General features: G+C 42.4%; 1 protein-coding gene across 2 annotated transcripts; it reads right to left on the bottom strand.

Annotated features, from left to right (window-relative positions):
• Nucleotides 1-9,668: 9,668 nt before the first annotated feature.
• On the bottom strand, nucleotides 9,669-52,161 carry DNAJC15 (DnaJ heat shock protein family (Hsp40) member C15). 2 transcript variants are annotated; one of them, XM_032781771.2, is made up of 6 exons: nucleotides 51,952-52,161; nucleotides 41,308-41,359; nucleotides 38,902-38,975; nucleotides 24,039-24,115; nucleotides 14,967-15,037; nucleotides 9,669-11,456 (listed from the first exon to the last, which is right to left on the bottom strand). In XM_032781771.2, the coding sequence occupies exons 1-6, from the start codon at nucleotides 52,051-52,053 to the stop codon at nucleotides 11,386-11,388; spliced, it is 447 nt and encodes a 148-aa protein (XP_032637662.1). In that variant the 5' UTR covers nucleotides 52,054-52,161; the 3' UTR covers nucleotides 9,669-11,385. The 2 variants fall into 2 exon arrangements, with proteins under 2 accessions (XP_032637662.1, XP_074917671.1); XM_075061570.1 differs by lacking the exon at nucleotides 9,669-11,456 and adding an exon at nucleotides 16,917-16,998 and having other exon boundaries at nucleotides 14,984-15,037.
• Nucleotides 52,162-70,183: the final 18,022 nt, after the last annotated feature.

The raw sequence follows: 70,183 nt of genomic DNA, 5'->3' as shown, positions 1-70,183 counted from the left end.
AGTATACAAATTCCCGCCCCTGACTTTTAAACAATCCAGTTCTCTGATTGGTCCTCTGGTCAGGTGTTTGGTTACCCTTTCCAGGTAAAAGAAACTTAACCCTTACCTTACGTATCTACTTATGACAGTGTGTCATTCTGTTTTATACTTAAAATTATAAACAGAACTTAAAAGGGCTATATTCATGCATTAGGGATTGTTGATAACAACAGCTATGCACTAGACAGCTCTTATTGTATCCAGTATTCTAAAGCCATTTCACCACTTGCTAACGAGCTAACCTTCAGGTTTCTCTGTATAGACTTTCTGGAACCACAGGTTCAGATCCCTAAGAAGGTCAGCTCAATCCTCAATTCTTTTGAGGCTATATTGTGCAATTTACTGTGAATGGGTCTTTAAAATAAGACCCTACCTACATAGGCCATGACTTTAAAAAAAAAAAAACGGGGAGGCACTTAAAGTTAGGCTCCTAAATCTATCACCTAAACAAGAGTTCTGACTTTCAAAAGCGTTGGGCACCGGGCACCACCAGTAAAGATACTTTTGCAACGTACACTAATTTTACATTCTGTAGGGTCACTAAAACTCCCTACTGTTAAGACAAACTTCTGGGTTCCTAACATTCAGCCAGGTCCACCTGGGACAAATCTCCATGCTATGTCTCTCATAGCATTTTCCCAAAAGTAGAGGGTTGCCCCAGTGGCCCTAACCAAAATGTCTTCATATTCTGATACTTATTCTCCTTTCTTACAGACTTTGAAGAAATAGTTAGGAAAAGCTAACAATGCTGACATTTAAAATATCATCTGAATTACCAACCATTGAATTAAATAATGAGTTTCATATCTCTGAGGTATTGTCTCAAACTCTGCCAACTCCAGCAGGCACTGCCACGCTGATTTCACTAGTGTCACATTTTAAAGGTTTTCTTTATAGCCATAACAGAAACTTAAGAGCAGGCCCACAAAGGTACTTCGGCACCACTGACACTGAATACTTTGGAGCGGAAACCTGAACCTGACCTCCTACATCCCAGGTGAGCGCCCTCACTACTGGGTTGGAGAATTGGTCTCTCTCTGGCCCAATAAATAGTTAGTTATACAAAGTGGAACAGCTCCAACATGACACACTGAGATACCCACCCCAGCATATCCTATGTGGAAGACCCAAATGCAAGTTCCTGCTCCAAATCAGGTGCTGCTAGAATTTTGAACCCTGGTCTCCCACATCTCAGGGGAGTACTCCTAATCACTGTGCTACTGAGTATTTTCTGGAGCATCTCTCTCTTTCCTCCTCTCACCCACCCTCAGAAGGGTTGATCTGGCTTAAGTGCCTAACTCCAGGAAAGGGTTCACTGCTGAGGATCCTGAGTGTAGGGAGGGAGCTTATTATGGCCCACTTATCAGGCACAAAAATACTTCTGAGGACTTGGGCCCAAATCCCACTTCTTTTCTTTGCATTTCTCTCTGGTTAGCTTAAGTGGCTCCCTACTCAACTTGCTGACTTCTGAATCTCCCTACCATCAGTGACAGATTAGCCACTGGGCCAATGGGGCCCGTGCTCAGGAGCTCCAGCTAATTGGGTGCCCCTGCACGCCGACCCCACTCTGCCTGGCACTCCTGTTGGGGAGCGGGGTCAGGGTGCGGGGGAAGCCCCCACACCTCAACCCCGCTCCCTGACAGGAGTGTTGGGTGGGGAGGGGGAGGGGCAATAGTACAGGAGAAGGAATAGAATCCAATTTCTTAAATTTTAAATCTGCAGCACCAACAGTTAACAGGAATAAAATAGAAAAACTAACGAAAAGATACAGTAATTCCTCGCTTAACATTGTAGTTATGTGCCTGAAAAATGTGACTTTAAGTGAAATAAGTGAATCCAATTTCCCCATAAGAATTAAATGTAAACAGGGGAGGTTAGGTGCCAGGGATATTTTTTTCACCAGACAATAAGCTATATATTATATAGATACACACACAGTATACGTTTTAAACAAACAATTTAATACTGTTCACAGCTATGATGATTGTGAAGCTTGGTTGAGGTGGTGAAGTTAGAGGGTGGAAGAGGAGAGGGATATTCCCAGGGTAATGCCTGGATGCTAATGATAACTGCACTCGCTGAACCGCAGGGTTCAACACGTTGTATGTAGCCTCTGCACACAAGGGCAGCAGTACGAACACAAAGGAGGGGAGAAACAGCAAACAAAGAAAGACACACCTCGGTGGGTGGTCAAACAGATAGCAAGGTAATAGTTTCTTTTACCTGTAAAGGTTACAAAGGAACCACACTACGCACCAGGAACCAATCAGGAACTCGGATTTTTCAAAAGCCAGGGAAAATGTTTGGGTGCGTGTCCCCTTTGTCGCCTCATCTGTCTCCGGTCTTCCTCTCAAGCTATGAGAGGGATCTTTCTATCGTCAAGTTCCTAATCTCAGTTCTCAAGTGTGAGTAACAAAGTAGAAAAAGTAAAGCTTTTATTGTTTTTTTTATTTACATGTGTTAGTTGCTGAATCGTTAAATTGTATTTCTTTTTTGAATAAGGCCGTTTTACATTTGTTTTTAACATATAGCCTCTGGGTATGTCACATTGATGCAGAGATCAGTTGTGTTTTCTGTCTTTTATATAAAGCTTCCTTGTTTAAGACTGTTTGACGTTTCTCTCCGGGTGGCTAAGACGAAGGAAGGAAATTCTCTTGTGTTAGATCTACGGAGGGTGAATCTGGTGCAGCCTAGGGAAGGAGAGGGGTGTCAGAGTAGATAGGTAAGGGTTAATTTTTTACTTAAAGATGAATCAAAGGGGAACCAACACCTGACCAAGGACCAATCCAGAGAGCCTGGATTTTTTTAAAAGGTCTGGGAAGGAATTGAAACTCGGGGTCCTTTTTTTTTCCTCGTGCTGTGAGTAACAAGCCCTTTTTCTAACTCCATCTTCTTTCAAATATTCTACTGATCAAGCGGGATACAAAAGGAAACAAAGTAATAGGCTGGTATGGTACTTGGTTGTAAGTTACATGTGTGTGGAATTTTGCTGGACTGTTTATTAGGCTATCTTTAAATCAGACTGTTTATTCCTATTTTCTATAAGCACATCCCTGTATTGGATTTCTTAATGCAGGTTTAGTATATGTAAGTTCTTTCTTTTTTATATAAATTTCTTTTATAAACTTGTGGGAGTTCTTTTCCTAGTGAGGCAAAGGAAGAGAAATTTCTGTGCCCAGAGCTCTGTCTACCTCTGTGTGACAGGCTAGGGGAGGGGAGCCCAGCTCTGTGTTAACTTCCTAGAGCCAGGGCGGGAACAACTACGGGGGAAAGTTACAGGATAGAGTAAGATTAGTTCGTGTTCCCTGTGTTGGAAGGGTGTCCTTTGGAAATGAGGAGGCAGGTTCTCGTATTGTGATTAAAGAGATGCATCAATTCCTCAGGTTGCCAGAGCAGAACGACAGAGAGAGGGGGAAGGGAGGGGATATAATCCTTACCGGTAAGACTCATATTTCTGAGTCTTGGGGGTCTTCCAGGGGAATTGGGAGGCCAGAGAGGGGTCCCCCAAGGAAATATTTGGGAACCCGAATCTACTGGTGGCAGCGAGATAAGACCAAGCTGGTAAAGCTTGGGGGATCATAGTAAGCACCCAGATTTGGACGCAAGGTCCAGATTTGAGACAGACGTTTACCACAGGGGGGAAATTGCCCTCTCTGTTTTGCATTCAAAGAGTTTAAGTACAGTATCGCCCAGGATAACCCAGGGAGGGGGAGCTGGGGATGAGATAAAGAGGAGACAAGGGGGGAGGTTATTTCCCTTTGTTGTAAGACTCAGGGCATCTGAGTCTTGGGGGTCCCCCAGGGAACGTTTTGGGGAGACCCAAGGGAGTCAGGCCCTGGAAATTCCTGGCTGGTGCGCGATATCAGATCTAAGCTGGTAATTAAGCTTAGAGGGTTCATGCTAACTTCTCAGTTTATGAACGCTAAGGTTCAAATCTGAGTAGGAAGCTACAACAGTGGGAGAGAGAGATGTAAGCTGACCCACTCTTAAGTGCATTGTCTTTTTAAGTGGATCAGGAAGTTGAGACAGCAGCTGCTAACCCAAGCGCTCTGTCTCTCTCTGTCTGTGTCCCCTCCCTGCTCTATATGGAGAAGGAGTAAGTGGGGTGCAGGAGTAGGGGGGAGGGGGATACGCTGGCATTAGCTTCCCCCATCCTCCTCTGCACAGCAAGCAGGAGTCTCTGGGAGCAGGTCCAAGGCAGAGGGCAGGAGCAGCACATGGCAGTGGGGGGAGGGACAGCTGAACTGCCCCAATTGCTAGCCTGCTAGGCGGCTGCAGCACAGGGAACTTAGGGGAGCAGGGAGCTGAAATGAGGGCTGCCGGTCCACCCTGTTTACAAGCCCCCACCAGCTAGCTGCAACGGGCTGCTCTTCCTGCAAGCAGTGGACAAAGCAGGCAGCTGTCAAACAACATTAGAAGGGAGCATTACACAACTTTAAACAAGCACATTCCCTAATTGATCAGCAACATAACAAAACAACGTTAACCGGGACAACTTTAAGTGAGTTACTGTATGACAAATGCTCATTTACATAGTATTTTTTCACAAATAGAACCTCACTTTAATACATAAGTGTACTTTTAGTGAAAGCCTCCTAATGTTATATTTGAGTTTTCATTAATGAACAGACCTACATGCAGCAGTTTGTGCTGTAGTTACAGTAAGTCATTTTTATTATTCTTCTGTTCAAAAAAATCTGGGGTAACTAAAACCATTTTGATGCATCTTCTGAAACAGAAGAACAACGAAGAGTCTGGTGGCACCTTAAAAACTAACGGATTTATTTGGGCATAAGCTTTCATGGGTCAAAAACCCACTTCTTTAGATACATGGAGTGAAAGTTACAGATACAGCTGCACCAAGAGATCTTGAACATGAAGCACATTAATATTGTAAGTGAAAATTTAGCTTCAAGTGAAGGCAGGAGTCCCAGTAATATCTGCAGGATTGTGTTCTTAATGAAGTGGGTGGAGTGCAAGACCTAAACTGACTTACTATACAAGGAAAAAAACCTAACTGTGTAAAATAAATGTATGAAGATTCCAACTGAGCATGTAAGTAAGGTGCAGATGTTATGCCAGGGTTTAGCACCTGGCTTGCAGTTTATGCTCTCACATTAAGACCCTGTTGAAATGGTATTTATGTGCTGTGGAGAACAAACTCAGTTAGGGGTTAAATATATTGAGATCAGGACAAACAAGTGAAAACTTTCATTTTAAAGCCTTATAAAATGGGGAATCCCATTGTTTCTCCCCATATTGTAGCTAAAGAAAATCCAACCATGACCATTGTATTCACTCACTCAGTTCAGAAACCTGAATTGCTGTCAGTAACCTAAAACACTCAAATCTTTAAACCTGTCTTTTTAGTTGATCAATTTGTCCCCTGCAGCAATTTCTACTACAGTAATTCCCACTGCCGCCAGTGAGGGAAGCACTGAACAATTACTGGCTGGCCTGCTGCTGAACTCCACTAACTAGGTGCTCATGTTCCAACAGAGATTTCTGTTTGTTTCAGGCCAATGGCAGCTTTACGAGCCAGATTTTCCTCTTCTTGGTATAACTGAGCCAAGAAAAACTCCTCACAACTCAACACTGAGAACAAAGTATTGACCTGACCACTGACTCCAAGGCTTGACTCAGAATCCTCTGGAGCACTGGTTCTAATACACTAATGTATTACTGCACCAGTCCACCAAATCTTAGCTACTGTGCTTTTCTCTGAATAGTCAAGACTATTTAGAATAGGATTTCATATTCAGCTAGAGCCTTGAACATTACAGCATATGACTTAATAAAAGATAATAAATAAATAATAATAAAACACCCTCCCTGCACATACTCTACAGATTTTTTAAGCAAGCATGTCCTGCTGTTTTTATGCCAGCCATCTGTTTTTAACATTGGATTTCCCCTAGTATTTCTGATTGTAGTCATTGTAATACTGTGTAGACTCACATTTTCACAATAAGTTGCTATTTTCACAATGGCAGCTACATACATAACAGTGAAGGCTCATGCATAACTTCCATGAGCTGGTGGAAGTCAGTACTTCCAGAGCCAGGCTTTGTTCAATATTTTAACACCACAAAACTATATTGTGGGAGATGCTTTGACACCAGTTAAAACTTTTACATGTAATATTCGTTATATTAAAAAAAAATCCCCTTCCTATATGAATTAGTATAAACAGGAATCAGGAAATATAATAGTACAATAAGGGTACGTTACTGTCATAGGAGGTTATATACCAATTACTGTCTGTACCATACATAATGCTCAGTAAATTTGATAATACTATTATCAAAACAGTATTTTTTCATTCTAAAACATTGGTACGTATTGCTCCAAATGTTGAAGGAAGTAGCAACGCTGCGATGCTTATTACTCAATATAAATATAGCAACACTGCGATGCTTATTACTCAGTATAAACATAGGGTGTGCTTTTAACTATCCTATAAACATTTGTTTCGGACACTATCTTGGTTTAAAGATATTAGTCCAAGAGCATTACAGTGTTTAAGAAAAAAACTGAATTCCAGTAATCTCCAAATGGCTTCTCAGTTTAAGTTTAAATGAAAATAATTAAAGTGGAACTTTTAACTAGGATTTTGTTTATTTTTTGGCAAGGGCAGAGGGGAAGTGTTTGTGAAATTGCAAGCACACATTTCAAGGTGGAAGTTTTACTTACTCTCAAACTGTAATGATTTGATTTAGAAAGTCTATTTGGATTCTAAATTTCTGTTGGTTTTTTCATGATTTCTATTATATAACAAATGTTACAAACCAAACAAACTCTTTATGGGATCCTAAGCTGTCATGTGCTTATGTATTCTGTTGGCTGACTGCAACAGTTAAACAAGAAAACACAAGTCTCAGAGTTGTACTGACACTACTGATTATGCCGATTCACAAAACAAAGATGTCTCAGCACTATTCAAGCCAATGCCTTTGTTGCTAAACCAAAATCAGCAATGTCAATTTAATCTCTATTCAAACTGGAAGTTCTGGAGGTCGCAGTGGACAAAACAGGTGCCAGTCTATTCTGCTGCTTGCCAACAAAAGAGAAAAAAAACTCCACCTTTGTGCATCCACTGAAGACAAGAAAAAAGAAGCTACTGCACACCAAAAAAATCTGATAAAAGTGCTCATCATCTAAGGAGGGTATTATGAATAAGATTGAGAAGTTTCAATTACCAAGCACTTGATGAGAAACTTTTTATAAGCAATTTGGTTACGGTAATCAAATGATGAACACTTTAGAGACTGAGGATTTGTTAGTCCTCCAGTTGCCCTCAAATGTACATAAGATACAAAGTTAGGCAAAAACTGAAACCAAATAAGTAATTCAGACATGGACTTTTTTCTCCCTAAGGACTCCAACTGTGTGAGGTTGCCACCATTCTCAAGTCCCACTGAGCCTAGAAAGACCTGCAGGTGTTCAGGATCTCCCAGGAGACACTCAGAATCCCTTCCTGAAATGTACTAAGTCAGCAGAGCCAATTGCTAAGAAGAGTGCCAAGTTCCAGAGGAGTGTCCTGGGAACTGTAGCAAAGACCAGGCAGACAAGCAAGTACAGAGATTGGCAAGCCATATTTTATTAAATAAATGGTGGCTCAGTGCTTTAATGGAGGAGGCTCTTCATACATTTTTGCTGCTAGTGAGTTTTGCTCAGGGCAGGATATGGCCCTTTGAGAGTAGATAGTTCCACTATTATAAAATAGTAATTTGAAGAGCATGTATTGTAAAACAATGGATCTACTTAATTTCTGTTTCAACAGAGCCTAAGGACCCCAAACAAGTTTCAGCATATTAGGACTGTACAAAAAACACACACTATAGCGACCTTCCGGGCCCCAGAGAGCTCAAAACTTGGGATGATATATGTATATATACAAAATTACGCCAATACTATTTCCCATACACTTACTGTAAGTTAGACAGTATATATAGCATCTGCTTGATAAACCAGACTGTTCCTTTAGAATTCAAGATAATTTTATATGATTTCATTAGTTTGAAATTTTGTTTGTACACGTTTAATTTTAAGGAAAAAATACCTATAAGTCTGATCAAAGCTAAGAAATCACTAGCTAAGTCTGACAGACTCAATTGTTATTTAATTTCATTTTCCTAATCTTACTTCCAAATATGATTTAATAACTAAAGCCGATATTTTGTCTTTCTTCTACTGCTCAGCCCCATGTGCAGAGTTATTGACCAGATTGTGCCTCAAATTGCAAACTTGTGCTGTTACACATGTGCCCGAACACTCAACAATAATGCTCATGCTACTCTATATCTGTCAAGTCCCACATTTCATTGGGCCCCAATAGATTTCAGCGAGACCCCAGTGACCAGACTTATGCCTGGCAGAATGGGTGGGGCAGACAAGTCTCAAATGGGACAGGAGGGAGCTATTTCAAAGAAAATGGAAACAAATGAACTCAAGAAGATATAAAGAAAATGTGGAGAAAAAAAAAATCAATATGACTTGACAGAAATGCTGCATGGAAAGCAATTGGTACAAGCAGCGGATCTGGCAGAAAAGGCTCAAGTCACTTGAAATAAAATAAACTATGACTGGGAGAAAAAAAATATTTCTTGGAAAGCCATGAGAAGTTAATTAAGAACAGAGCAAAATTAACTATTTTTATTGTATTTGTTTCAATTGATATTTTTAAAATGTAAGTTTTTTATAAACATTTTTGCTCGGCAACAAGAAAAAAAGCTCTCGTGTGAACTATAGCTAGTCAGCTCATAAAATCATTAGAGGGAATACTTCCGCTACCTACCATGCAGAGATTTGTTTTTGGGCAATGGTCCAGATCAATTACAGATTCTATCTATAAAAATCAGGGACAGAAAACAGACAATTTTTTTCCTAATGCATGCTAGATCAGTGAAAGGTATAGCTAATCTAAGGTCTACTTGAAATTGCTACTATTCTTTTTCAAAAGCGACGCTGTTAAGGACTCACTGAAGTAGAGGCACGTTGCTTTAAAAATGTAATAGATTTTCAGGTCCGTTTTCATCTTGCATTAGAAAAACCAGTTAGATGGCAGAAGTCTATGTCCATGCTGGAGAAGGAGTCTCCCCTTCAATATGGTCTTCAGTGCTTTATCTGTTCTAATTTTAAATGTATCATGTGACCCACAAAATCTCATAGAAAGGTGGATAAAAATAAAAAAAAGAATTCTTTTGATTTAAATTTGATTTTTTTGTTATTTAAATGTTAATGTTGTTTAAAGAAATAAGCCCATTTAAAATGAAATTTGAATTTAAAACAAAATATGTTCAGGCCTAAACTTATTATAATTTAGTTGTAACTGTGAAACATATTTTGATAAGAGAAGTTTATGGAGCCAAAACATTTAAGGTAGTGTTGTTTAATAAAAATAAATGTTATTGCTATTTTGTGTTTAATTAAATTTCAGCTACCATCCTAATTCAGCTTGACACAAATCATGACCAAAAGTTAATTATCTCGTACAAAAGCAACACATCGTTCACCATTTTCTGACATTCTTATTAATTGTACATTTTTAGTAACTGCAAATATTAAACTATAATTGCTTAAATAAATGCACTTTGTTATACTGTGAACGTAGAAAAAGATGTACCAAGTTTAGTATAAAGGCTCCATTTATTTGTAAATCAACATGCTTTAATAGTTATGCCAACCAATAAAAATGCACCTCTGTTTGGAAAACAAGAAGAAATGAAACAATTATTAAAATCGATTATTTAAATCGAGGCTTTTGATGGTGATGTAAATCATGATTTTCATCACATTGATTTAAGTTAATCTACACAGTCTCCTACACATCCTGCATCTGTGACTGGCTGGAAGTATGACTAGATGACCTAACCTTCAAGGTTTCTTTCAAAGCTGGCCTTAGCATTTTTTGGGTAGAATGGCAAAACAGTTTCACACTCTTCCCCATCATCAGACTCCTATTAATAATGATCACTGCGCTACATAGAGGACTAATCTAAGGATTTTGGGGAGGGTTAGTAAAATGGGGCTGTGTTCCGCTTAACTGACACATTTTAACACAAAAATGTGTGTGTGTAGGAAAGAATGGGAAGACAAGACAGCCCACAGCCTATAGTTACAGAAGTGGAGCCGAGCGGTGGAGGGCTATGGTTAGTTGCCAATATTTAAAAAAAAAAAAAGTTCTCCCAGGAAAAAACTGTCCAGGTAAGATGGATACCTAGGGGCCATTACGCACTCTGTATTTTGCTGACTGTTATCACACTACATGTTATCAACAGTAATTGTCCCAACCCTCTTCCCTCTGGATATTATTTTACAGTGAAACTAAGGCATAACAATTAAATCAGTTGTCCATGGTCACAAAAGTGATGCTAATCAGTGTTGAATTAGAAAACAGGAATTCCCTGTTCTTAGTCTTCTCAGGTGATATCTCATGGAATTCTGTTGCTCAGCAGGAAGAAGTCGTGCTGGCTACTCAGAGGCGTTAGCTCAGTTGCAGGTACCTGATGTCGGGGGGGAAACCTACGGCAGCACTAGTACCATGAATGAATCTTGGATGCCACTGCCCCTCATATTCGCAAACTGATCTAGAGTCCTCACAAAGGGATTTGTGGTACTGGTTTTCCCAAAGGTCAGCAGTGCAGTGAGGCATAAACAGATAGTGATTTTAAGGAAAGCTATCTTTCTCAAAGCTGTCTTAACATGGAAAAGGTCTAAGCACCTTAAAAAAAAAAAAAAATTCAGGCTGATATTCTCCTTTATACTTCTACATCCCTCAGATACAGAGATAAGGAAACCAGCATTTTGGCATAATCTTCAAGTCATTTTGTCCCAACCAGCAGCTTTGAAACGGTATCTACACTGCAAATCCCAATATTTCAGGAGAAAGGAATCCAACATGGGGCTAGCCTTCCAGTTTTACCTTCTAGCGCCACTTCAAGTAACAGCGCTATACAGCTTCACCATTATCAAAATAAATAAAGCCTATATTATAATACAGAAAAATGTTTCAATTTTAAAAAATATAAGTTCCAGAAGTCCAGCCCTATTGAACAAACCTGTAATAAACCATTTTTTAAGAACAGTCAATGAAGAACCAGCTTCAACGCTTAGAGTCAAAACAGATTGAGGGGAAAAAGTATACTAGAAATGAGACTTCTTGTAAAATGTATCAATTTGCTTTTTAAATAGTCTTAGATCTTTAATAATGAAGATAGATAACTGACTATTTGATCCAGTGTTATGCAGCTATATAGAGCAGCACGTAGCTATTGCACAATATAGCTACAGGATTTCCAGTAGAAAGGAATGTATAAAAAGTTCTATCACAGAAGTCCTTGGACATTAATTTTTGGTGCTGGATTCTAACAAATCTTTTGCTTCGTTTATTTTTGTTGCTAAGTAGGGAGATCCACCTGAAAAAAGGGAGAAAAAATAGATTTATATCAGTATGAAATACAAAACCGTTTAACTTAGAGCATCCCTTTAATTACTGGGTATGTGGTTTATTAGTTTCCTCCCCCTCCAAAAAAATCATTCATAAGCTTACGTGTCAGAGATAAATTTAACTAGTGGATAAGTAAACAGAACAAACATGGAATAAAATCTTAATCACTGTGAAAAATAATGCAGAGCAGCAATCTCCTATCAAAGTGAAGTCCTCATGAAAAGTCTAAAACTATTCTCCGAAATCATCGTATACTGGCATTTACCTGCAAGATTTAGACTGAATGCATTGTTCCTGCACCTATTAAGCAAGGTCAGCTACCATGAACAGTTCATCTCATGAGAACAGCTAGAATTCCCCCCACGTGGAAATCATCAGAGGCAAAATGTTATTAGCAAATTTTTGATACAGAATCACTAAGAACATACACCAAGCCTATTCCATTCTAGATTCAGAGAGACAGAAATACCAGCCAAAAAATGTCACATTAAAGCTATTTAAACACGGTACGCCTCCTAACTTCTGGTCCTGAACAGTGTCATTGCTTTACGCTCCATCTAACAATCTGATTACAGTTCAGTGGTCTTTGTGTTTGTTTTTTACACTCTCCTCTTGTGTGCCAACCATCTGCCTACAGTCACCAAAAACATCATAAGGTCTGTATCAGTAGCTCATCACTCACTAGAACACACCTCTATCTTTGTACACTAAAATATGGCTGAAACATCACTGTGCCCTGAACAACCCTTTCCTAAGCATCTGTTCTGATGAATGAAAAATTATGAATAAAATTTAAGGACACAGAAAGGATAAGTATCAGTTCTAGATGCCTGGCAACAGAAGGAGATAGGGCTTCCAAGACTGGAGGACTTCACTGTGACTTTTAGATCAGGAGTCTAAACCACTACTAACTTATTCCCAGACAGGGTTGCCAACCCTACTGGTTTCACTAGGAGTCTCTCAGAATGACACCCTATCTCTTGGAGGCTTCTGAAGCCAAACTGGGAGATTTTAGGTGCTGAAGTCTGGTGGTGGCAGCAGGGCTAAGTCAGGCTCCCTGTCTGCCCTGGCTCCGCGCTGCTCCCTAAAGCTGATGGCACGTGCCTGTGGCCTCCTTAGCCCTGCTATGACAACGCCCGGGAGCCACCCAAGGGAAACGCTTCCAGGCCGGAGCCTGCACCCCGCACCGTCTCCTGCACCCCAACCCCCTACCGCAGCCCAGAGCCCCTTCCTGTACCAAAACTCCCTTCCAGAGCCCACACCCCTCACCCCCTCCTGCACCCCAATCCCCTGCCCCAGGGCTCAGCCCTGAGCCCCCTCTCACACTCCAAACCCCTCAGTCCCACTCCACAGAGCCCACACCCCCTCCTGCACATCAACATCCTACCCCAGCCCAGTGAAAGTGAGTGAGGGTAGGGGAGAGTAATCAATGGAGGGCAGGGGATGGAGTGACCGGGCAGGGTCTCAGAGAAGGGGCAGGGCAAGGCAAGAGCATTTGGGTTTGTGATTAGACAGCTGGCAACCCTATTCCCAGATCTAATACAGAAACAACTGAGTGAAGTCCATATTTTTTAAGTGTGTGCTGTGTTGTGTGTGTGTGTTTGGGGCAGGGGGGCACAACAGAGAAGAATGCCTACCAATTCATATATAAAGTTTTTCTGATGACACGGGTTTTAGTAAAGAGTGGGGATTACCGAATTGAATGTAGCCTGTCTATTCCCCTTTGAGAGTAGAGGAATGAAAAATAAAATGATAAACTGCAAAACGCAATACAAGCTAGAGAAATATTAACTATACGCTGTTTAAACACCAAAATTGAATTTTCCCAAAATAAAGTTAAATTTGCTAGAAGCATTTTTTGCTATATTTACATCATTAAGTGCACAACCTATTTCGTTGCCTTCCAATGAGAGAAACTGGTATCATGCAATTCAATTATTTGTAATTTTAGTTTCGATTCTCAGTGCAACAATTTTTGCGGCTTTCGTTGTGTATATTATTTCTCTAAAAACATTTGATTTTGACTGATTTATTTAAAATTGTGTCTTCAGATCCCATAGTTCTCTCATAACTAGCCTACATCACTGTAGTTTTAATCAGTTTCAATAGTTGCCCTTTTCCCACTAACTCCAATTAATCTGCTACAGTTGTGTATTGTCTTAGACTTCGACCCTGCCACTGGAGCCACATGGGCAGAGCCCTAATGAAGTCAAAGAAGCTCTACGTAGGTATATGGGCCTGTCTGGGTAGATTCAGGATTAGGACCTATGGCCCCAATTCTGCAATTGGTAGTGCACAGGTGGGCTGCTGAGTCTACACAATGCCCTGTTGAAGTCCACAGAGCTCCAGGCAAGTGCAACTGTCGGCTCAGATGCTATCAATTGTGGGAGTGGGAGACTTTAGTGCATAGTATTTTCGGAACAGGGATTGTCTTAATATGTTGCTACAGCACCCAGCTAAAAGGAACCAAGATCCTGATGAGGATCTCTGAATGCCACAGCAATACAAATGATAATGTTTAGATTAACAAACTTTTAACATACTGTACGCTAAACTGTACCTCCGACCACCACAATATATTACAAATACAACAGAGAATTCCTTTCCTATTTTCAGAGTACAGCGTATACTCACTTTATAGAAAAGCAAATTAAAAAGCAAAATGACAGATAACATCTACGCAGGACTGTTAAGCCATTAGCAATCCAACGAGATAAGGCAGGTAAAAGAAAAGTGCTTACTTAACACCTTATATTGCTAGAGGTCAGTTATCTATTTATTATGATGGTTAGGAAAAAAATAATCCTGTAAATCTGTCAAAAAGAAATAAAAAACATCACTTCCCCCTTTTGACTTTTGAAATACAGTGCAATTCTACCATCTGTTATTGAAAAGTAGAAACAGGAATGAACATATGGGCTCTCTTTCTCAAGCAGCTGTAGTTTAGTTAAAGTTATAATAATAAGCCCTTCTGTAAGATAAATTTACATTAAAAACCTGGCCAATTAAAGCAACTGTGCCCAGCTTTACAGTTTTCCAAGATGGGTTTAACAAATCCTGAATCTGATACATTTAGTGATTATAGCACATGTCCCTCAGACTTGTGTGCTCATATATTTATGGCCAGAAAAAAACCAGTTCAAGCATTTTTATGTAATATAAGTGGGAACTTCATGGCTAGTGTTTTCCCTTCTTCAAAGCTCCTGGAACACTAATAACTAGTGAAGTGCTGATCTAGAAAGTGAGCTCAAAAGGCAGCAGAGTAACCTAGTGCTACTATGGCACAGGGAACTTGGATATCAGTCTTCTCTATTTGTTAGAGAAAACAACAACATATAAAAGCTTAAGTCTCACTACTAAATATACAGCACATAATTTCATGAATTACATAAATGGCGAGCTACAACCAGTCTAAGTAAATTGAAAGGAGCTCATAGTATGCTCTTTCCACCCAATATTAATGAAAATAACAGTGTACCTTTATCTGGGTGATTCAAAATCATGATTCTCCTATGAGCTGTTCTAATCTTGACCTTGTCAGCAGATGGACTGTAGAAATAAATTAAAGTGCTTACCATAATGTCAAATTCAGATTGTAAATTATACCTTTGCACTGATTTCAGACAATTTAAAACTAGAGGTTTTCACCATCTTGTGGACAAAACACACAATTACACCTTTCGGCATGTAACATTTTAATCTGCCTTTTAAGACATTTAAGGAAGTACACTTTTTTTTTTTTTTTAAGTCAGTACAATGCAAGAATACTGATAGCTTTTGTCTGTTCCAAGACTTAACAGTTCCTGCCACATACACTACAGAGACTGTATCAACACAGTTATGTCAGCATAGCTATGCCAGCACTGGACTGACAGAAGGGGGTTTTCTGTCAGCATAGGAACATCACCTCGCCGAATGGCATTAGCTAGGTCAACAGAAGCCCTCTTCCCTCACACCCCTGATCAATGTAGCTATGCTAATATAACTTTTCATTACAGAGAAAGCCTTACACAGATGTAACTGTTTTTTCCACCAGTGAACAGGGAAAAATGATCCTTTTCCCGGAAAACGGTTATTTATGACCAATGACAAAATATCTAATATTTGTTGTAACTATGAATCTGTATAGAGTATTATTAAAATATGGCAATATTAAATAATTCCTCATTTTGGTGAGATCAGAACACTCTGCATTTTTTGTTTTTCCAAAGCTGTTCAATGTGTTACACTCAGGGACATGTCAATTTACAAATGCTACATAAAGCTGCTCTTTTCAATGACAGGAAGATAAACTATGTACTTCAACTAAATTAAGTGTGTATCTTACCACCAAATAGTCACTTATGGAAGCATTGTGCCAGCACAGTAGCAGAGTTCCTTTTGGCGTGCAGAGGAACATTTCTATTTGAATCTGTATGGTTTAGGTTTTTTTAATTAGTTGACATGGAAAATGTAGGCACCATTTGCAGCAGCATTTACCACTTCAAGAGAAGCCAGAGGAAGGCAGCTTTTTGTCACTCCACTAAAGAATGGTATGGGGTAACACTCTTTAGTGGTACAAAGTTGCACCATAGAAGGCGAATACATGCTGCCCCGCCTTTTCTTTTTAGCTTAAGGCTCCAAGAGCGGAGGCTAATGCATTCTTCCACCCCCATTGCCCCCTTTTTAGTCGAAGGCTCCAAGAACCTAACTCCACTATCTGTGCAGGAATGCCAGGTCTCAGCCTAACTATATTCTTGTGGTGGACTCCCCTAAATATAATTGTAATTGTTACTCTTCAATCACAGGAAAGATCAAAGCCTATATATGTTGCAGAAGTGGTGCACAGAACTGCACTAGAGAGCAAAAAGCAACGGAAATAAAAATTAGGTAGTCAAAGGCCCTGAAAATTACATAATAATTGAGAAATAAGATTATTTATATTTTTTATATCAACTGTTAAAGATCACAATTCACCATTATTTCAACCTATAAAGCTGTTAATAAATAGGCTGCTGTAATCTAGTGGATTGAGCACACAGTTAGAACCAAGTTTAACTGAGTTCTGTTCCCAGTTCTGCAACTCACTGTGTAACCTGGGACAAGAAACAATCTGTATACTCCAGTTACCCCACAGGTGTAGTTCTCATAGAGACAATGATGTTTGCCCACCTTTGTCAGGGGATTTCAGACCTACATTGTTAAAGGGCACTAAGTGCAAAGTACTATTAGAATCCAAAATGAGTATTAATGTATTGGTAAGTAGTGCAGTTCTGCTCTGAAAAATGACTGAAAAAATGGCATGTAACATCAAGTTTGCTTAGTTTAACCAGATGTCACTAATCCTGCACATTCAAAACCCCTTCTTCAACATCATCAGTAAAAAAGGTTCTATATTGCAAGTTACACTGCAAAGCCTCAGTTTCATTAGTGCCACCTTACTCAATACCTTCAGGAAGGTTACACGGGGTAACTGATTAGTCTTGTACATTTGGTCAGCCAGATGTCTCTGGATGCACATAGAAACAGATCTGTGGAGTAATGTGATGCTATTTTCCAGTCATTTTTCAGAGTATAATCACTCCTGAAGGTTGAATACACAACCTCAACTTTGCCCCGTGTATATGCATTGATTATACAATTTACTGTACTACTTCTGTAATGCAACATCTTACCATTTTTCTACAATCTTAGATTCTATTGTATATTCTTGTTATCTTTTTATTATTTCATACTCATTTTTATTGATTTATATACTATGTAATTTTTCTAGCTAACATCAATACTTTTGTCACCATTTACATACTATATATTAAAACAATATAAAGATTTCCTTTGGAGAAAAAAAATCTTTATTTTATCTGGTAAGCTGTCTTGTAGAGAAAACAGTATGTACATTTTGAGTTTCTCTTATCTAGAACTAGCTAACTTACAATTCTCATTGGACTTATTCTGTAAATATAGAAAGTTCAGGATGTTTGCATAATACAGGGGGAGCTGGTAGTATCTACGATATTTAGATTCCTTAACATTTTCCATTATAGAAGGTTCTTGTGTACTTCTCTTTGAAAAGCTCTCAACTCCATTGTTTGCAGCAGGCTTTTGCTATTTGGCAGGGGGAACACCTTTGGACTAGAGAAGTGCCTTTTATTTGTTTCCCTCCTCATGGGCATCACCTAGAGACAAGAGTTCCCCCACCTCCCAAGGTGATGAGGAGAGAGCCAGGCTAGGCTTTCCCAAATCACCCTCTGGCCCCAGCAACCTATTCCCCTTCTCTCCATATGGAGCAAAGGCTTCCTCAACTTAAGGTAGTGATGATGGAAAAGGAAAGAAAGCGTGTATGTGTGTGAATGCGAGTCAGTTTGTAATTCTAGTGTTGATAACTCAGATTCTATTGTACTGTTCTCCAGCATATACAAAAGCAGCACAAAGAGTACTACAAGATGCCACATGTGCAGACTATCTAAGATCATTGGAAACTGACATCTGAGATGCGATCACATATTTAACACTATCAAAATACTTATACACAACAATGTATGTAATAAGCAACACCCACAAGAAATGAGTCAGTTTTAAAATCCTAAACTCTCACAGAACCATCAAAATATGCACATACAAAAACTAAGTAAGCAGTGATCTTAGTACTGTAACCGTTGTATTTCTTTGTGTGTATCATCATATCACTGGGGCACACGGATCAGCATCCATGTCACACTCTCCGTCAGTACTTGACCTGAGCCGAGGAAGCTAATGATCCAACCAGCAGACCAAATTCAGTGATGAATCCTGGTCACATGCCACCCAAGCACCTTGCGCATACACTAAAGAAGAAGGTCATATCACTTCTAAATTCAATTACATTCTGAGGCTGGGACCATTTCTTTGTATTTATTTTCTAAAGCACTAGTATGTGTTAGGCATTACATAAATAATAAAAAGAGGCACTGATAAGGGTGTGCATCCAGCTGTAGCTTTTGCATTTCCTAACTTCTGAGCAATTTACATTAATTGGTTGCGTATGTTAATCTCCTTTTAAAAAATAATCCAGAGTTTTTGGGCTAGTCAAATTTGCAAGACACACTTCTCCTGCAGTGGGAAGAAGCCTGATGGGCCAGATACACTTTACCAAATCTGCTTGTACTAGCGCTCCCTTTACTCCCTGGTCCTCCTGAGCAATCTCCTCTTGTGGCACTATATTTAAATGCAGAGTCAGTTAAATCTATCTACCTAGACTTTTTTAAATTTGAAAACTATCTATGCAGACATTAGCTATGCTGCTAAATAATTAAAAGCCCAATCCTACAAATATGCATGAGTAACTTTACTTACATATGTAGTCCCATTCAAATGTGGTATTTGCAGGATTGGGCCACAGATACTAAAAACTATCATAGCTGCAGGTGAGAGCATAAAGTTACGAACTACGGAAAATAAAGGGTTATGATTTAAGTCTTGTTACCTTTGCTACAGCAGATGTTACCTCAGCTAACAGAGCCTGCCATAATACTTCACTTATAATGCCTTTCCCATAAATCTCAAAATTGAATTAAGCCCCAGAACCATTGGGAGCTAAGGGTTTCCTTTTTTACATGACAAAGATGAGGGACAGAGATTAAAATAATTTGCTAAAAGTCACAGAAATTTTATGCCACAGAATAGAGAATCATAAGACCATTTTTCTTCCCTGATTATGGAGACAACAGTTACTGCTCCATAGTTAATGCTGAGTTCCATTTTGCATTTAAAGTACAGATTAATCCTGTTTTACGTACACAGCCTCCACAAAAAAAAATTATTTATTTATTTTGGAGGCACAAAATGGACTTTGAGAATTTACAAGGCTAATAATTAGTGCAAGTTAAAAATTCATTAAAATTAGCCTCTAAGAAATTTAGCATCTGTCAGTGTTATCCCAAATGATTTTAGTAATGGAACAACACAGACTCTTCAGATTATCCATTGAGTTAATTTTTGTTGAAATCTTGTACATAAATTATGTTAGAAGAAATTAGGTTGCATTTAAGCTATATTAATAATGAGTGTTGTATCTAATTGTTACATTTATAAAAACTACACACAAGGTCCAGTTAACAGCTCAGTTAACTTGTAAGTGGGGCTTTGTGACAGAGATAACTCAACAAATCACAACCATTTCCCTACAGCTAGTTTGCATGCATCATTTTGATTAGTTATAATGAGTCAGTGCTATGAGGAAAACTGGACACTTTCAAAATAAGGCTGTCAAATGATTAAAAAAATAAATCGCAATTAATTGTAAAAAAAATTATCGCACTGTTGAACAATAATAGAATACTATTTATTCATGTAGTTTGGGATATTTTCTACATTTTCAAATATATTAAGAACATAAGTCTGGCCCTACTGGGTTAGACCAAAAGTCCATCTAGCCCAATATCCTGTCTTCTGACAGTGGCCAGTGCCAGGTGCCCCAGAGGGAATGAACAGAACAGGTAATCATCAAGTGATCCATCCCCTGTCGCTCATTCCCAGCTTCTGGCAAACAGAGGCCAGGGACACCATTCCTGCCCATCCTGGCTAATAGCCATTGATGGACCTATCCTCCATGAATTTTTCTTGTTCTTTTTTGAACCCTATTATGATCTTGGCCTTCACAACATCCTCTGGCAAGGAGTTCCAGAGGTTGACTGTGCAGTGTGTGAAGAAATACTTCCTTTTATTTTTTTTAAACCTGCTGCCTATTAATTTCATTTGGTGACCCCTAGTTCTTGTGTTATGAGAAGGAATAAACAACACTTCCTTATCTACTTTCTCTACACCAGTCATGATTTTATAGACTTCAATCATATCTCCCCTTAGCTGTCTCTTTTCCAGGCTGAGAAGTCCCAGTCTTATTATCTCTCCTCATATAGAAGCCATTCCACACCCCTAATAATTTCTGTTGCCCTTTTTTGAACCTTTTCCAATTCCAATATATTAATTACAACCCAGACTACAAAGTGTACACCACTCACTTTTTATTTATTTATTACAAATATTTGTACTGTAAAAACCAAAAGTAATAGTATTTTTCAATTCACCTAATACAAGTACACCTCTACCTCGATATAAGCCTGTCCTCGGGAGCCAAAAAACAAATCTTATCGCATTATAGGTGAAAACGCGTTATATCAAACTTGCTTTGATCCACCAGAGTGCGCAGCCCCGCCCCCGCATTATATCCGAATTCGTGTTATATCGGGTCGCATTATATCAAGGTAGAGGTGTACTGTAGTGTAATCTCTTTATTATAAAGTTGAACTTACAAATGTAGAATTATGTACCAAAAATTACTGAATTCAAAAGTAAAACAACATAAAATTTTAGCACCTATAAGTCCACTCAGTCCTACTTCTTGTTCAGCCAATTGCTCAGTTTGTTTACATTTACAGGAAATAATGCTGCCCACTTCTTGTTTACAATATCACCTGAAAGTGAGAATAGACATTCGCATGGCACTATCATAGCCGGCATCATAAGATATTTATCTGCCAGATGCACTAAAGATTTATATGTTACTCCTGAGGGCATTCTACGTCAAAAAATTAAAAAATCTCCACACAATATTTTAAAATTCTTCATGTTTTATTTGTCAGTAAATAAATACAGAGGCTCCAGCATGCCAGTGGGGAACACTGGCTACTGACTGCACAAAGGTGGGAGATCACTCTGCAGCTCCTCCATCCCGGGGAGATGGACTCAGTGGTGAGGCTGCACCTGACCTTGACACAGCACAAGGCTAGGGCCTGCCCTAGAAACACCCTAGGACCCTGCTCTTCTGCGCCAGGTGCACGGCAGCCAGACTCAACCAAGCAGGATCTAAGTGTGGAGGAGATCAGTATGGGGGGATCCAGGTGTGGAGTGAGAAGATTCTGTGTGGGACAATCTGAGTGCAGGCAGTTCAGTGGGGTGTCTAGGTGTGCGGGTATCTGGATCCACAGAGGCTTGCTGGGAGGGCTCCAGGAAGGCTGATTTTCTTTTCGGTGGTTCAGGTTCTGTAGTTCCTGCATTGGAGTATTGGTCTTTTAAGACTTCTGAAAGCAAAGTTCCACACCTCATCCCATTTTGGAATGTACTTCAGATTCTTAAACCTTGGGTCGAGTGATGTAGCTATCTTTAGAAATATCACATTGGTACCTTCTTTGTGGTTTGATAAATCTGCAGTGAAGGTGTTCTTAAAAGGAACAACATGTGCTGGGTCATCATCCAAGACTGCTATAACATGGAATATATGGCAGAATGTGGGTAAAACAGAGTAGGAGATGTACAATTCTCCTCCAAGGAGTTCAGCCACAAATTTAATTCATGTATTATTTTTTTAATGAGCATCATCAGCATGGAACACATCCTCTGGAATGGTGGCCAAAGTATGAAGGGAGATATGAATGTTTAGCATATCACACGTAAATACCTTGCAGTGCTGGCTACAAAATACCATGTGAACGCCTGTTATCACTTTCAGGTGACACTGTAAACAAGAAACAGGCAGCATTATCTCCCGTAAATGTAAACAAACTTGTTTGTCTTAGTGATTGACTGAACAAGAAGTAGGACTGAGTGGACCTGTAAGCTCCAGAGTTTTACATTGCTTTGTTTTTGAGTGCAGTTATGTCACACACACAAAAAATCTACATTTGTAAGTTGCACTTTCACCATAAAGCGATTGCACTACAGTAGCTGTATGAGGTGAACTGAAAAATACTATTTCTTTTGTTTGACATTTTTACAGTACAAATATTTGTAATAAAAACAATATAAAGTGAGCACTGTCTACTTTGTATACTGTATTGAAAATGAAATCAATATATTTAAAAATGTAGAAAAACAACATATTTAATAAATTTCAGTTGGTATTCTATTGTTTAACAGTGCGATTAAAACCGCAATTAATCGTGATTAGTTTTGTTTAGTTAATCGCATGAGTTAACTGCAATTCATTGACAGCCCTAATTCAAAATTCTTGTTGGCAGATTAAGGAGAAGTGACAATTGGGACAAGTAAAGGTTCCATGACTACATACCGGCTGGGGCATCAGTACTTTAAAAGGCTCCCCACAGGACAGCATTCTTGCCTTTTCTCCACTGCACACTAAGATAGTACTAACTGGGGAAACAAGCAGAGCATAAGGGATACCTTTAAAGTCCATAGACATTGGAATTATGGGGCTGGGATCTCCCATCCCTCTTTTACACAGCAGCTGTTCTCTAACACAGACCTCTGAAACAACAATTCAACTGCAAATTAAGGTCCAGAATCACCAGTACATTGACTGCTATGAACTGTTCTGTCAAAGCAAACCAACTTTAAAGCCATCTAAATGGACCAGTAAGCTCTAGCTGCAATGCACTATTCTGGTGTGCCAGTGAATCTGCCCATAAATTACTTATTAAAATTAAATTTAAGGTTGCTAATGCATTTCTTCAAGTCACCCAAAATACCATATGGTACCAATCTCTTTGGGTTTCTTATTTAGTGTACATGTATGAAATACTTATTTTCAAAACCTAAGGAAATTGCAAGACAAAAATTACATCAAGAACAACAATTTTGGGACATATCAGTTGAAGACCCTTACAGGAATGTTGTAATTAACTTTAAATTTAACCTTAGCTCTCAGTCGCCTGGATTAAGAAAGGTTAGATAGGCATCATTACAACATTCCTGTAATTAAAGTCTAATTAATGTTAAGGTTACACAAACAAAAATCCAAACATGTTAACATTTGGAACTGCACAGTTAAGGCAACCAATCAATCTTAACTCTGTCCTATAGCGACTTCCTGCAATAATCATGCAATTATGATTAAGACATTTTAGCATTTGTGGCCCCAGATTAGATTAAACCATTTTTAAAGACATTCAGGGATCCCCCTATGCTCTTCTCCCTTCCTGGAGTTGCTATTGGGAAGATTAAAGGTGGTTTGGATGCCTTAGTTGTGCATTTCCATATGTTAAAAGAAATCCAAAACATGTTTAAGTGTAACCTTAACTCTTAATTGCCTGGGTTTGTAATGCTTGGTATTGGGGATAATCACAATATTCTGTAATGTGTTTTACCCTGAAGTTACACATGCCTACACTCAACCTTAAATTCATCCTAATACACTGTATTGCATCCTCAACTCCTTTAACCACAATAAAAAAGATGTAAAGAGAGATTACACATACATTTGAAATAACAGACTCAATGGAATTGCTTTCTGCATTACTCATGCATTAATACAATCCACAGTATTGTATCTTGATTTTGTAGTGAGATCAGAGTAGATGATCATGTTGATCAACATAGTATGTGCTGTTCCGATTTATATTTACAGCATTTGCCCTCTCCTGCTGTAAGTGGCCTGAAGGCATGACCAAAGTTGCATGATTGCTCATTTTATTGTATTTTTTTTTCAACCAACCTGTAGTCTTAGAATGGCATATGGAACACAATTTTTTTTTTTTAACAAGTTACGACTGTGAGCACCATATAGCCCTATTCTTTCACCTTACATTTCTCCATTCAGTCTGGTGATAGAACAAAAACAGTATTAATGCAGCACACCTACCTTATGCCTAAAATAAGACTAGCTTCTCGTCTACTCATTTTCTGTTCAAATCCTCCTTTATAGTAGGATGAAAAACTCTATGGGGGGGGGGGTCGGAGGGGAAGTAGAAGGGGGGGGTAAGGGGAAGGGGGGGGAGGGCGGAAGAGAGAGAGGAAAATCATTAGTTCCATGTACACAGGTGTCATGATCTCAATGCTATTCTATTACCTTAGCAAGGCTGCTTAGCATTTGATTAGAATTCATTTCAAGTGATAAAACTACTGCAAAACAAATATGGTTTAAAAGGAACTCTGTCAAACACTGAAAATCTGACCTCTTAAAAGTTACAGTCTGTGTTTTTACTGTGTCCCACTGATAATGAAAGACATTAATTGTTGCAGCCATTGATTTGTAGGGTTGAGAGTCTCTCTGCCCTGTGGCAGGGAAACCCTAATTGTCTAAATGCTGGATAGAATGAAATTGCACATGAGCACTGCCCCGGGCTTCACGTGCACAGAAATTCATGCTGACTTAACTTCTCCTGCCAATTGGGATTATTTGCTGTTTTTTTTTCCCAGACCAGAAACTGAGATTTTAACCACTGTTTAAAACAACTGAAAGAGAACACTTGTTTTGAAGAGTGAGGTGTGGTGAATTTTTTAAAAGCAAAAACTGTAGTTGTCCAGGGAAGGGAGTGAGGATAAAACTGGTGCCTAGCAACCGTGTGTTAAAATAAATTATTGAAATACCACAGCCAGTTACACTAACTAAAGACATCATTGTTTTGTTGTGGGTTTTTTTTTAAATAAAACAAGTTAAGGACTAGTCCAGCATCACACAGCCTCAGCCCTCTGAGTCAAACAAGCCCCAGAGTCAACAGATGTAGTTCCAAGACAGCTTGACTATTGGGAGCTGGAGCCCAGAAGACAGTTAAGAAGACTGAAGTTTTGTTAACTGCCAATTTATCAACACGTAAACTTTACAAAAAGTAAGCTTCATCCTTTTATCATCAAAGTGAAGTCTGGCTTCAGAACTGTGTTTTTTACCCACAATTAAAATATGCCTGACCCTTAATGAAACACGTTTTCAGCTAGCTACTAAATATACCTAGTAATTATCAATAATAAAATGTGTCTTACATTTATACAGCCCCTCACGCCAAATGAATTTACAAACAATCATTTAAATTACATGCACTTATAAGGCACCTATGATGGTATCTAAGCAAACTTCATAGTTAAGATTAGGAGCAGATAGTCTCCCAAACCATACTGCTTACACAACAGGGATGCTTCACACATTACCAAAAAAAGCAGCCACCTCTGAGATAATACATCACAACATTACAGCTTTAGACAGGCAGAGAATTTGGTATCAAATAAAACTTCAGAGATCACACAGGGCCTGCTAGCGTCCACTGAAGTCAATGGAAATCCTCCCAATCACTTCAATGGCCATTGAATCAGACTAGTGGTTCTCAACTCATGGGCCACTTGCAGCCCAGTCCCAACTGTGTGTTAAAAAAATTTCAAAAAGTTTGCCGGTCCCGGCACAGGGTGGGGCCAGCTGAGGGGTTGACCCTGGAGCCCGGCTGGAGCCCTAGTGCCACAGGAAAGGCGAAGTAGCCCTCTGTGGTGGGGAAGGAGCTCTGATGGCAGCCTACTGCTTCCTCCCTCCCCAGGACAAACTGTAGGGTTGCCAGGTATTCAGTTATCACATGTGGGGGAAGGCACTGGGTTATCAACCCGTGCCAGCCATAGGCATAGTTCAGGGGGGCATTGCTCTCCCACCTCTCACAGAAATAGGGGGTACTGAGCAGGACTTGCCTTGCTCAGCCTGTTGGGGTGAGGAGCGTAGGTTCTGTCCTTCCCACACTGTGCCAGCTCACTCGGCACCTCTCCCCAGTGGAGGCTGGCAGCTTTGGGATGCTGCCTCCTGCGTCCTAGTGCCTGTCACTGTCCTCTTTGACATGTGTTGGGTCCTGTTTCTGTACAGCAGCAAATGCCTATGTTAGGGCAAGGCAGTAGGGAAGAAGAAAGATGGGATAGGGCAGGGGAAGAGAAGGGGATGGGGGAAATGCGTCAGGGGACAGTGTGGAGAGGAAAGAGGATGAGGCAGGGGGAATAGAAGGGGACGGGGCAGGGGACAGTGGGGAGATGAGAGAGGATGCGGCGGGAAGGAGATGGGGCAGGGGGAAAAGAAAGGGATAGGGAATGGGAGAGTGGGATGGGGGAAAGAAAGATGAGGGGGTGGGATAGGGGAAGGGGACAGTTGGGAGAGGAAGGAGATAGGAGGATGGCGTAGAGGGAAGAGAAAGGGATGACTGAGTGCCGCTGTCAGTGGGAGATCTGTCTCCTTGTTTCTGAGCATCCGTGCCAGAGGCATATATAGAAACGGGGGGGTGGGGGGGCACATGCCCTCCCACTAGCCACAGCTATGTGTCACCTCTGGGAGTGAGATGAGCATGCTCCAGGCTGCAGTGCACCCTGAACTGCCTGCAGCAGACAGTGCCTTCCTGCCCATCCCCTGCTGGCCATGTCCAGACCCGAAGCTCAGAGCAAGAGCAGGATGTTGCCCTGTAAGTCCTGTCTCTGGGGGGAGAGCTGGTGCAGGGTGGAAATTTGTCCCATCAGTGGCTTCCAGCTAGGATCCCCCATGGCTCGGCGGGTGGGGTCAACCCTGCCCCTTACTGTCTGGAAGCAGGTGTCGAGGGACATGTGCACAACTGGGCAGCCACAGCAGGTAGGGTAGTTTATATATTGCATGGATGCGGCCCACATAACACAAAGAGCTGCATATGCAGCCCACAGTAGTAAACAGGTTGAGAACTACTGGATCAGGACCTAAGAGAGAGTAGAACATTATCACCTAAAGAGAAACTTGGCAATGATACCTTACCACTTCTCCTCCCCCCAGTAATTAAAGATGACAGGTGCTTTGGAAAATGTTGCCTAAGTCTTTTTTGAAAAAAAGAACTTAAGTGACTTAGTCTCCTCGGTGTTTTAGAAAACAAGTCCCATTTTCAAGAGAGACTTTGGCACTTAGGTGCTTTTGAAAATGTTACCCATCTTCTCTAGCATAGCTCTCTAATGTGACAATAGGATACTGATTCAGCAGACTTTTCTCCATCAGCACTATCTCCTGAATTATCTCCAGCTTCTCCCACAGAACCCTACCCCTGCTTTTGATAGGCTCTATTTGACCAGTGCTCATTAACTTGAGATCACAGCCTAAGTCATTGGTGGGCAAGCTGTGGCCCATCAGGGTAATCTGCTGGTGGGCCATGAGACAGTTTGTTTACATTGACCGTCTGCAGCTGCCAGTGGCCACGGTTCACCGTTCCCGGCCAATAGGAGCTGCGGGAAGCAGCATAGGCTGGCCACCACTTCCCATATCTCTCATTGGCTGGGAATGGGAAATCACAGCCATTGGGAGCTGCAGGTGGCCGTGTCTGCAGATGGTTGATGTAAACAAACAGTTTTGCAGCTCGCCGCAGGTTGCTCACCACTACTGGCCTAAGTAGTATGGCTGCATAACAAAATACAAATTCCCTTTTTATAATTGTAAACATTCCTATTCTTAGCGCCTAGGAGCTCTAGTCATGACCAGGACCCACAGCACTAGGTATTATACACAAAAGACAGGCCCTGCTTAGACTGCTTACTTCAGGGAGCCTTGATCTTTATAGTTTCCAAAAGGCATTAAACAAGTGCTCTGCCCTGTTCTTTTGAGAGGAAGACACTCAGGCTGGCTTGGACCTTTAAAATCCCAGCTAGGTCATTAAGGACAATGGTTTCCTTCTCAAAAGGACATTTATGGCACAAACAGCCCCTTTTTTAATGAAAGTCCCAGTCCGAAATAGATTTGAAGCTTTCTTTATAAAGGAAAGGAAATCAGACTAAAAGCCATCTTTGTCTAGGTTAGAGCAGGGATCGGCAACATTTGGCATGGGGCCAGCACATCCCTCGTCCCGCATCGCTTCCCTGCAGCCCCCACTGGCCTGGAGTGGCGAATCGCGACCAGTGGGAGCTGCGATCGGCCAAATCTGTGGACGCGGCAAGTAAACAAACGAGCCCGGCCTGCCAGGAGGCTTACCCTGGGTGGGCCGCGGGCCAAACGCTGCCGATCCCTGGGTCAGAGGCATGGGCAAGTGAGGACAGAACATTCCTTTAAAAAAAAAAAAAAAAAAAAAAGGAGATAGAAGGGCAGTTTTCTAGAGAAAGAACAGAGGTTTGATTATTCATCTAACTTACACGTGTTTTCATGAAGCAGTGCTTTTTTCATATTTTCCTGGTAGGAAAACTCCTCAAAGTAATAAGGGAAGGACATTTCAGGCACCCTACAATATTAAAACCAGACTACCACACCTGCAATCCTTGCTGGGCTGGAAAGATAACAAAAGTGAGCTCTCCACTTCCTGATACTTCTGATATTTTGGGCCCCATTTAACCTTCTAGGCATGTCTTCCTTACATGTTGTGCTCTATACAGCCCATGATAGTTAATTCAGTTTCTTACATGAAGTCTATTAAAAGAGTGAAAAGAAAATGGTAAATAGCTTTAGGCCCACTCTGTAAGTGTATGGATTCCCTCGACAATCTCTAAAAAAGGGCTGTCAGATAGGGAAGTCTAAAGAAGTCATAGCCCAAATAAATTAAAGACTTTCCCTGGCTTGCATAACCCACCGTTCTGTTACAATTTCTGCACCAATAAGAGATATGCCAGTGTCCTTATGTTTTAGACTAATTACCACACCTGTCTATACAGAAGCTATGGTTTTTATAAAATGTGTATCCCCAAGTCACCACAATCGCTCACTGAAGAGACGATACATGACTCCACAAAATAAAAAAGCCACTATATATATTCTGCTAGACATTAAAAATATTTTATGGGGAAAAACTATGTTAATACAGATTTAAGGTTGCTTGATAGTATGCTGTCCCCTTGCAATATGCTGAGTTGAACAAAACTCAAACTTCCGTAAACCAGGAAATGAAGAGTTAAGGTTACCCATGACTCTTCCTTCTTTCCCAATGCCTCAACACCCCCTACCCTATTTGCACACACACTTTTACTCTGCCAACCCCACAGTTGCTGAAATATACAAGCTCTTTACCTCCTCTTAACCACTCATTCACACTCAGCCACAGGATTCCATCTGACACTATTAAAGGACAAAAAAGGGAGAAATGGGGCGGGGGGAAGGAAGGAGTTGTCTGCACCACCTGCCCTCTACCCTCTTCAAGCAATATATCCATATGCACATACTCACACTGGCTCTTGGCACTATAAGATTCAGGAGGTTCCAGATCCTAGTGTACACTCACCCATACAGCCAACTTTCCCAGAAAGAATACCACACGTGTACAATTTAAGAATTACTTCATGGCCTTTTACAACTCCCTTACACTTACTCCCAGGATACCATCTCAACCTACACTTTCATGCAGCCATCATTAAATCATTGGAACCTGTTTCTATTCCACCTCACTACTGACAACTGCCATTTAATAAAAGCCCTGTGCCTTGCTCCTGACGTAACCTACACCATTCTACATAAAAGTGATGCATCCTGCAGGTACACATGCAGGTCTTCTCTTGCCTCACATGCTTCAGAGGGTGCAAAACACAGATTTCCACATCTCACAACCACAGCCAATTTATCTAACTCTTTCATTGAACCCATTTATACTTTTGGCCTTTACATCATTCCCTGGCAACAAGTTCCACAGGTTAACTTGCATTATGTGAAAAACTTCCTTATGGTTTGTTTTAAGCCTGCCACTATTAATTTCAGTAGGTGATCCCCCAGTTGTGTGTTATGTGAAGGGGTAAATAGCACTTCTCTATTACTTTTTCCACAGCATTATGATTTTATAGACCTCTCTAATTCCCTCCTCCCACCCATCATCTCTTTTCCAAGCTGAACAGTCCCACTCTTTTTAATCTCTCCTCATATGGAAGCTGTTCCATAAGCCTAATTATTTTAAATTGCCCTTCTCTGTACCTTTTCCACTTCTAATACACTTCTACCTCGATATACCGCGACCTGATATAACATGAATTCGGCTATAACGCGGTAAAGCAGAGCTCTGGGGGAGAAAGGGCTGCACACTCCGGTGAATCAAATCAAGTTCAATATAACGCAGTTTCACCTATAACGTGATAAGATTTTTTGGCTCCCGAGGACAGCGTTATCGAGGTAGAGGTGTACATCTTTTTTGAGATGAGGTTTCCAGAACTGCAAGCAGTATGCAAGCTGTGGGCATACCATGGATTTATACAGGGGCATTATATTTTCTGTCTCATTTTCTATCTCTTTTCTATTTTGTGCAGTTCAGAGTACTATCCACCATCTATGCAAGCGAAAAAGTGAACTTAAATTCACAATTTCGGTCCCCCAAAGACTTAGTGGCTGCCATGCACTACTTGGGTAAAACTGACCAAGAGACCACTCTGACCCACATCACAGCAATAGATTGATCACTAGTTCTGTGCAAAACCCCACTAGAAACTGCTAGAAAAATAATTTTGTTGTTTCAGGGCTCATATATCTGGAACCCCAGTTCAAACAACCGCAACGGGGGGTGCGGATGGGTGGGTCATTAACCCTACTCTGCACTCCCACAAAGCTTAGCAAATTTCAAGAAAATCTATATAACCACAAAGATTTTACAGCGCTTAGAAATGTCCTCTAAACGTCCTTTAAACTGGAAGGCTAGACAAACAATGGACAGAAAAGGCTCTGTGCCCACCCCTCTGCAGCACAGGAGGCTCTGAAATGTGTGAAGTGGTCATTTCATCTCAATAAGGTGTTTTCAGCTGAATGAGAACACCTCATGGAGATTAATACAACCTGAAACAATAGCTCTGAGAACTAGGAGTACTTGTGGCATCATAGAGAAGATACTGGCTGTCTCCCAGATCCTGGCAGGGGCAGCCAGAAGGGCTCAGACACTCCCACAGGGGCAAGGCTCCAGACCCCGGCTCATATGAGGAGGGCAGGGAGAGAGGCTCAGGACTCCCTAAAGGGGAAAAAGCCCCCCATATCTGGGTACATACATGGGAAGGAAGAATTCCTGCCTCTATTCTCCTCCAGTCCTCCTGCCATTCAACCCATTGTCCCCCTTCCCACTGTCCCACCTCTCCTACCCTAATCCCCAAGCCTCCTTCCTCTACCACCAACCTCCATTTGTCCCCTTTTCCTTTCACCTCATTGCAGCTCGAAACCCCTCTCCTCCTTTTCCCCACTTCTCTGCCCCCTAATTACCCCTTCCCTCTCAGGTAGAATTGACATCTCTAAATTTTCCCCAAAGGCTTTGGGAGGTGCAGGGTGGTTTGTGGGCAATGGTAGAGCTTTAGTTGGGGGTGCACTGGCAAAGCTGTGGAGTGCCACACTTCCCTCACCTCAGCCCCCAGCCTCTTCCCTTTCTCTATCACCCCTCCCTATTCATGCCCCTTCCAATAACCCTGTTCTCTTCACTGCAGCCCCAACCCCTCTCATCATATTCCCCTGCTCCTCCACCCCTCAATACACTTCCCCTCCCAGGAAGCATTCACATGTCCAATCTTCTTTCCTTAAATACTTTGTTTACACAACCCACCCACCAAAATGAAATTACTACCCATAACTCAAATTGTAGCCAACCTCCAGCCACTCAATCCAAAACTCATTTTGTCTTTGGTTACTGGGGCAGGATGATAGAGGGGAGGGAAATGAGGAACTTATCCTTGGTTATGTTAACGGAAGGGTGAATTCACAGCCATAGGGAGGTCTGTGATTCATCTAGTCATCAGTACTTCTCAGTGAAGCAGAACAAGGCAGCAGAAGGAAACTATTTTTTCTCAAGGACTGTAACTCAGGAACCCATGGGTCAAATGACTCTAAATTTGGATCACTAACCCTACCCTGGCACCCTCACAAGGCACATCGAATTTCAAAGCAATCCAATTTACCATTCAGACTTCACAGCACTTAAGAATTGAGCTTTAAAGCATGCAAAATGACAGGAATGGAAACCCACTAGCTGTTTTTCTGTATTGGCACATTCACAGTGTAAAAATGATTTAGTTAGTGCCTGCACTACCCTGCCAGCTTGAAACCATTTTGACCCACATCACATCATCAAAAGTTTGATCTTTAGCTCTGAGAAAACAAAACAAACATGCAGCATTTTTCAGGGCTTCTCTCTCTGGAAATGACCCATGCTCAAATGACTCAAAATTTGGCTCACTAACTCTACCATGCATACTCCTGAAGTATGCCAAATTTCAAAGAAATCCAACTAAGCAAGTCAATTTTAGGGAACTTAGAAAGATCAACCATTGAAAAGATGTCATGATACAACCTACAGTGGCACTCTGGTACCACTGTAATACTGCACATGTTGCAACTCCCAACATTAATTTCCTCTTCCCAGACTATTCAACATCTTTATTTTATACATTGTGTTAGAAGGGCTGACTTGAGCTATATGAACCACAGAAGATGCGATCTCCCAATCTTATTCCTAGACTCTGACAGTCACGTGATAGCCTGACTGAGTAGAATCCCAAACTCCGACTGGAAAGGAGAGAATTGCAAACTAACTATTGTAGTGCCCCATGTTTGCTAAAGAGGCAATATATTCATTGTGGAATAGGGAATTTCCACAATTGCATGTACTGAGGGCCATGGACATTCATATTATCTTAGAATTACTATTGTTATAGCTCAGTCTTTATATGTATCAACAATTCAGCAAGGGAGTGCCATTAAAATACCTCTTTTTCATTTATTTCTTACTTTTAAAGTGACTGAAGTCATAATAATGGTAATATCTACCTCAGCAATGCAAACCAATGACTAATTAATGTTTCCCTCTTTTTGGTGATGACAGGCTCATGTCACCACAGAATTTGCAGAAAAGTGTAAGCAGCACTAGTGACATCAGAGGCAAATGACATTTTGAAAAGCTAAGTTAACTGGAAAAGATGCGTTTCTCTGGAAAAGCTCCATTACAGGAGATGGTAGGTGATGTAAACACTTATATCCCCTAAAAATGAAAAATAAAAATAAAAAACAACAAAAAACCACAACAACCCCCCCCCCCCCAAATATTTCCTCTAATCCTTTCACTGAAATAAGATATTACAGTAGAAACCTGAAGGCTGGACTTTAGTAGTATTTTCACTTATGTACATATACTTAACTACCTAAGTTATAGTTAAATGGGAAGTAGTGATTCAGAGTAATTTTCAATATATTTCAGTTACTAATCTTAATTAAAAGATTACCAGAATTGTTGACTATTCATGCTTTTTGCTTACATAAAAAATGGGTGAGAAACACAACATACAGGATTACAGGCATTTTAAATGACCACTTTAAATGACCACTCAGCATGGGTTCAGTTAATGATCTGGAAGAAAATCAATATATTGTTTACTCTATCTGTGAATGTAATGAACTAGGAATTGCTGCAAACATAAATAAATTAGGATTTGGGTGAAGTCTCTGATTATACTTAGCCTGAGGTGAACCATAGGGACCTATAGCCTATACCCACGGGTCCCAAAATTTCCGTATGTCCTGTTAGTCTCTCCTGTGATAACATTAACCATAGACAACTATGCTACTATTAAATGTTTACTCCAGCAGCATGAGTAGAAGTAATGATTGCTGGGATAGCTACTAGTTCAGTAGTCAACACTGTCCAGAAAGCAATATCTTATTGATTACGTTCTCTAGCTTTGAATCCCTCTTCACAAAAACCATATAGACAGAGCACAAAGGACTTTGGGCAGCAGGGGATTCTGCAGGATCCTAGGGAAAGGGTATCTTAATATGCTCTCTCCTTCCACAGCTGGAAGATGGAAATATCAGTTTTGTTCTGCTTTGTCCACATCTTCTGAGTCACAGGCAGGAAATAATTAAATTGATACATTCTGGGAAAACACATCCCAACACAGATACTCGAGGAAGATACTTGTAAAACAGAAATGCCAAAAAATGTTGGTTGACTGTTGGACATTTTTTAATACACATACTGGACCATAAATTTACAACGCACTTTCAGAAAAACAAAGATATTGTCTCTGCCCTGGCAAACAAACAATCTAAATAAGACACACAGAGGAAATAATGGCAAACAAGGAAGAGAACAGAGGGATGACGATTATAAGAAATAAACTCTGAACACGTGAAAGATGCTGAGTATGATGCTTGAAATTTTTAAGTTTGCAAATAGAGTAGGTCAAGTTAGAAGAAAGAAACTGCACTGGAGACCATCCTTGCAAAGCTAGCCGAAAGAAAGATTTAAAGAAGGAATTTGAAGGGAGATAAAAAACAAACAAACAGTTACTCACCTTCTTGTAACTGTTGTTCTTCAAGATGTGTTGTTCACGTTCATTCCAAATGGGCGTGCACGCGCCGTGTGCATGGTTGCCGAAAATTATTCGCCTAGTAGCTCCTGTTGGGTCAGCTGTGGAGCCCCCTAGAGTGGCGCCTTCATGTGCTCAATTTATGACCCTGCTGACCTGGCCCCTCCCCAGTTCCTTCTTGCTGGCTACTCCAACAGAGGGATAGGAGGATGGGTATTGGAATGGACATCAACAACACATCTCGAAGAACAAGTTTCAAGAAGGTGAGTAATCATTTTTTCTTCTTTGAGTGCTTGTTCACGTCGATTCCAGTCGGGTGACTTCCAAGCTTTACCCCAGAGGTGGGGTTGGAGTTAAGGAATCGGTGATTAGAGCATCGTTGTGCTGAAAGCTGCATCATCTCTAGAGTGCTGTGTGATGGCATAGTGAGAGGTGAATGTATGCATCAAGGAACAAATAGCTGCCCTGCAGATTTCTTGTATCGGTACCTGGGCCAGGAGTACGCAGCTGATAAAGCCTGTGCCCTTGTGGAGTGAGCCTTAAAAGGTGGGGCTGGGACCTTTTCCAGCTCATAACATGAACGGATACAGGTTGTGATCCAGGAAAAGAATCTTTGAGATGAGACCGGAAGTCCTTTCATGCGGTCTACCACAGCCACAAACAGCTGGTTCAACCTCCTGAACGGCTTTGTGCACTTGATGTAGAATGCTAACATGGCAATGAGGTCCTGTGCAGCCTCAAAGGTGTTCAGAATAGATGGTAGCCCCAACTCCTCCACCATATGAACTGCGGAGTCCAACGGCCCCAGGCTCAATGCTACTCCTTGCGGGTCTGAAGTTCCCGGTGCCAACTCCAAGGATCTTGGGGCCAGGTGTCCCTCTCTGGGACGTGACCCATTGACCAAGACTGCAGAGGAGGGTGTCACAGGAGATTCGCCTCTACCCTGCTTGGCATGCCTCTTCTGCAGTGCTGGAGAGTGGGACCGGGGGGGACCTGCACTTCGTTTAAGTTTGTTAGCATATGTGTGCTGTTACACTGGTCAGGAGTCCTCAAGAGGGGAGAAGTGGGGGCGACGGAAGGTGTTTAAACAATGTTTTGGATTCTGTTTCTCCCCATTGGTCTGAATTATCCATGACATCCATACTGCATCGCATCAAGTTCAAATCATTAGAGGAATGTCTCTGTTTGCACTGACCAGAGGACATTTGGATTTTGATGTCAGCCCAGTTCTGCAGCCTGATGGGAATCAGGTGTTGTCCCCAGTGTACCTAGAATTCTTCTTTGCAGCCAAACTAGTCTAACATGCATTTTGTTAACTGGAACTGGAGCAGCAAAATAAAGAAAACAAATGCCTCATTTTCCAGCTTTGTAGGTCAGAGAACTATAAGTGAAGATTATAATGCTGGACACTGACAGCCTTAAATCAGTCAAGAACCTGCCAAAAACTTTGCTGAAAATATGTTCTTCATCTTAGCAACAGAGCTAAGACTTATCCCAAATCTGCCCACCTTTATTCAAAGAAGTGCCTTCTGATCTGACACCTCAGGCATTGTCAGTTTCATCCAGAACAATTTACAAAATTGGAACCTAATCCTGTAAACCCTTAATCATTTGATCCATCCCATTGAAGGCAATGGAACTATTTGCATTACTATGGACCACTTTTGTGAGATCTAAGAGTTTCAGGAGTTTGCTCCTATAAAGGAAGTTGAATCTCCCATTGAAATACAATGTTTGGGTACAATACCATAAATGCAGTTTAGGATACAGTTCTACTTAAAATTTCTCTTAATAAGTCATACATATGCTGAAATGGCTCCTCATCCAATTCCACATTCCATATAAACAGACTGAAATAGTACATATTTTGGGGGAAAGTGAGTAGTTAAGCATGTTGATGTTTGTATATACAAAGGGGGGTGGTGGAGGGCACGGGAAGAGCATGGGGGCCCCAGGGTGGTGGGGGGAAGAGTCACATGGGAGGTCAAGTGCCCCTCCTTGTGTACCTCCCATGAATCCAGTACCAGCAAGAAATGATTTCTACTTGTACCACTGCCTGTTGGCATGGGCTTGTTGCAGAACTTGCAGGGTCTGAACCCCAGGAATCGAGGCATACCCCAAGGTCCCCAAGGGGAAAGGTCGGGGTGGAGGGGGAACCCCCCATTCCCAACAGAAACTACTACTAACTAATCAAACTAGAACAGTGGTTCCCAAACTGGGGTTTGCAAAATGTTACAGGGGGTTCTTGGGAAAAAATTCCCTAATGGCAGACAAAGCTGTCCCTAGGGACCCTGGGCAGCCTGGGGCCAGCAGCCCAGAGCCCCTGGACCTCCAAAAGCTAAGCAGGTCAAAGCAAGCATATCTATCACACTGAGGAGAGTTAAACTTCAAGACTCCTTATAAGAAATGGAAAGGGAGGTGAATATAGTTTGTTGTTTTTTAAAATTAAATAGGCAGCTAAGCTTTCTTGTAACGTGCGTTGCTCGCCTGGACTGCTCAAGACTTGAATACCTGTGTAGGAGGAACTCTTTGAGTTGGCTTCTTAAATACCTTCATGTTGTTTTACATCTGATACTCCTTGATGACACATAGGAGCCGTGTCTTATAACAGGCTTATTCAAAGTGATACAAGCTACGAAAGTGAGCTCTTGGAAGAGTGTTATCGTTTTCATAGTGTAATAATACTGCAATGCTAAATAATAATTAATAATAAAGTGTGTAATAAGCATGTCATAAAAACAATTTTTATATTTCCAAGATCACCGCTTTTATAATTTATACTCGGGTAAAGGAGAAAATCCCTGGAAATATTCATTTTTAGGAGGGAGTTCGCGGGACGACATTTTAGTCAAAGGGGTTCACAGGTTGTCAAAGTTTGGGAACCACTGAACTAGAACAACTATATACTACTGAGATAAACTACACTAGAAAGCTAGGGGAAGCGAGGAGAACTTGCAAGCAAGCCACTTGCAGTTCCGAAAACTGTCACAGGCGATAAAACAGAACTGAGGAGGGAGTGGGTCGGCGGGGTCATATATTGAGCGCCAAGGTGGCGCCACTCAAGAGGGCTCCACAGCCGACCTGATGGGAGCTGCTGTGGGGGGGGAACGTTTCCAGCAACTATGCATGCAACGCGCGTGCACTTGATTGGAATCCCTGTCAACAAAACACTCGAAGAAGAAGAGTACATTATTCTAGACAGAAAGGTAGTTAAGCTGGGGGAGGGGGGAAACTTTGATTTAAATGCATTTTTTAGACCTACAGAGCAAGAAAGAGTCCACCCGTCAGCTGGACTCAGCCAGTGTACAGATTCTGAAATCAGCCCTATGCTTTGCACATTCACTTACACACATGGCAGCGCATCCTAAATTCCAGTGTACCCAAACACTAAGAATTTATTTTATAATGGTACCCACAAAAGTTAGATTCCACAATTTTGTTTTTTCTCTTAAGCTCCATGCTTTACCCACCTTTGCTCCCCATCTACATTGCTATAGAAGTGGCATTATCATGGCACCATGTGTGAAAAATCAGTCACTTGCTGTTTGCTTTTGTGTTCATTTAAATTCTACCACCTACTACTCTGTTTGGGAGGGTGAAAAGACCCTGTTGCCCTTCATCTCACCACAGAGGGGATGTGGTGCTGACTAAGGTTTGCTTTTACTTGAATATCCATATGCTTTGCACTAAATATTAAACCTCAGCATGCCCCCTACAGGGAAAGCATTCCACACTGCGAAGAATACAGAACTGTCCATATCCTGAGGCCTCTGAAGGGATCCACTGAAACAAACAAATATCCCCCTTAGTGGGACTTCGCTTCCTCAAAGAGGAATGGAAGAAACTTTTGTTAGCCCAGATTCCAGAAGAGGACACAGTCACTGAAGCCAAGAGTAGATACTAAGGAGCGTGCACAACAAAGATTCCACTGATGGACATACCATTTTGTGGAACACAGGATGAAGGAGAAGAGGCAATCTGGTTAAAAATTCAGGTAGCTGTTAGCTCGGACACAGTGGATAAAAGCACAACTGATCTGTCAGAGAGAAAACAGGCTTCAATTCTTTTTCATGTTACCGTGAAAAACCTCCCCAGAAATTTGTTTACGTTTTAATAAGCCACGTCTGAAAGAAAAGTGACTAGAGATTTTTATTTTCCATTATTTATAGTGATATCTTAGGTCATGGATAGTCATTTGGATCCTTCGAGAAGTCTGCTATAGTTAAATGGGCCATGATCACATCCCTTATACACTCTCTGGCAAACAATTTTGAGACTAGGAAAATCATATTAGGGAACTCGACTCACACGCTATATTGCACCAACATCTTTTGAGAAAAATTCATCTGGAAGCATTTAAAACTACACCGAACAAAGCACTGGAGCATGTAGCGTTGAGAATAATCTTGCACTGGAAAATCTACCTAGGTACCCTAAAATGTTTCTCTTCAATTTTAAATCATGTTTGTGATTTTAAATATAAATTTTAAATGATTTATGGTAAAATAACCTCAACTTACAGCGGTTGCAATCTTCTTTGCTGTTTCTGTGAATACTTGTTCCAGTGGTTTCCAGACCTGGAAAGCATAGCGACCTGAAAAACAATTAAATAATAATAATAAAAAAATTAAACTTAACATCTGTGAAGGTTTCTTTTTTAAGTGTACCTGTGCAAACACTTATTTTGCAAGTATAATACCAGCACAGGACTTTTGGTCTAAAAATCAAAGCCATCTCCATTTTTAATCTATTCATGTCATTTGTTTGCTGGCAAGCACTGTTGCGCTTTACAGCTTTTCAAGATGTTCCCTGAGCAGTCAGTTTTGTAGTCAGGCCCAGAACAGTTCGCTGATGAGTTTGCAATAGGTTGCATTTTTCAATCTTTATATTAAGGAGAGGGAGAAGTTTGATTTTTATCTAAAAAGAAAGTAATGAATTGCAAGATTCACGTTTGTTCCCCAGGCCAATATATTCAGATATGTTTGGCTAGGATAAACTGAGATATTTGGCTTGTAAATTGTAGGAAATACTGCAATTAGCAATTATAGCTTGTATTTGTAATGTAATTCACCAAAATAAGTACAGCTCAAAGTTGGTTCCAAATTTACTCCTTACAGTATTCATACAACTTTGCACCAATATCACACTGAATGGTAATTCTTTGCATTCTTTTTTCATTTAGTGAAAAACGGAGTCTTTTTTGATCCAGCACCATTAAAGACCCAACATAGCCATGACCCCTCTAAATACAAAAACCAGACTGGATGGAGCTGTATTCATCAGTCAGTAAATTCTACTCCATTTTGGGAAAGAATGGAGTAGGTCTACTAAGTTCAGTATCAGAAACTGCATCAGAGCCATGGTAGGAATGATCAGTTTTTTTGTTTGGTTGTTGTTTTGTTCTTATTTTTTGCTTACTATATACAGGAAAATTTAGTCATCATTATGCAATTTTATTTATTTTTTAAAATAAGAATGCTTTAGCCAGATAGCATTTTGCTTTTATTCTTAACAATCAAGATGGCTACATAGGTCACTTCAATCATGCAAGTGTGTGCTTAGGTTTACAAAGAAATCAAGTTAATATGGTTTGGTTTGATTTGATTACCTGAAGTGAACAGAAATCAATTTGTATATTTCAAGGCCAGAAGAAACCCCTGATCCTCCCATATAACGTGGGCCACAGAATTTCAACCTGTAATTCCTGAATTAAACCCAATAATTTGTGGTTGAACTAGAATCTCTCTTTCAGATTAACATATCTTGATTTAAAGAGACGGAGAACCTACCACTTCCCTGGGTAAATTGTTCCCTAAGTTCTCTCTAAGCTGCACGTTCACACAGCTGCCTATTAAGCCCCACGCAGGGGCTCAGGACTGCAGCAGAGAGAGATGCCTCTCCCCTAATGTGGACCTGCCCTGGCAGGGAGAGATGCCCCTCCCCGTCAGCTCCAGTGCGTACCTGCCCCAGACTTGCCACAGCCAGGGAAGAGGTGCCCCTCCCTTGGCCTGGCCCAGCCCCACTGGAACTGCCATGACAGGGAGAGGCACATGCCTCTCCCCGGGCCCTGATCTGCTGCGGTGAGAGAGGGCTGGTGGGAGTCCTCTCTTCCCACTGCAGCCCCGGGGCAGCCTGCACCCCAAACCCTGCATCCCAGCCCCACCCAAAAGCCTGCACCCCAACCCTCTGTCAAAGCCTTGAGCCCCCTCCCACATTCCAAATCCCTCATCCCCGGCTCCACCCCACAGCTCGCATCCCAGCCACAGCCCTCACTCCTCCCCCTACATCCAAACCCTCTGCCCCAGCCTGGAGCCCCCTCCCACACACCAAACCCTTTGGCCCTACCCCCACCACATTAATTTTGTTATGTGCACCAATATGAAGGTGATTTGTCACACATCACCTCCGTATTGGTACACATAACAAAATTCATTCCGCACATGGACATAAAAAATTAGAGGGAACACTGGTAGTTCCTATGGTTAATTACCTTCACTGCTAAAATTTGCTAGACAAATTCAAAGTGGGAAAAAGACGCATCACCTCTCTGCCACTGTTATCTTGTTATGCCTTTGTAAACTAGATTAAAGGGCACTCTATTATCCTGTATCTTCCTTCTGTGTAGGTACCTGTAGACTGATGAAGTCCCTCTGATTATCTTTGATGGCTAAACACATTCAACTTCATTAGGTCAGGGTTTCCAGACATCAAACCATTCTGGTAGTTCTTTCTGGAATCTTTCCAACTTTTCTACATCTCTCCAAGGGTGGACACTAAGACGGGACACAGTATTTCAGTAATGGGCTCACGAGTGGCATATGGAACCTCCCTACTCCAACTTCTTATGCTCCTGCTTATATATCGCATTAACCCTTTTGGGCACATCATCATGCTGGGACCGCATGTTCAGATGGCTGTTCAGTTACCTGCAAATGCAACAGCTGCAACACCCAGGCCAACTGCCATCATAGTTCTGGCCTATAACAAAAAAATTGAGTCAGTATAAAATTTAAGTTCTGATTTTAAATAAATTGTAAATCTGTTGCAACAGCGAGCATTTCTGAAGTCTGAACGTGCATACCATTTGGTCTACTTCTGTAAACCCTTTAGTGACTCTTCTATTAAGGTTTAATATTTTATTATTTTCTTATAAAAGGAAATGACAACCTTTTCTCCATGTATTTTAACTTTGGAATGCAGCAATATTTGCAGTGCTTAAAAATGTAACAAAATCTTGGATACATTTTAATGCATGAAATAAGAAACAAACACTGGAAAATGAAATAGCTTTCATTGTTCTGTGGCATTACATAACCTCTGACAAAACTTCATGTTTAGCTTAAAACTGACTTTTACTAGCATATCACAATTATATGATTTGCTAAAACATTTTCACAGGAGATAATATAAAATGACACGCAAAACCATTCTGCTACAGTTACTTGAAATAATTCACAGAGTAAAACTCCAATTTAGTTTAAAAGGACACAGATAACAGAAAACTTAATAATGTTAACTAGAAAATCTGGGTGGTTGGATTGTGATTACAAATGGAATAAAGTTTGCATTAGGGCTTTGCACAGGAATCTCATCATGACAGAATTGCTGGGATTAGGAAAGGGAGTATTAACTCAGACACAGTCCCTAGACCAGGGATCAGCAACCTTTGACATGCGGCTCGCCAGGGTAAGCACCCTGGCGGGCTGGGCTGGTTTGTTTACCTGCCACGTCCGCAGGTTCGGCCAATTGCAGCTCCCACTGGCTGCGGTTCGCCGTCCCAGGCCAATGGGGGCTGAGGGAAGCAGCAAGGGCCGAGGGATCTGCTGGCCGCCACTTCTCACCACCCCCATTGGCCTGAGTGGGGAACTGCAGCCAGTGGGAGCCACGATCAGCCACATCTGTGGACACGGCAGGTAAACAAACCGAACTGGCCTGCCAGGGTGCTTACCCTGGTGGGTCGTGTGCCAAAGGTTGCCGATCCCTGCCCTAGACTTACAGAGTAATAACTGGGAGAACCCCCAACCTTTGATACTACTTCCCCAATGCAATCAGCATCAGCTACAGCTGGTAAAATAGAATCTACACGGATACATCTACACTGCAGCTGGGAGCCTCTCAGCCTGAACAAACACATGCTATCTGTGCTTCAGCTAGCGGATTCAAAAAACAACATGAATGTTGTAGCATGGGAGATGGTGTGACCTAGCTTCTCAAGTACAAGACTGATCCAGCAACCCTGGGTCTGTACTTTGGTGGCCAGCCCATGCCGCCACATGAATGCTGCTCTTTTTAGCACACTAGCTTGAACAGAGCTAGTGTGTTAGTCTATCCAGCCTGGGAGATCTACAACACAGCTGGGAGTGTAATACTGCCTAGGGCTTTCTAGGTCCTCTGTCACTCAGACATAGACAGACCCCATCAAGGCAAAAAGTTCTGGTAGCTCTTGTTTTCCCTCCCACTACCTCCACATGGGGCACAGCAGCTGAGAGAAAGCTCGTGGAGGTGTATTTTTGAAACTCTGATGTTCTTCCCCAAAGCAGCTACCTTTGTCTTCCTGCTTCAAAGGGAGCCCTTGACTTGTCCTCCTAGCTCCTATTCCTCCTGGCAAGCATCAGCCTGCAGTATTTTTTTTTGTTTCATACCTTGAGACCCCATTTCTTCTGACTCCCCAGGCAAGTCATTAGAGATTTGAAACTTTTGGAGACAGATGGGATTTTTTTTCCCTGTGGAAACATCAGAATTGGTGGGATTGGGTAGGGGGGCGGAATCATAGAAACCGCTATACCAAGTCAGTGGTCCATCTATTACAGTATCTTGTCTTTGACAATGGCCAGTAATGGATGCTTCAGAGAAAGGTGTATTAAACTTCATAGACAAATATTCAATAACTGCCAATAAGAAAGGCTTCTTCCTAACCTCTCTACCAATTAGTCATTGGATTCTGCTTGAAGCATGGGATTTATATTGGTCCTAAAAGAGGTTTTCTTCCTATATTTTATTTAGTTCTTCTGTAACTGTCAACATTCTCAGTATCAATTTAAATATCTAATCCTACTTTGAATGTAATTAGGATCTTGGTCTCAAAGTTTAGCATAAAGTTTCACATGTTAATTATGTAAAAAAAGTTTATAATCAGTTTTACAGTTGTTGCTACTTAGTGTCATGAAACTTCCCCTTGTACTATAGAAAAGGGTAAACAGGAGCACTCAATTTACTTTCACCATACCATTTATTATTATTTTTATATTCCCTCCCATTTATCTCCTCTCTAAATGTAACAGTCACAATCTTTTCAACCATGTGTCACACAGAAGTCTTGCCAGGCCTTTAATCACTTCACACCTGTTTTTGAACCTCTTCTATTTCTGCTCTCTCTTTTGAGATAGGTGACCAGAACTTGACACAGTATTTCAGGAGAAGGCATCATATTGATACATAATTGCATTATACTATTTTTAGTATACTTTTTGTTTGTTTTGTTTTGCTGTGTACTAAGCAAAGACTTTCATTGAATGTCCAAGTAACAGCTAGATCTTTTTTTTAGTTAAGAGCACAGCAACATGTGCTAGCAGTTCTCTTTATTCCATCCAAAGTTTATTATTTTGTATTTGTCAAAATGAAAATTTCACCTGCCATTGCTCTGGACACTCGCCTAACTTTGTTAGGTCCCTCTGAAATTTTTCAGTTTTATTTATTCTTGAATAAACAAAATATTTTCTCATCTGTAAAATTGTCACTTTACTGTTCACTTTTCCAGATATCTGATAAACACCACCAGTCCTAATGTGGCATGTTACAATTTTTCAGAAGTTGTGAATGGAGGTTCACAAGTATCCAGGTTAACTGTATCTTGAAAAAAACTGATAAACAGCTCATGGTGTAATTTTTTAGTTTGCTGGATAAAAATGGGTACAGATTTCTTAAATAATTTAGTAAATACAAATCAAAGAGTCATTCAGTTGAACTGGTTTAGGCACACTATGGAAGTGTATTAATGAAATCCTCCATACACTAACCAAGGACTCAACTGTTATTTCAGTATTTTTAGTGCTAAACTGAAGTTTCTACTGTAGAGAAATCCACTAAAAATCTAAGTTGATAATCCTATATTCTTCCACATGACCCAAGATGAATCTAAATCTATACATAAAAATACTGTGTCGTTAAATGACAGATCATGAGGTCCAGTAGAATGAACAGTAACTCCAAGTACCACTAATGACTCAATGAGTAGCCTGGAGTAAATCATTTAGCCTTCCCTTTGTGTTCTCATCTGTACCCACTTATCTCAACTGGATATTTTAAAGAATAATCAGTTTCTACACTGCTTTGAAACTTGTAACGTGCTAAGTATTACTGATATCAAAAGCACAAGTTTTGAATTAAGCTCACAGATTTCTTGTTGATGTTAAAAAGCAATTTACTAGCACTCTGAGGGACAAAGAGATTTGTGTTCTATGAGACTAGTATCACCAAACTATTTTTTCCTCCCATTGCTTGAAAATAAGTTATACATGCAGCATAGTAGAAACTGTATGAATAAAGGGTCATTAACTTTCAACAGCATGCTTACTTAAGGTTTACATTTTGAAAAGTGTACTGTTAAGGAATTTGTAAAATATAGGCTTTAGATGTAGTTATATTTAAAGTATTCCCTTAACAGCCAAGTAACAAATTAACGTCAAAGATGTCTTCTGTTCCATTACAACTTCATACAAAAGCAGCTGACCCACAAACACTTCTTTTTTAGTGAATCAGCTCTCCTGGGTTAATCACTGGTATATCCTATTGTGCTGATCTCAGTATTTTTATTCTTACTATTTAATTCAATGTACAATAAAAAAGCTTTTTGGGTGCAGACAACAGCAAGGAAAGTGTTGCTGAATCAGCAAAGGCTAGATTTTCTTATTTATTTATTTTTTTAAAAAGAAATGCAGAGCAGAAGAGACAGATTAGAAAGCCTGCTTCAGACATGACAGACCACACTGCTAGATAATAAATAAAGGATGAAAAAGTGTTTACCCCCCAAATAAATGTTATTTCCATTATATCAATTCAAACAATGTCATATACCGCAAGTGTACAGAGGCTAACTCATGACCTTTTAAAGATGCATTATTCAACAGCTTTTACTCTATAACACAACAACAAAAAGATGCAATGATTTAATTCCTCTCTCCACAAATTCTCAATCTACTGTGTTGCATTAACAGCAGTAACGAATCACAGAAACAAAGGGCTGGAAGGGAACTCAATAGGTCATCTAGTGAAGTCCATCTCACTGCACTGAGGCAGACACAGCTATACCTAGACCAGATGTGACAGACAAAGGCGCCGACGTACTGTGTTGCCAGGGGTTGCTTGAACCCCACTCCGCCCCAAGCCCAGCCCTCACTCCACCCCTTCCTCCAAGCCTCTACCAAGCCCCAGTGTAGCTCGGACAAGAAAACTGGGTTGGCGGGCAAGGGGGGAGAGGTGGTAGCAGGGAAGGAGTACCTATTTCCCCCCACCTACTCCAGCTGGCCCTTAGCACTCAGCAGGCACCCGAAGATGAGCCTGCCAGGGGCACACAGACTGTAGGGCGTGCCCATGGGGTAGGGGCCCAACGGGGCTTGAGCTCCATTCACCTGCCCCTCCCAACCCCGGCTTGATGTCCGTCTGCCCGACCAGCCACTTCCCTCTCCTTCCAGCACTGTGCGCTGCTGCCCCAGTCTCTCGCCTCAGCGCTAGCCCTGGCCAAACGCACCCGAACAAGGCATGCTCCAGGCACGGGGGCCGGAGACTGGGGCAGCAGTGTGCAGCACCAGCAGGAGAGGGACACATCTAGGCCAACAGACACCAAGCCAGGCTTGGGAGTCCCAGCCTGTGGATTCAAGGGGCTTCGGCCTTGATTAGGGTGGGCCTGGTTGGATGCTAAATAGGTAGCCCGTGGCCTGCCCAGGTCCACCTATGGCTACACCCGCCACCTTTTTATGCCCCTCCCCACTTTTCCTGTCCTCACTCCTCCATCTCCCCCCATCCCCTTCTACACACCGCAAAACAGCTGATCCACGGTGGGCGGCAGGCACTGGGCAGGAGCTGACCCACAGGGCTCCCAGGGAGTGCTGAGCATCCACTGTTTTTTTTCCTCTGGGTGGTCCAGCCCTGGAGCATCCACAGCATCGGCACTTATGGTGACAGATGTTTCTCAAACCTGTTCTTCTAAATCTCCACTGACAGGAATTCCATATCCTCCGTTGGTAACTTATTCCAGTATTTAACTATCCTTGTAATTAGAAAGTTTTTCCTAATATTTAACCTGAATCACCCTTGATGCATATTAAGCTAGATTACTTCTTGTCCTCCCCTCAGTGGACATGGAGAACAATTGAAGAAATATCTCTAAATGTAAAATTTCTGTAATCCATAATTCTGTGATGTTCTATTCAATAAGGGGATCAGAGGAAAGAAAAAGTAAAACATCAACTATATCAAATTTCCATCCACATGTAAAGTTTTATTGCAGGACCATTGTGCAGGAATAACAGAACCACCTGATACTAATGTAAAACCAGTCTCTACGTTAATTTTTTAGGACATATCAGTTTACACAGAAGAGTCAAAGCATGGAGCTTTGAATCCTATGAGTAGAGCACTATGAAATCCACATTAATAAGAACATGGACAGAATCATGGAATCGAAATATTAACGTGGCATCCTGCTCTCCCAGGCACTAGGACCATACAGAGCTATGTGCAGTCACACTTAAAGAGAGTCAAGCTGCTCCAGACTGGGAGCCTCAGGAGTCTCCTGATCTGCTGCGCAGAGCCAGTGGCAGAGAGCTAATGTTTGGGTGTCCCCGTCCCTCCCGCCGCTGTACCCGGTCTACGCTGATCTGGGGCGGGTGCCTGTCTTTGCACCAGCCTTTGGCTCAGGAGCGGCTACTGCCTACCATTATCTGAACAAGTGTTCAGGCTGGTGAGTTCTCTGCTTAAAGAGACAGCATGGTAACACACACAGTCACCCAATACACACACTCTCTCTCTCACACACACATATATATATACTTCGTCTCTTTTTCTTTCACACACACTCCCCCAACATACGTCTCCCAACATACACAACCACTCACACATTCCCCCAACACACACACCGTCTCTCTCACATAGTACCCCTACATACACACAGGCACTCTCTTGCAGACTTCCCCTCTCCCTCCCTTTCCCCCTCCCCCCTTCTGTGGGCTTCTTATGTTACTGTTTTTTAGGCCTTTAAGTGGCTAAAGTATATTGCAAAGGACAGGGACAGAGAAAGCACCTTTCTAGCCCATCAGAACTGATAAGATTTGGCTACTGATAGTGGTTTAGGACCCTGTTCAGCAAAGTACTTAAGCATGTGCTTAACTTTAAATATGTAAGTAGTCCCTTTGAAATCAAAGTTGACTTAGGCATGTCCCTTAGTTTGATTTTGAATTAACTGTAAAAGAAATAAACTTGAAATCTAAACAGTTTCAAAAAGTGAAAGAAGTAGTTTCAGGTACTCCATCTAGCAAGTCCCATGCCAATTTCTGTAATTCTACAATCACATTTTCCTATTTTTAGAAAGCTCTCTCACACATTTGTGTACCTCTTTCATGCTGAAACTGGGGAAGCTGACCAATATATTCTGTTAATACCTCCTTCAGAGAGCCGTATCAGTCAAACTCTTTGAAAAATGAATAGCTTGCTCAATCCTCAAGAAGTCATCACTCGACCCCGGAGACCTCATCCTGTATCCAAAATCCCATTCCTGGGCAAAATAATTCAGAAAGTAGTAACCAGCAAACTCCTACATAATGTGATGGACTGGATGCTTCAGTCTGGTTCAAGCTAGGGCACAGAGACAGTCCTAGTGGCCCTAAAAGATGGACATGGTACATACACAAGCACAATGCCCATGTTCATATTGCTGGGTTTCTCTGCTACACACCAGATCACAAGATAATACTAACCTGCCTACCTGGCATAACTGGAGTAGATGGTACAGCACTACAGTCACTCCAACCATTCCCCTCCAACAGACCTCAGAATAGTGATGTCTAATAACTCCTTCTCTCCATAGGCCCTCACCTGCTGAATTCCAGAGAGATTCAGATCACCCCCTCTGCTTTTCAATATATACAAAACCACTGGAAGAAATAGTGACATACTATGGGCTCAGCTGCCAATAATATGCTGATATCTAGAGCCCTACCAAATTCATGGCTGTGAAAAACACCTCATGAACCATGAATCTCTTTTCTCCATGAAAACTGGTGCCCAGTCAGGGGCTCCTACCCTGTGCAGGGCTCCAGCTGTTAGTCCCAGCTGGGGATGAGGAGTGACAAGCTCTCTCTTCCCTGGCAGGGGCTGCTCCCAGGGCGGGTCAGACATACCTCCGGGAACCTCACCTGGCTGCAGCAATCTCCCTGTCTCCAGTTGTCACCCCCACACACACACTGTGAGGCTGCATCTCCAGCTGTCACCACCCACCCCCCAAACACTGGAGTGGGAGACTGTCAGGAAAACCAGATATATGGTAACCCACCGCCTAGACCCGATGACCCACACTTCTGCTGCTGATAGGCACTGGCTTTAGAGCTAGATGCTCAGCCAGCAGCCTTCCTCTGTGGCTGCTCAGCTCTGAAGGCAGGAGGGCAGAAGGGTGGCAATCCCACTCCTCCCCTACAATAACCTTGTGACCCTGCCCCCCCACACTATCCACCCACAGTTCCAACACTGAAATTTCAGATGTAAACAGAAAATAACTAATTTTAAAATCCCCTGGTCGAGAAATTGACTAAAATGGACTATGAATTTGGGCCCTATTGATGACACTCAGCTACAAGATTTTTCACCACTAATGCAACCATCCTCACTAAGATATCAGAAAACCTATAGAACATCAACTCTTGGATTAAGTATAGTTGATTCAAACCAATGCCAAGCACAACTGAAAATGATGAAACTTTTTGAAAAACTAGCTGAGACACAGTCGAGACCATCCATTGAAGGACAACCTCTATTCACTGAATCAGTGCAAAGCCACCTTCTAAAAATCTGACATCTCACTAAACTTGAATGATCAGATAGAATCAGTGAATAAAAATGCCTTCTTTCACCTCCAGCACTCTAGGAAACTTCCACCGTTCCTTTCCAACAAGGACCTGGCCACAGTGATCCATTCATTTTTCAGCTCTAGGCTGGATTACTACCATTCGCTGGAGCAAAATGCAGTGATACTGGAACAATTTTTATAGCGTGGATACTGAAGATGGAAACCATGTATTTTGGTTATTACTATTTCAAGACAGGAGCTACAGCAGCACCCTCAGCATTCCGAGTTTCAGCACCTATGGCTGAATGTGAAAACAATGGATTGGCTTCAAATAATACAAAATATGGCTGCCTGCTTTCTCCAGGTTCTAGATCACCACGAACACGTAAGACCTGAATTCAAATCCCTACACTCGCATCTACTCAGTTTCCAATGCCACTTTAAGGCTCTAATGCTAATCATCAAAACAATTAATGCATCATTCCCAGCTACATTAACTGAATTTCTATCGATGAACCCCTCTGACAGCAGTGCAAGGACAATGCAGATCACAAAACCCAGGATGAAGCACATGAGAGCTGGGAACAAAGGGATCCTCAGCTAAGGAGAACTGTCTCCGCCATAGATTTTATGGAATGAACGTCTAAAGGGAATTAGGTGAATCCTGAGTCTGACCCTCTCCAGAAAATACTGCAAAACTTGACTCTTTGAAAAAGCCTTTTTACTATAGCAAGACAACATCCTCCGTCCAAAAAAACAAAAACCCAACACAATCAATGAAACAACCAACACAAGCACAACACACAATACCCGAAGTGGAGCTTAGTCTCCCCTCTCCAGAAAGGGGAGAAGAACCAGAGACTACCAAGTCCACTAGGAGTTTTACTATTGCTATTCACTTTAAGTGGAATGCACTCAGCTACTACAACGATGGATGGTAGTGTTATAAAACCCTAAGAGAAAGTACACAGAAAACAGTGAACCTAATTATACATGAAGTGCTGTCAGAAGCACACGAAAGGAATCTACTGAAGAAAAGATGAGATGGGGGAGGGGGAGAGAGCTCTAAAGTTATAGTAATCTTAACTTGTAACAACAGTGGATGAAAAATACATAGAGAAATGATTTTTTTTTTTGTCCCTTCATAGTAGAAAAATTCTTTGCGCTATGGCAACACAAATAATGACATAAGCAAAACATATCACAGGGCATATTTTAAGTGGTGAAAGTTTCCCCATTGCACTAGAAGCATGTTTACTTTCAGTAATGCCAACTGTGGCCAATGTTTTAAGAACTAAGCCATGCAGTTGCCTCCATTTTATTTTTCACTGTTCCATGAACTGATCACCAAAACGAATATAAATAGACATTAGAAAAGGGTACAAAATCTTTTCACTAGAGCACATTACCTAAAATTCAGTGGCATTTTGCCTCCATTTACTCCCCAATTTACCCAGTGCTTCATGGGCTCTCTGTCTGATGAGAATTAAATTTCCTAAGTGTAACTCTCAGAGCCCAGAAAATAATTTAAATTTAGAATTAAAGTAATAAAACATCAGATGAAAATTTTAAAGCTGCCTTTTTATGGTATGCAAATAAAATAATCCTAGGCCCTGTCTCTACTAGGGAATAGAAGTGGGGGAAACTCCTGTGTACACAGGCCTCAGACTGTTAAAACAAACCTTTTTCCCTAGATTCCAAGGCCAGAAGGGACCATTGTGATCTAGTCTGATCTCCTGCATAACACAGGCCATAGAACTTCCCCTAAATAATTTCTACCGCAGATCTTTTAGGCAAATATCCAATATTGACTTAAAAATTGTCAGTGATGGAGAATCCACCATGATGCTTGATAAACTGGTCCAACAGTTAATTATCACTCACTGTTAAAAAAAATTATCCCTTATTTCTAAACTGAATTTGTTTTGCTTCAACTTCCTGCTGTTGGATCGTGTTATTTTCTGCTAGACTGAACAGCCTTTTATTAAACATTTGTAGATACTCAGACTATATTCAAGTCCAGTCACCCCTTTTAAGCATCAGGTCAGCACTGAGGTCTTAATCAACATGGAGCTTAAAATCTTGGCGGTAGCAGCCAGCTAGGGCAGGGCTCCCAATTTGGCTCGCAGTGGTGGGAGAACTGCCTGTGGCGGTGGCACAGAACACGTGTTAGAGTGACAGTCACGAACCCATTCACCCTCTCAGGTGTATTTCCCCCACCCCGCACAAGCGTGATTCCCCGCGGTGCCCAGTGCCGGGCACCAGGAACCAGGCAGGGTCCTTCCTCCCCAGCAGGCTCCAGGAGCCTTTGCGCCCCGGAATTCTCCAGCCAGCGCCAAGGATTTATCCCTAACGGCTGAGGCGCGCGTGACCTCGGGCGGTGAGTCCCCCTCGAGAGCCCTTTCCTCGCGGCACAGGGAAGGGCCAGACGGGGGCGCGGAGCGGTAACCGCCATCCTAGTGGCTGGGGGAGGGGAAGGAGCGCGCCAGAGGCGGGCTCCCTGCCCCACACTTACCAGCCCCCTGTCCGTGTCGGGCTCACCCTGCCGGCCGCCGCCGGGGACCCTCGCGTACTCAGCGTAGCGCAGAATCTCCGAGGAGGAACCGGCACCTTCCATGACAAGCCGAAAGAGTGAGGGCGCCGTACGGGGCCCCGCTAGGGACAAGCAAGCTCCGAGGCCGGGCACCACTAAACAAACGCGATTCACGCTGTGCCAGCCCCGCCCCCACTCGCCTTCCTGTGAGGGGCGGGGCCAAGTGCGGACGTCAGCCGCCTGTGCAAGCATCTCCCGGCCTGAGTCAGAGGGGCGGAGGGTGGGCGTGAGAGCCAGGCGGGGGTGGGGTGCCCGAAGGAGTTAAACATAGTCCAGTCCCTGGGGGGAGGTGGGCACCCAAGGGGCATTCATAGGACACAGTCTGACCCTGTCCCTGGGATGGAGTGAGGACAGAAAGAGGCTGCTAGTGTAGTCAGGGCCTGTGAACACAGCCCCCTGGGGGATTTAGTTCCTTCCGGAGTCAGCTATTGCACCCTCCCAAACTGGTTGGCCCCACAGTCTCCCTGCCCCCCAATCTTAAAATGTGCCTTTCACATCGTCATGTTTAAAAATATGTAAAATAATACACATGGCTCATCATGAAATGTTGTCACCACTAAGACTCTCATGCCCACATGATAAATTACATCACCTTTCTACCTGTCCACCCCTCAACCCCCAAAAGAGGCGACAGGCCCAGAGGTGAAAGTAAGCTGGTACGGCCCAGTACGGCGTACTGGCAAGAACCAGTACGCTGTGCTGGAGCCCCGGGTCCCTTAAAGCGCTGCCCAAGCCACACTGCTGGAGCCCCGGGTAGCGGCACCAGGGCTCAGGTGGGGATTTAAAGGGCCCGGGGCTCCAGCCTCTGTGAGGATCCCCGAGCCCTTTAAAGCGTCACCTGAGCCCCACTGCCAGAGACCTGGGGTAACTGCCGCAGGGGTCCCATGGTGATTTAAAGGGCCCTGAGCTCCACTGTGGTAACAGTAGGAGCTCTGGGGGTGATTTAAAGGCCCCGGGGCTCCCAGGCCTTCTGGTTGAGGCCACGCCCCCTGCTCAGGACTCCTGAGTACTGGTAAGTCGTTTTAAGTTACTTTCACCCCTGGATAGGCTCCTCGTTGCACCCTGAAGGTCAACAGGTTCAGGGTATGTCACACCAGAGCAGAAAGCAAATTACTGAGCCAAAGGCCCCCCCCCGAAAACACCTTGTTCCCATGTGCACAATCTAGGAACTGTTTGTCTTCACTTTACCAGACCTTTTCTCTGACTCCTCACTAATTTGTGGTGGATGAGGACAGGAAGACTTTCTCAGTGGATTTTAAGGATTTGGTGTAATTCTTTCCTGAGGCCAGGCAGGATTTTGCAGTTTGTTTCCTGGATGGCAATTAACCTGTATTTGGAAGGGGACACTCAAATTCTCTGTAATTCACTCTCACAATATGAGCTGCTGTCAAAGTTCCTTCCCCACTCTGAACTTTAGGGTACAGATGTGGGGACCTGCATGGACACTTCTAAGCTTAATTACCAGCTTAGATCTGGTATCACTACCACCACCCCCAAGCACTGATTTTCTTCCCTGGGTAGTCTTGAGAATCTTCACCAATTTCCTGGTGAACACAGATCCAAACCCCTTGGATCTTAAAACAAGGAGAAATTAACCATCCCCCCTCCTTTCTCCCACCAACTCCTGGTGGATCCAGATCCAACCCCCTTGGATCTAAAAACAAGGAAAAAATCAATCAGGTATTAAGAAAAAGGCTTTTAATTAAAGAAAAGAAAGGTAAAAGAAAACCCTCTGGGAGAGATTAGCATACCAGCTACTCTCACAGACAACAGATTCCAAACACAGAGGATGTTCCCCTGGGCAAAAATCTTAATACACACAAGAATACCCAAATTTGATAATTCCCTTAATGGTACCAAGACAAGTTACAAAGAAAATAAACATAAACTTATTTATCCCTTTCTAAAACTTACTCTTCTGATAAGAGGCTGGTTACTTGATCTTTTTCACTCCAGCTGAAACTGAAACTCTAAACAAAGGAAAACTTCCCTCCTTACTTTTGAAACATCTTGTTCCCCCATTGGTTCCTTTGGTCAGGTGTCAGCTAGGCTAGGTGAACTTCTTAACTCTTTACAGGTAAAAGAGGCATTAACCCTTAACTGTCTGTTTATGTCAGCTGCTCAGTCTTCCAAATTCCAAGACAATTGAGGAGAAGGAGGATCAAGAGGAAGAAAATGGAGAGATGAGAGATAATGGTAGGTAGAAACTGGAACAGAGAGGGGAAAAGAGGAGAGAGAACACTGAAAGTAAAGAGATCAGGAGAGAAAATCTTGGCCTGGACAGAAGATTTCAGAGGAAGATGAAGAAAAAGAAAAAACATTTATAAATATGAAAAATTCAAGAAAAACTGGTCTGAGGAAAAACAGAGACAATGAAAGAGACTAAAAATGCATGAGTGTTTCTTTCAAGTTAGTCAAATATGATATACACTTTTATACTTAAGTTTCACAAGTCTCTTGTAAATCTAGACCAGGGATAGTCAATTATTTTTTGTCAAGGTCCAAATTTCTTGGTCAAGATATAGTCAAGATCCAGACTCCAGAGAAACATTTTTCATAGCACAAGTGCCCCTGTTCAACAACACCTACAATTCTGTGAAATATACCCAACGCCTATTGCTTATAATGTTATTGCATTAAATGAAAAATAAAATAAAACCACTGTGTGTAATCTGAAAATACGCCCCCCTAAAAGTGTAATAAATTACATCTGAGACTTTGAGAAAGTACTTAGATAAAATTTCAAATAGCATTAAAACACTTTCAGATAACTTTTAAGTTTTGAATGAGTTTTGTCAAATACAATTATTGTAGACATATCTGTATATAGATAGATAAACATATTCAAAACTTTTTGGCCTCTTGTGGTTTATAAAACAGAGTATCAAATAAAATAATACTTAGCACCTGTGAACTCTTTATCTTTTATGATTCAAGTCTTTTCAGTAACAAATACACACCCACCTACATGTGTATTTAAGCAAAAGAGTCATAAATAATTACGGTGACATACCTGTTATTACTGTAGTATCACTACTGAAAATGTAATTTTATATAGCAACACAAATTTAAAATAAAGTATGTGTGAATAATGTATAATTCATACTACTGCCATCAGTGGAAAAGTCCTCTGCTGGACAAGGGCCTTGAAATTTGAAGTGAGTTCAGTCAAGATAAGACAGAGGCAATTGCACAGACGATTATCTGTCAAAATGGAGCGATTATGCAATTTATTGGTGTTCATTGTTGGGAATGCTGACTCACACACATATGTTGAGCCAAACATAGTCAAAATGTTAAATGCCACCTTCCTCAAGTGTGGATACATGGAGTCCAGCAGAAGGGTTATCCAGAAAGTTTCAGATGTCGTTTCAGTGTGCCGCACCTTAAGCACTTCATCTGCTTGTAATTCAGTAAACTCCAGCTGTAGTTTTGCTTTTCAACATCTGGAAAGTATGCTTTGCTTGATCACACCAAGTGCCATTTGCTTGTACAACGAATGGGTTCCTGACAAACAGGAAGATGGCTTTAACACTTTCAAATTCTTGGAACCTCCACTGGAAGTTTTGAAGAAGCCTATCCAGAGATGATGCCCTCTGATGCACGTCTGCAGTGTCCCGGCAGCTTAGCAGCATTGGGAAAGGCAGCATTTCCCCAGTTTTCGAATCAATTTAGAAAAGAGATTGTTTGTTTTGAAATGAAAAGACACTGCTGTGGAGATCCACTACATTGCAATTTTGCCCCTGTAGCTTTAAGATGAAATCATTTAAGAGGCCTATTAAATAAAAAAAATGGACATACAGCGTTAACTGCGCTGTCTGTCTCAAATCACAGCATTTGTCCACTGCCATGGAAAACAGCCTGCCTGGTATTACCTAGCAGCTCTGTGTTCTTGGAGAACCAGGGCACAGAACCCAGCCTGTCTGACTTATGAAAGACCTTCCCCCGCACAGCCTCTGCTTGAACGAAATCTGCATCAGAAGAAAGACTTACAAAAAGCAATGAAAAGGCAATGGGAGACACATCTGTATCCCTGGGATAAGGATGAGAGGATTAAGGAAACTCTTCTAGCCTCATTTACATTAAAGATGGGACAAAGAGGCATCTCTATTAGCATACGGAGATTCCAAGGCAAGAACTGCACAGAACTCTGGGACCAGAAAAGCAGGGAAGCACTGTATGATTGGGGATCTCTGCTCTAGATGTTAATGAACCCACGCCTGCACACACCCAGCTCAGCAGTTATCAGACCAATTCTAGTAACAAATTCTTTATTGGTATCCAAAATAGTGAAGCTCCCCAATTGCATTGTGAGCTCCCTCCAAGGAACACTGCCCATAGCCAGAAATGATCATCTCCCATTGTTTAGTCTGAGCAAAACAACTTTGGTATACTCCCTTGAGCCATCAGTTTACATATAAACAAATCTAGTGTTCTCCCTTGAACCATTGTTGTTTCTCTACAAAAACCCTTACCCATGCTCAAGTAAGTGTTCTGATGCCTGGATCCAAAATCTGCATCAGTTCCACTGGGACTTCATCGTCTCCTGACTGATCATGCTGGGGGCTCTGCCTGTCTTCAGCACTCTGGACCCTCAGTTACTAGCACCACCTGGGACCCCTGATCAATTCAAGCTTCACGGAGTGGTGAGAACCCAGCTCTCTCTCTCCCCTTGTCTACACTACCTGATTAATTCGAATTTGTGTAAACCGATTTTATAAAACCGATTTTATAAAATCGATTTAGTGCACCCATACTAGGATCCTTAAATCGATTGTATGCGTCCATGGTCCAAGGCTAGCGTCGATTTCAGGAGCGGTGCACTGTGGGTAGCTGTTCCTCAGCTATCCCATAGTTCCCACTTCCTGGTTGAGAGCCCAGGGCCTGATGGGGCAAAAAACATTGTCCCGGGTGGTGCTGGGTACAGCCTCACCCCTCCCTTTGTGAAAGCAGCAGCCAACCATTTCCGCGCCTTTTTTCCTGGGTGAAGAGAGCAAACGCCATAGCACAGCAAGCATGGACCCTGCTGAGACCATGGACCCTGCTGAGATCAGTAACGCAATCATGCAAGTTGTAAACACCTCGCGCACTCTCGTGCTGTCTATGCTGAGCCATGAACTGCAAATTCAGGAGAGGGGATGAGGAGAGGAGGAGGAGGAGGAGGCAGCTACGGCAGCGCACCGACAAGAGCGATGACGATGACGACATGGAGACTGAATTCTCCCTAACCGCGGGACCCAGCATTTTGGAGCTACTGCTGGTAATGGGGCAGCTTCTACCCATTGAACGCCCGAGTTTTTGGGCACGGGAAACAAGCACAGACTGGTGGGACCGCATAGTTTTGCAGGTGTGGGACGATTCCCAGTGGCTGCAAAACTTTCGCATGCGTAAGAGCACTTTCTTTGAACTTTGTGACTTGCTTTCCCCTGCCCTGAAACGCCATAATACTAAGATGAGAGCAGCCCTCACAGTGGAGAAGCGAGTGGCAATAGCCCTCTGGAAGCTTGCAACTCCAGACAGCTACCGGTCAGTCGGGAATCAATTTGGAGTGGGAAAATCTACTGTGGGGGCTGCTGTGATGCAAGTAGCCAAAGCAATCGTTAAGCTGCTGCTACGAAAGTTTGTGACTCTGGAAACGTGCAGGTCATAGTGGATGGCTTTGCTGCAATGGGATTCCCTAACTGTGGAGGGGCCATAGATGGAACCCATATCCCTATCTTGGCCCCAGAGCACCAGGGCACCCAGTACGTGAACCGCAAGGGGTACTTTTCCATGGTGCTGCAAGCACTGGTGGATCACAAGGGATGTTTCACCAGCATCCACGTGGGATGGCCAGGAAGGGTTCATGACGCTCGCGTCTTCAGAAACACAACTCTCTTTAAACGGCTGCAGCAAGGAAATTACTTCCCAGACCAGAAAATAACAGTTGGCGATGTTGAGATGCCTGTCGTTATCCTGGGTGACCCAGCCTACCCCTTGATGCCATGGCTCATGAAGCCATACACAGGCAGCTTGGACAGTGGTCAGGAGCTGTTAACTACAGGCTGAGCAAGTGCAGGATGGTGGTAGAGTGTGCATTTGGCCGTTTAAAGGGTCGCTTCCGATCATTACTTACTCGCTCAGACCTCAGCCAAAAGAATGTCCCCATTGCTATTGCTGCTTGCTGTGTGCTCCACAATCTCTGTGAGAGTAAGGGGGAGACCTTTCTGGCGGGTGGGAGGCTGAGGCAAATCACCTGGCCGCTGACTACGAGCAGCCAGACACCAGGGCGATTAGAAAGAGCACCCCCTTTTTGTGGGGGGGGAAAAAAAAAAAAAAAAAAAAAAAAAAAAAAAAAAAAAAAAAAAAAAAAACAAAAAAAAAAAAAAAAAAAAAAAAAAAAAAAAACCAGGAGGCGGTGCGCATCAGAGAAGCCTGAAAAGTAGTTTCAGCACGGGCCAGGGTACGGTGTGACTGCAGTGCTTGTTTCCCTTGATGAACACTCCCGCCTCTATTGACTCCCTCTAAGCAACCACCCTCCCCTTTACTTACAGCTTGCTGAAGGAAATAAAGTCAGTATATTTTTAAAATCATTTATTCTGTATTAAAAGTCATTTGGTATTGCTTAAAAATCATGAATTCTTTCTTAAAAGTCATTCCCTGTAAGAAACCCACCTCCCCCTTTGGATGTATTCTTGATTAAAAAGTAATTATAAAAAGAGGCACAGAATTCTAGGTATCCCTGCATGGTGTGGTTTGGGAGGAGGATCGGAGGAAAGGAAAAGCCATTAAGCACATTTCAGCTTAATGTCAGCCTTTTGGTTGGGCTGTCCATGGGGGAGGAGTGGGCTGGTGCAGAAATCCTTCCCCCACGCGTTCTAACACGTCTGGGTGAGGGAGATATGGAACGTGGGAGCTTTGAGGGTGGTTAAACATGGGCTGCAGTGGCACTCTGTAACCCGCTGCTGTTCCTGAACATCCACCATGCGCCTGAGGATCTCAGTTTGATCACGCAGCAGCTCCAGCGTTGCATCACGCCACGCTGATCTTCCTGCCTACACCTCTGATCTTCCTGCCTGTCTTCCTGTCGCCACTCTCTTCTTCCTCCCCACCTCTCATCTCGAGCGTCTCTCCTATCCTCCCGGTCACTGGCATCTTTCCTGTATTTTGCTATCACTTCCTTCCAATCATTCTGATGAGCTCTGTCACTGTGGCTTACTTCCATGATTTCTGAAAAACATTCATCTCGAGTTCTCTTTCTCCTCCGCCTTTTAGCTAGCCTTCCTGATGGGGTAGGAGTACAGAAAAGTGCGCAGCTGCATGGGGGAGGGAAGACAGGGAGAGAAGTATGTAAAAGATACATTTTACAGAACAATGATTGTACTCTTCACAGTGAATAAAACTATGCACCTTACATAGCACATGTGATTTCACTACAAGGTCGAATTTTGCATCTTTTAATACTGAGTGCCTGTTGTCCTCGTGAGCACACTGCAGACGCAGGACCGGTCCTGGAATCATAATTCAGCTTCCATGGGCATGGTAAGGCTTTATGTTTGACTTCTCCAGGGTTTATATCCACAGTGACCTATGATCCTGTTCCTTTTCAGAGGAACCAGCAAACCAACCCCCGGTCTTTCCACTCCTCCCCAGCGCATGGCTGCTATCCCGTAAGCTAGTTGTTATTCATCTTCCTCCTTCCCCCCCCCCCCCAAAGCGTGGCTGGTAGCTGGAAAGAAGATTCCTGCTCGCCGAGAAGCCAGCAGCCTTCCCAGCCTTCCCTCCCCCACGGGCCAGCACAGTACTGGGAAATCCGCCATGCTGCCGCCCCTAAGCCCAAAAATTCCCTGAATTTCCCTCGTTACAAGAATGATATAGACTCTGGTGAGAATTAACAGCGGAAGATGCAGACGTATGTTCTGAATGCGAGCAGTCCTGGCCCACGCAGCTGTGCTTTGTGAAGCAACGATTCCGAATTACGTGATGCATATGCCTGGAGGGACGCTGGGGAAAGTCCTCGTCGCCAATGGGGGACCGGATAAGGCCGCCTTCCCAAATCTACTGAAAAGGCTTTTTGAGTACTGTAGCTGGGAAATCGATGCTCATGGAGAATTTCTTGGGAGGCCTTCCCTTCACCCCATCCCCAGACATGTTAACGAACTTTTCCTGTAAACTGTACTGAAGCTGCGCATGAATGACAACCCCTGCTTGCAATCATCATTAAAAAGCGCTTGTTTTAAACCATGATTGATACTTACAAATGTACACTCACCAGAGGTTCTTCCATGGCTTCATTGTCTGGATAGTGGCTTGGGTGGGGCTGGGAGTTTAATTCTGTGCTCTCAAAAAGCTCCTGGCTGCTGTGGGTAATTGAGAGCTGTGTGCTATCAGCAATCTCTTCTCCTCTTCGTCTCGTCATCTTCTCCCCTCACAGAATCCTCAGCCACGGTTGATATTACAACCCTGACCTCTGAATCCACGGCCAGGGTGCGGGTACTGTTGCGCAGGCACCCAAATTGCATGCAGCTCAGCATAGAAGCGGCATGTTTTCGGACCTGCTCCAGACCTTCCGTTTGCCTCTCTGGTTTTCTGGTATGCCTGCCTCAGCTCTTTCACTTTATTCTGCACTGCACTGAGTCCTCCTGTGTCCTTTTGCAATCATAGACTTTGAAATTCTTTCAAATATTTTCTCATTTCGTCTTGACGAACGGAGTTCTGTAAGCACTGAATCTCACCCCAGATAGCGATCAGATCCAGTACCTCTTGTGTGGTCCATGCTGGAGCTCTTTTCTTTCTCAGGAGACTGCATTGTTACCTGTGCTGTTGCCCTGCGTGGTCACCTGTGCTGATCAGAGCTCCACGCTGGCCAAACAGGAAATAGAATTCAGAAGTCCGCGGGGCTTTTCCTGTTTACCTGGCCAGTGCATCGGAGTTCTGACTGCTGTCCAGAGTGGTCAGTGCTGCTCTGTGGGATACCTCCCGGATGCTAGTAACTTCGATTTCCGTCCACACTACCATAATTCCGATGTAGTAAAATTGATTTTAGTGTAACTCCTGTGGTTTTGATGGAGTACAGAAATTGATTTAAAGAGCCCTTTAAATTGATTTACAGGGCGGTGTAGTGTGGACGGGTGCAGTGTTAAATCGATTTAACGCTGTTTAAATCGATTTAACTGCGTAGTGTAGACGGGGCTTCTCTCACTCTCACTCTCACACCTGCTGACCTTGACTTGTGTGATCAGTTATAGTTTTCTAAACTTGACCTTTATAATCAAATTTAAGTTATATTTAATGTTATAACTGTTTTGTTTGTTTGGCTCCCCTATGGTTATTACCTGGCAATAAATAACTTTCAGGATTAAACTGGTTGCTTCTCTCTCTCTCTCCCCTGCTCATGGATGTTTTTTGGTTTCCTCATTCACTCTGCAGCAACACTTCTTGTACATAAGCTAAAAGCAGCGCTCAAAAATCCTGTGGGGTTTGCTCATCAAGTGGGTTACTACCAGAACAATTGTAATGTGAAAGTGGGGCAAGGGACATGCTGAATCTGGGACATATGAGGGTAGCAGCTTGGAAGTGCTGCTCGACCCAGTTTGCTGAGTCCAGGGGCGTATGAGGGGTCAGCTTGGGAATGCTGATTAACCTGGTCCTCACAGACACGCTCTGTTAATTTGTGTGTGTATGTGTTTGTCTGATTCGGGGCCTGGAAGAACCCAGCCCTGGGGAACCTAGGTCCTGCAGGATAGCTCTATTGAGAGGGAACTTGCAGCAGGGAGAAGCAGAGCTCTGTATGAAAACACGAGTGACAAGCAGCACATTGATAGAAGTACAGAATCCTGCCCCCCACTTAAGAGTAACCCTAATAAATGAGCATACCCCAAAGTGAAGGGCAAAGCTGGTAACACTGGCTACCCAAGGAGAATGAAGGAGAAAAGAAAGAGATACTTGAAAAGGAGAAACAGGACACTAGAAAACACTAGTCACAGCATAAACGCAGTCATCAGGGACCAACTTTTCCTGACCTAGAATTAAACCCTGGCTGTGGTAGTGAGTGCCAAATCTGACCACTAGGGAGAAAAGGGTAAAGGGCTCTTTGTGTCCAGCTTGGGACATGTGTGAGATGGCCATCAGGGCGAGAAGAGGCCAGAGGACAAGTCAAAGGCCCTTCCAGACCAGGCCCTGGAGGATGGCATTTGAAAGGAAGCATGGGGGAAGTAGAACAAAGGAGAAAAGAAAGAGACAACACTTGAAAAGGAAAAACAAGACACTAGCCACAGCCTGAAAGCGGTTGCTGGGGACCAGCCTTCCCTGACAGGGAATTGAACCCAGGCTACAGCAGGGAAGATGCCAAAGCCTGACCACTAGACCATCAGGGAGAAGCCCCCAGCAAGCCATTGGACATCTTCTGCTCACACATGTGGGCTCTGCTGCCACTCAAGCATTGAGAACCTCAGCAGAGGAAGTGCTGCACTCCAGCTAATGGCAGGGGATGGTCAGCCAGAATGTTCCAGGGCCCCAGCAAAAGCCTCAGAAGGCTTTCTCTGAGGATTGAGCTCAGGACCTCCAAATTATGAGACTGACATGCTGCCTACTGTGCTAAGAAGGTCCCTTAGAAAAACCTTGCCACTGCCAGCTGCATGGTCACAGCCACGTAGGGTGACCAGATAGCAAGTGTGAAAAATCGGGATGGGGTGGGAGGTAATAGGAGCCCATATAAAAAAAAAAAGTCCCAAGTATCGGGACTGTCCCTATAAAATCAGGACATCTGGGTACCTTACAGCCACCTGACAGCACACCAGTTCAGCTACAGGATAGTGTGTCACATCACCAGCCTGAAGGCAGAAACAGCCCACCTGGCTACCTCATGGCTGGGCCTTCAAGAGAATGGCCAAACTGGGTCAAAACAGTGGTCCATCTGCTGAAGGAGCCTCTCTTCTGACAGTGGCCCTTGCCAGAAAGCCCCGCCCCCAGGGAATAAAGTGGAGAGTGCAATTTTGCCTGAGTCCTCCCTCATTGTAAACTCTCGCCATCTAGTAGCTGGAGGTTTTGGAACCCACAGAGCACGGCCTCATGGCCCTGATCATCTTCACTAACAGCCATTGATGGACTGACCCTGCACAAACATATCTCTTGCTGTCATAGTATTCTTTCCTCAATCTGAACCTTAGAGTCCAAAAATGAGGTACTAGCATGAATTCCTCTAAGCTTAATTACCAGCTTAGATCTGATATGCTGCCACCAATCAGGACTCTGAGTGCCTGATAAACTCTGGTCTCCCCAAAACCTTCCCTGGGGACCCCCAAGACCCAGACCCCCTGGATCTTAATACAAGGAAAGTAAACTCTTTCCCTCACTAGTGCCTCTCCTAGGCTTTCCCTCCCTGGGTTACCCTAGAAGATCACTGGGATTCAACTCCTTGAATCTTAAAACAGAGGCTTTCCACCTCACCCAGAGGCAATACAGATTCAAGCTCCGTGAATCTGAACAAAGGGATTCCCCCTTCCCCCTCCCTTCTTTCTCCCTGTCTCCCCACCACTTCCCTGGTAAGTACAGACTCAATTCCCTTGAGCCTCAACTGGGGAAAAATCAAACACGTCTTTAAAAGGAAGGTTTTAATAAAAGAAAGAAAAAATAAGAAATCTCTGTAAATACAAGATGTAATATTACAGGGTCTTTCAGCTTATAGACACCAGAGAGAAAAGCCTCCCCCCAGCAAAATACAATTTAACACATTTCCAGCAAACTACATATCTGCAAATAAAGAAAAACAATTTAAAAGACTATAACCGCCTTTCTACTTAATACTCACTATTCTGAATATATAAGAGACTGTAGCAGGGAGATTGGCAAGAAACCTGGTTGCACGTCTAGTCCCTTCCAGGACTCAGAGAGAACAAAGCAAAAGCCAAAAACCACAAAAAAAGGCTTCCCTCCACCGAGATTTGAAAGTATCTTGTTTCCTGATTGGTCCTCTGGTCAGGTGTTGCAGGTCACTGTTTGTTAACCCTTTACAGGTGAAAGAGACATTAACCCTTAGCTATTTGTTTATGATACCTGCTCTTTGGAACCCACTTATGCTTTTGACCTTCACTACACGCAGCCCAGGTCAAGCAGTTCCACAGGTTGACTGTGCCTTGTGTGAAGAAGTATTTCCTTTTCTTTGGTTTAAAGCTGCTGCTCATTTATTTCATTTGCTGACCCCTACCTCTTGGTTTTTGAGAAGGGGTGTCGAACACTTCCCTAGTCCCTTCTTCTGCACCTTTCAGACCATCGCCTTCCATTAAATCTTCTGTTCTCTATGCTGAGGATGTTATGAAGGCCAAGACTACAACAGTATCAGAGGGGTAGCCGTGTTAGTCTGGATCTGTAAAAAACGACCGAGTCCTGTGGAACCTTATAGACTAACAGAAGTACTGGAGCATAAGCTTTCGTGGGTGAATACCCACTTTGTCAGGGTTTTAAAAAGAACCAGATAAGTTCATGGAGGGTAGATTAATCATTGGAGATTATCTGCGATGGATAGGGTTGATGTCCTTAGCATCTGTTTGCTAGAAAGTGAGACTGGATTACGGGATGGATCACATGATGATTACCTGTTCTGTTCATTCCCTCTAGGGCACCTGGCATTGGCCACTGTCGGAAGACAGGATACTGGGCTAGATGGACCTTTGGTCTGACCCAGTATGGCCGTTCTTGAATGTATTTATGGGGACCCCATCTCCACAAGACATAAGCTTTGGGCATACCAGGGATGGATATAACGGCATTATGATTGTTTTTCTTATTATCTATCTTTCTCCTAATGCTTCCTAACATTCTCTTAGCTGTTATCACTGCCTCTTCTTATCGAGATGTTTTCAGAGAGGTAGCCACCATGACTCCAAAATCTCCTTGAGTGGGAACAGCTAATTTAGACCCCATCCTTAACTGGGAGGTGCACTAGGCCTCTCACTTCAGCCCCGTCTGAGGCACGCGGGGACTCAGGGCTTCAGCCTCACAAGGGGGAAGATGGTTCAGTCCTAGTGCACCTCACATGGGGCTGAACCTTGAGTCCGATTGTGACTGAAGCCCCAAGTCCTGGCTTGCCCTGTGGTCCACTGAAAAGCCTTTGGCGGTCCAGATTTGGATCATAGGCTACCTTTTGACTATCCCTGATTTAGACCATACTGTCATAATTTACTCTGTGTGAATGTACGCAATTACTTTTGTAAACCTTCAGTGGAACTGCATTTCTTGTGATCATAAAACCTATTTTAAAATCAGTAACAATATCCTCACCTAATCCTTTCTCTGTTTATTAACATAAAAGTAAGGAACAATAACACATTGCTTACCTACGCTTTCAATTAGTAAATACAAGTAAACCTCAAATAAACTAGAAGTACTGGCATCTTTAAAATGTGTAGAATAACTTAAACCTCTTGCCTTTTACTACAACTTGTTCAGGAAATTTAAGCATTTATTGAGGCTATTATTGATACACTTTGTCAAAAGGTAAGGAACAGTAGGAGAAGATGCCATTGTATGTATCTCTTTTTGGAGAAACAACTGAGATTATGGGGAAGTGAAGAAAAAACAAACAAGGTTGGAGGAGTACAAGAAATGACTCAAATCAGTGATGGGAGGAACTATACAGAATGAGGGGTGTGATTTTTCCAGTTTAGGGCCAGATTCTGCAGTCTTTGCTCACTAGGAGTATTTAGTCACACAAGTTAGTCCTACTCAGCTCAGCGGGACTATTCATATATGTAAATACTATTCAGCATGAAGAAGGGTTATAGAATTGGTCCCTTAATGTTCAAAGATTTTTTTATCTCTTAAATGTCAAATGTGCATTTACAAAAAACAAACCAAAAAAAACAACAACTAACTTTCAAATTGTGTGGATACTTCTGAACAACAGCATTTGGATTCCTTTATAGTATTAGTAAGACCCAGAAAACAAAATTCAGTGCTCGGAGTACATCAATAATAATACATTTTAATAACGCTTTGCACTTCTACACTACCAAAGATACCAAAGAAATTTTTATGGATTCATCCAGGCATTCAGGGATACAAAAGACATTTACAAACATTATCTAATTAAGCACTACAATATCCTTGTGAAGTACATTAGATAAAGGAGCCAAAGCGATCTCTTTATCCACAATTGAGATGCATTCACCACTGGAACAAAGTACGTCAGCTGTTCAGCAATGCTAAATTACAATAATTTAGGACTGGAAATGAAGAAAAATATTTTCTCCCACTGAAAATGCAGAGAAAGTCCAGGAAGACGGAACAATTACCTGACTGAGCTTGTCCGGGTCACCAAGGTTAACACTGTCACTCATACAAATAAGAACACTGCAGGCGGGGACAGGACCCAGAAGTAGCAAAGAAATGGTTATTCTCACAGTATTTATGTCCTGAAGGAAACCTAAAAATATTGTCTTGTGCGAAAGCATGATAGAGTGAGATTTTCCAGTCCAATTTCTAAACCAATGAGTTTTTCTGGGTTAATCTTTAAGGTGTGCTTATCACTAATTTATTTATTTCATAGGAGCAAAGTCTGCATCTCTGCCTGTACAGTAAGTATATTTTTCCTCATTAAATAAGATACATTTATGCTAGTTTATGCACAACGCACAGGAAAAGCATTTATCCGTCTTATATTTTTTAAATGATTGTTTTTATCTATTTTTCTCTGGTGCATTTTCACTGCTTTCAAATTGAGAAGTCCTAAGAAAATTTGGAAATCCACTTGCTTAACTCTATTGTTTTTTATCAGAACTGCCTACAGACAACAAATTGTGACTGAAGAGTGTTTTGCAAGTCTTACCAGAAGAAGCAAAAAACAAAGAAATGAAGGTAAAGAAGCAGTCTGGGACTATGTAAAGGAAAATCAAGCCAAACAAGAATGTCTTTACATTTGACTTCAGAATATATTTTAAGTTATTTGGTTGCAAACAGCACTTGAAGAAACAACATCAGGCTATGAGAGAGAGAGCAAAATGCCCCTCTGTATATGTACAGCATCTGATTATAGAAAAGGGGTACTGTCCATCACACACATTAGTCTAAGAGTCACTTAGAGAAACATCTACCAGAGATACTTCATTGTTGTAATAATCCAGTAGATATTTATTGATTTAAAATTTTTATACGATAGTTCCTCTTCTCTCTAAGATGTGCATTTTAATAGTTTGGGGCCAGATTCCATCACACTTACTTACATTTTGCCAGATCCTCAGCTGAAGCCAATAAAGTTATAAACTCCAGCTGAGGAAGTGCCCCACTGAGCCTAATCCAGAATCCATGGAAGTAAATAGCCTCATGGATTCAGCAGGCCTGGTTGCTGCATAATGTACTATTCACTGTGAATAAGGGTTGCAGGATCTGACACTGAAAGATATACACCTTTACCTTGATATAACGCTGTCCTCAGGAACCAAAAAAATCTTACCGCGATATAGGTGAAACTGCGTTATATCGAACTTGCTTTGATCTGCCAGAGTACTCAGCCCCGCCCCCTGGAGCACTGCTTTACCACGTTATATTCAAATTCATGTTGTATTGGGTCATGTAATATAGGGTAGAGGTGTATGACCAAACTTTGGTCCAGCCATACACAGCCATGCAAGTGTATAATGTGGAATAAGACTTCCCACACACATTCTCCTGAGTGTGCTCTTCAGATCACCACTACTTCCCCTCTCTAGCCATGCAGGTGGGTCCGAAGTGGGTGAAAAGTGATGGAGAATGGCCAGAACCTTGAATCTTCCTCCCCAGTACGCCAGCCACCACAGCTAAGATATCTGTTACTGTTAAGGGAAAGAAGCAGATTACTTCTCCTGGGAAAAAGGTGATGAGGTATAGAAGGAATTGTGACTCTTTTGGACATATAGTTCTGTCCCCAATCTCCTCTTGTGGTGCTACAGCTACATATAAACCCTTAAGTAGGACTGTGCCCACAATCTAGCTCTTAATGTTTTAACTGAATTCTAAACAGCTGAAGAAGGCAGCACATTTTCACTATTAGTTTGTCCTGATAGAATTTTCCTGTAGTATGTCCATTAAGTACAGTTTTCTGTGTACTTTTCATATAAATAACTTTAATGAACCCACAGCCATACACATAGTAGTACAAAGACAAGGTGAATGAGGTGATATATTTTATTTATATCACCTCATCAACCTTGACACTCTAAAATCCTGGGACCAACACTGCAGACACATAGTAGTACACAGTATTCCAAGATAGAGGAGCGAACTGTGTTTGAAGAGGGCTCTGATGAGGAAGAAGGAGAGCCTAGGTGTCAGGAGGGTTCGGGAGGTGCTGGGGAATCTAGACTTAGGAAATTGAGAGTCACCTGATGGCAGGGAGTGAAGCCACTGTGAATTGCTATCTGCCACTAAGCATTTCTAAAGCACCCATCACAATAGTACCAGGACAGCAGAATCTGAGATGGCAGTGATTGGAATTTGATGATGGAAATCTGAAGTTTCTGAGATCATAGAGAAAAGGGAATATAAGCAATTTAGTAAACTTGGCAGTCAGAATTTGAGCCTTCCTGCTGTGTAGTATGCATACAAATGAACCATGATTAAAAAAACCCCAAGAAGAAACATATACTATGGACTGCAATTGCCAGGTGGAGCCAGCAGCAACCAGGGCTGGGTTCAATATCTAGGGTTTCCTTTCATCGATACAATGTAGAACTGGCTCAAGCCCCCACCCCGTAACCTAGGAAAATTACATACCACCTCTGAGAGGCAATACTTCTCCACTCGCAAACAGAGTCCAAGTATAGAAAAGAAACTTTTAATAAAAGGAGGGAAGTAATTCGGCATTAATTTGGAAAAACACTGCAAACAGGGTCCATAAACATAAGCCATGAGCAAAGGACCTACCCCAAGTAGGCTGGGTAGTGTCCTTTCCCCCTCAGATTCTTAAGTCTAGCAACCGAAATGTCCCTTTCACATTCCCAACCCTTCTCTGCAACCCATTCACAGTCTCTGTCCTTGGTCAGTGCAGACCCAGAGTTCAGAGGTGCATCTGCAGAGTTCACCTCCCACCCTGGAGGGGAGGGGTAAAGAGCCATCTCATTCGCTCTGCTGGCCGCTCACCAGCCACCGGCTCACTGCTCTTACAGTGCCTTTCCAACAGCCACCCCACTGACTACTCATCACACCTCTCTGCCACCGCCGTGCTGGCCACTCATCACATCTCTCTGCTGCCACCCTGCTGGCTGCTCATCAGACTTCTTTCCACCACCCTGCTGGTCACTCATTCACCAGTGGGCTGTCAGTCACCTTCTGCCTCTCTGTTGTGACTTCCGCACATCAGTCTCTCAGGGTATGGCTACATTAGAAATTTCAAAGCGCTGCCCCGGCAGTGCTGTGGGAGAGCTGCCATGGCAGCGCTTTGAAGTGTGAGTGTAGTCAGAGCCGCACCGCTGGGAGAGAGCTCTCCCAGCGCTGCTTGTAAACCACATCCCTTATGGGTGTAGCGTGCAGCACTGGGAGCCGTGCTCCCAGCGCTGCCACCCTGATTACACTGACACTTTACAGCGCTGCATCTTGCAGCGCTCAAGGGGGTGTTTTTTCACACCCCTGAGCGCGAAAGTTGCAGTGCTGTAAAGTGCCAATGTAGCCAAGCCCTCAGTGATTTTCAGCTCTTTTGCAGGCTGGGCAGAAACATTGCCCCATCTCAAGTGATTTCAGCTTTTAGTGGTTTTAGCTCTTAGCAGGCAAGGTAGAAACACAGTCCTATCACAACTAGTTTCAGCTCTGATTGAGCAATTAAAATAACAGAAGAGGGTCCTAATGAATCCTATTTAGTTCTATTCTTTAAACAGTGGGGAAGAACAGGTTAAACCAGTCTAGAGAGGACCCCCTAGGGAAGGGGTTGTATAGCCTCCTGACCAGGACTCCTATCCCTACCCCTGTTACTTTCACAGGGCTCTGACGTTCGAGCCCCTGCTTAATTAGGTTCTTCCAACTGGGGGTGTTCCCCCTAATTTGGGACAGGTTAAGCACAGTCTTGCTTTCCTGTATTCCTCCAATAATTACAACACTGGTACCCATATTTCACTACTCCTGCCTTCAGATTTAAAAGTTTATTAGAAAATATTAAATAAAGGTGGTACAAAGAGTTTGATGTGTCAGTCATTAGTCATCGGGGGCAACA

The sequence above is a fragment of the Chelonoidis abingdonii genome, chromosome 1 (genome assembly GCF_003597395.2).
Source record: "Chelonoidis abingdonii isolate Lonesome George chromosome 1, CheloAbing_2.0, whole genome shotgun sequence".
In the NCBI taxonomy this organism is placed as follows: domain Eukaryota; kingdom Metazoa; phylum Chordata; order Testudines; family Testudinidae; genus Chelonoidis; species Chelonoidis abingdonii.
Note: the sequence above shows the minus strand (reverse complement) of the source record. Positions and strands in the feature narration are given on the sequence as shown.

Excerpts from the sequence above, each read along its gene's own strand:
- DNAJC15 (XM_032781771.2), bottom strand. The coding sequence starts at position 52,053 with ATGGAAGGTGCCGGTTCCTCCTCGGAGATTCTGCGCTACGCTGAGTAC. Across the intron at positions 41,360-51,951 it reads CCGACACGGACAGGGGGCTG|GCCAGAACTATGATGGCAGT; the intron begins GTAAGTGTGGGG and ends TTTTTGTTATAG. Across the intron at positions 38,976-41,307 it reads TGCAGCTGTTGCATTTGCAG|GTCGCTATGCTTTCCAGGTC; the intron begins GTAACTGAACAG and ends ATTGTTTTTCAG.